The 72,089-nt window shown below is 49.1% G+C and overlaps 2 protein-coding genes across 2 annotated transcripts; both read right to left on the reverse strand.

Moving 5' to 3' along the window:
* Positions 1 to 22,208: 22,208 nt before the first annotated feature.
* Positions 22,209 to 43,837, reverse strand: LOC123988675. Its single transcript, XM_046289428.1, has 2 exons — positions 43,016 to 43,837; positions 22,209 to 22,274 (listed from the first exon to the last, which is right to left on the reverse strand). Exons 1-2 carry the CDS (start codon positions 43,835 to 43,837, stop codon positions 22,209 to 22,211), a joined length of 888 nt encoding a protein of 295 aa, XP_046145384.1.
* A 13,498-nt stretch (positions 43,838 to 57,335) lies between these two features.
* Positions 57,336 to 58,703, reverse strand: LOC114881944. The gene has a single exon (XM_029198829.2). It carries the CDS (start codon positions 58,701 to 58,703, stop codon positions 57,336 to 57,338), a length of 1,368 nt encoding a protein of 455 aa, XP_029054662.2.
* Between the last annotated feature and the right edge of the window lie 13,386 nt (positions 58,704 to 72,089).

Genomic DNA, 72,089 nt, shown 5'->3' on the forward strand with positions numbered 1-72,089 from the left:
ACCCAAAATATTAGAATAACGTAAAATAGAGACATTTAGCGAAACAGGTAACTGAAAAACGGCAATATACAAACCGCGTAAACCATGGGACACGATGTACCATTAACAATGAAACGGTGAGAACGGTAATTAGGCCAAAAATACGATAATGCGTGAAATTAAACGTAACTAATAAATAAATGTCCGGGTAACAGAATAGCCTGTGCAAAACTCAACCTAACCTAACCTAACCTAACCTAACCTAACCTAACCTAACCTAACCTTTTTTTTCGTGGGGAAATCTTGCATAAGACCCCCCGCGACCCTGGGGGAGGGCAGCGGGGGAGTGTCAGATTCCTACTGACTAAAACCGCACGGCGACCTCCTCTGGCGTATGGCAGAGGCTCCGGGACCTGATTACTATAACTCCGGAGCCTCCCCCGCCGTGCACTGAAGCCGCACCTCACCGGGGATGTAACAACTCCCCCAGCCGGCACCAGGGGTCGCATCCGGTGCCGGCTCCATCGCGGAGGAACTGCGTGCAATGGCGGCCGGGCCCCCCATCCCGTAACGCCTGCAGTCCCCGCGCCTCGATCTCTTCACAGGCTACGGGGAGGAGCAACGCCCCGCCCGCCCGCGAGGAAGATCAGGCGCAGCACTTCGCTCCGCCGGCTTCCGGTGCCGGCTGCACCCCGGGTCCGCGTGCAATGGCGCCCAAACAGGGCGCCTGCGGCCGGCCGAGTCGTCCCCCTGTGGGCTGCAGTGAGCCGTGGCCGGCCACCCTCCAGGGGGACAACCTCGGCTCCGCTGCACCCCCCTGCGGCGGCCAGCGCCACTCCCAACGAGGGAGGGAAATTGCCACTCTCCGCCCGGAGTCACCCGGCCCCCCGAGGCGGACGGAGAGGGGCCCCCGATTGAGAACGGGTTCCCCACCTGCACGCCCCCGAGTCCGACCGGGATCAGGGCTCATTTCATCCGGGGCGGGAGCGTACACCGCGACCCGTCCCACCCCCACAAGAAACACCCCCCGTAAAATCTCCCCAGGAGGCGGGAGGGCACACGGGCACACGGGCCCTCCTGCTACACTACCCCGTCCCGCATCCGTCGCGCCGGGGGAGCAAACAGCGAAAGCCGCCATCGCCCCCCCCCCCCCGCCCCTTACGGCGGCGGATCCTGGCGACGTCATCGCGTCCCACGTCCGCGACCTCGCCGAGCGGGATCATACCTTTCACGATCCCGCTCGGACCACTCATTGAGGGCCATGACCTCCTCGCAGAAGGTGGTCACGGCCCTCTATTCTGTCTCGCCGGCAAGCATCTGTCTCATGACGCCTACCGGCGAGAGATCCTCTCCTATTTCTGCCGTCAGGGCGTGGCGTCCACCGCAAGCACCGGGCACTCCGCCAGCGTGTGTTGTGCGGTGTCCCGCGCCGCCCCACAGAACCAAAAGTGGGGGGTCAATTCCCCCTTCCTCCGGCACAGGAACTCTCCGAACACCCCGGAGAGCACCTGCGTGACCCGGAACGACAGGCCGCCATGGCCGCGGTCCCGCCACTCCGAAATCATCGGCAGGACCGCCCCGACGGCGCGGCTTCCAGCGGCAGCCCCCTATGCTAGGGATCTCTGCAACCTTTCCGCCGCGACCAGCCGGGCCTGGCTCCGGTGTTCGTCGATCGTCGGCCCCGGCCTGGCGGAGGGCTCGCAAATACCAGTATGAGCTGGATTCGACCTCCGCCTGGTACCGGAGTGGGATGAGACCCGCCAGGGCAATCGCCCCCTCGTAGGGGATCGTGCAGTAGCCCCGCACGATCCTGATGGCCAGCCGACGCTCCACCCGCCGCAGCAGGGTGCAGCTGTGCCTGCTGACCGCCAGATCGCCGGTCCATATCGGAGCCCCATTTAGGGCTATGGACCGGACGATTCCCACGTATAGGTGGCGAACCCTCACTCCCGGCCCCCCGAGGTTGGGCAACAGGCGGCCAAGATTGGTCGCCGCCGGTTCCAATGGGGAGCCAGGCGGTCGAAGTGAACATCGAACCGCCAGTGGCTGTCGAGATACAGGCCGAGGTAACGAAGACCCCGGCCTATCACAAACCGGCTCCCGTCGACCTCGAGCCATAGCTGGGGCGGAGAGGCTACCCCACGCCGAGGCTCGAAGAACCACATGGCCTCGGTCTTGTGAGGAACCAGCGCCAGACCTAGCCCCCGGATCGCTCTTCACACGATGGCGACCCCTACCTCGGCACGACGGCAGGTCCTCAACCAGTCCTGCCCGGTGGCCAGCAGGTAGTAGTCATCTGCGAATACCGTTGCCCACACCGCGGGCGGGAGGTTCACCCGCTGCGCCGCGTTGTACCCCACGTTCCATAAGGGGGGGCCCGGTTTGGAGCCCTGGGGCACTCCGGGGTTGACCTCTCCCCAGTGCAGCATACCGTCCCGGGCCGTGTACAGTATCCACCAGCCATCCAGGAAGGCCCCGGTGATCCTCTGCAGATACGGGGGGACGTCGTAGTGAACCAGCGCCCCCCGTATCGTCCCACGGGGCAGGGTGTTGAACGCGTTTGTAACGTCCAAGGAGACGCCCAGCGCCACCCCACCGCGGGACGTGGCCGATTCGGCGAGGGTGCGCACCCGCTGGATAGCGTCGATGGTGCTGCGACCCTCGCGAAACCTGAACTGGATGTCGGCCAGATCGGGGCCAACGCTCGACAGGTGGTGGACGACGCGGTTTGCGATGACACGCTCGAAGAGCTTTCCTACCTCGTCCAACAGCACAATGGGCCGGTACGCAGAGGGATAATCAGCGTGCCGTCCGTCCCTTCGGAGGAGGGCCAGCCGCCCTTCCTTCCAAATCGAGGGGAACACCTCCTGCTCCAAAGCGGCGCTGAAGAGGCGGCACAGCCTCGGACCTAGGACGCCGGACGCGATAACCCAGGCGCGGCCGGGGATGCCGTCCAAGCCCGGGGCGGTGTTCTTGGCCCCGAGCCTTCTGGCGGCATCGTCCAGCTCCTCCTCCGTGACCCCCAGTTCGGCCGACCAGGCGACGGGCTCCGCCGGCCCTTGCTGGTGGCGCGGGTGCGACGTTCGCCCGGAACGGGGGAAGAGGGTGTCTATTACCCGCGTCAGAAGCTGGGGGTCTAGACTCTCCGAGACCGGGGGCGCCCGTGTGCGGAGCTTGCCCATGACCATCCGGTAAGGGCGCACCCACGGGTCCTCGTCCAGAGAGCCCTGGAGCTCTCCCACGCCCGGGATTTCGCGTCCCTGATGGCCTGCCTCAGGGCTACCACGAAGACCTGGTATGTGGCCCTCAGCAGATCCTCCCTCGCCGAGTCGCGGACTCGAGCCCTTCGGGCGCGCTGCCACTGGCGCCGGGCGTGCTGACACTCGGATCGGAGATCCGCATTGTCGCCCGACGACCAGTACACCGCCCTCCCGGGGGGCAGGCGCGAGACCCGGGGCATGGCGGTGTCGCATGCCAGAACCACTTGGCCTCTCCCTCGACGTCCGCGACCGGCCCGGCCGGAAGAGCTGGCCTGGCCACGGCAATGGCTGCGGCCATCAGCATGTCCTTGTCCAGCCTCCTCAGCACCCAGCGACGCAGTCGCGGGCCTCGCGCCGGCCGGGAGGCGGCGGGGAGGGAGTAGCCGAAGGTGATGTATAGATGATCACTCAGCGTCTCCCTCGCCGCCACCCTCCAATTTTGCACCATGCGCCCGGACGCCCAGCCCAGATTCACAATGGAATCCCCCTCAGCCCGGACGCAGGTGCTGGCGGAGCCCCTGTTCAGGAGCAGGAGCCCCGCGCCAGCCGCCTAGAGCAGTACCGCCCCTCCTCTCGCGTCGGTCCTCGGGGACCCCAGGCTTCGGCCTTGGAGTTGAAATCCCCGAGGACCAACATCGGCCGGGTGTGGGAGCTAACCACAACGCTCCCCACCCGGTCCAGAAACTCCTCGAACCGCTACAGGGACCAGCTGGGTGGCGCGTACACGCCCGCCGCTGCCACGCCCCTCCAGTCAACGGCCACGTAACCCCGCCACCGTGCTAAGACATCAGCGGGCGGGGGGACGTGCCGACTCCCCAGGACGATGGCGACGGAGCCCGCCGCGTCGCCGAACCAGTTGGGACGGTCCAGTACGCGGTACGGCTCCGACACCACCGCAACCTCAATCTGCCACTCGGCCAGGGTTTGTAGCAAAAGGTCCTGCGCCCCGGCCGAGTAGTTGATGTTGGGGTGCTGGAAAGGACCCTTAGGCCCCATTGCGCGCCGGCTCCACCGCTGCCTCCACAGCTGCTCCTGCGTTGCTGGGGCCCGCTACCCCAGTGGGCGATGCAGCCGGGGACTGCTTCGCGCTCGTCTTTTTGGCGGACTTCCTCCGCCCTTTCTTCGCGGACACTGACGGGCATCCTCTGGCCCCCATCCTGTGCCCCGCGGTCCGCCCGGAATCGTTGCAAAGGGGTCACCGCGGCGGGGCCGTACAGCCACTGGCTCGATGGTCCAGATCGCCGCAGTTGGAGCAGCGATCCATACGATCGACCCCGCAGGGACACCGCTGCCTGACATGTCCAGTCTCCAGGCAGCGGTAGCACTGCAGGGGGCGAGCCGCCAGGGCCTCGACCCGTGCTGAGGACCAGCCGACCCTCAGCCTCCCCGCGACGACGACCTTGTTGGCTGCGGTGAGGGGTCTCCTCACCCAGACCCTCCCCAGGCCACGGGGTGGGGCGCGAATCTCCCCCACCTTGACCTCCTCCGCGGTGCAGGCTCCTCCGGTTGCCACCGCTGCTGCTACCTCCTCCCGGGTGACCGAACCGTCGAGCCCGTTGAGGCGGATCTCGCCCATCTTAACTGGGCACGCCACCCTAACCTCATCGGACCCGCGGAACACAGATTGGAGGCGGCTAGCCAGGGCCGCCGCCTTTGCCGCCCTCTCCGTCCCGGCGATCTCCAGGACGAGACTGCCGGTGGCCGCGCGCCTGGGCCGGAGATCGGTGATGCCGATCTCCGCGAGGTCGACCTCCTGCCTGGCCCTGATCATGGCCTCACAGCAGGTGATCTTTGCCCCGGGCGCGACCGTTAGCGTGACCGCCGAAGTTGTGGGGGGGGGGGGGGGGGCGAGGTGGGGCTTCTCTGTGGCCTCCTTTGTCGCCTTGTCCCCCGAGGTTCCCTCCTTTCGTGCGGCCGGGGGATTTGTCGTCCCGGCCGTCGTCCTCCTCCCCGTCTTCTTCGCCGGCGGCGGAGGGGGGGCCATCTCCGCACCCGTCTTCTTCGCCGCCTCTGCCTTCATGGCTTTGCGGCCTACCACCTTGGACTACGCCTCGGTCTCCTGGCGGTGGTCCTCCCGGATTTTTGCCATCCTGTCGGCAACGAACGAGCCGGAGGAAGCCGTAGGGCGGGAAGGCGCGCGAGTCCCAGCCGACACCGAACCCTTTTTCTGGGGCTGCGGAGTTCCCCCGCATGTCGTGGGATTCCCGCGCCGTTGCCTCTGCCCCTTCCCCTGCCGTCCAGAGGTGGCAGGAGCGGGGCACGCGGCGGGGCCCCCCGGGCGTTGGGGCCGAGCCCGCTCCCCGACGAGCTCCCGCCGGAGGTCGGCCACGCTCCGCGCGACGAGGGCAGCGATGCCATCCATGAGCGCGGCCGTCCCCGACGCCCCGGCCCCCTTTGGCAGCCGGGGCCTCGTTCTCGGTGGGGCCGTCCACGGCCCTCCCCCCTGCGGTCGCGGCAGGCGACGGTGAACGCACCGGGGCGGGTTCCTCCGTCTCCTCCAACGTGGTATCCCTCCGACAGCTCCTCTTCGGCCGGGCCTCCTGCTGCAGCGGGGACGCCGGCCGCGGCGCCTTCCTGGTGCCAGGGGCGGCCGGGGCTTCTACCGGCGGGGGCCTCTCGCGCAGAGCATTCAGCTCCCGCCGCAGCGTCGCAATCTCCTCCCCTTGTGACGCTATTTTGGCGTCGCGGAGCTGTAATTGGGCCCTGAGCTCCTCCGTTTCGTGGTCGTCGCGGTGCCGCGCGGCCCTCAGCCCCAGCTCGTTTACGACCGCCTTCACGTCGCGGGATGTCTCCCTGAGGGCACGGTGACACGTGCCCTTCAGGTTTTTGGAGCACCCCGCGACCTTCTCGACCTATACGGCGCCCTCCATGGCGCGCGCCACAAGGTCTGGCGAGGGGAGGTGGCGCACCTCGCGCGCAATTTCCTCCGCCACCCTCAGCTTCATGGCCGACCGGCTTGGCTGGCGGGGGGCCGCGCCGACGTCCAGAAGCTCCCTAGTTGCCTGGAGCTCCATCTCCTCCCGCTGTACGCGCAGGAATTCTTCTTTCTTAGCAGCAAGGGCCACGTAGTCCCCCGATGTATGGGGGCGTCCCCTCTTTGCCGCAGCCGAGGTGCTGGGGGTCGTGGGCGGCACCGTGATCACCGATCCATAGGACTCCTCCTCGCTGTCAACCGGCTGTCGCCAGAATCCCCTATCAGAGGCAGCAGAAGAAGCCCTGCTGCCCCTGGCGGATCCCGCCGACATGGGTCGCGCCCTTCTGGCACGATCGGGAGCCGCGGCCCTCCTGGGCCCCGGCTGCGCCGTCTCCTCATCCCTCGCCGATCTGACCGTGTCAGGTTCCCTTGCCTGATTTGTCATCGTTTCGTCCCGTCCTGCGTTTTGTTTTTGGTTTGTAGAATTTTCCATGTTCGTCCCACGAGTAAGTCGGATCCTAGGTCCGCCCAGGCGGAGCCGCCTTACCTGGGTAAGGCAGATACACCCGGGGGGTCGCCAGGTACCCCGGGGTTGGTCGCTAGCGACTGGTGCACCCACCAGCCACCCCTGGTGCTGACTCCAGGGGCACCCTCCTCACCGCGTCCCGCAGCTTGGGGCTAGGGATTTTTGAAGAGATTGTCATCCTCGCAGGCCGGCCGGTTAAGGCAAGCCTCCCGTTCCAGCGAAACGTGACCACTGCATTACGGTATAGTTGCTAGGGCACTCCGGGTTCGCTACCAGCACCAGACCGCCACGCAGCCTGGCCCCTGGAGAACTCAACGACGCTGCAGCCACCTTTTCGCCTCTCCGACCCAGGCCTTACCGGCAAGGGAGGCCCTGCCATGATCCGTAGATCGCACCGGCATCACCCCGGGTCATCTGCGAGTCTACTTCGACAGAAGCAAGCGCCCCCCTTTCAGTCGCCTTGTACGACAGGCAGGGGTTACCGTGTCTGTATTCTATCCCTCCGCGCCCATCCGCATCCGAAAAGTGCATGGCGAGCATTCCCCTATCCGCCACGTCGGGGCATCACCTCCCCGCCCAGCCAGTACACTTGGCCAGGTCCGTGGGCCCCCCTGAAACCTTTTTTTTTTTTGTTTCTTTTGGAAGAGGAAATGCGTTTGCGCACGCGCGGGTTGGTTCCCCTTTTCGTCTATTCGGCTAGAGGGGACCCGGGCAGTGTGGGACTCATGGCCGCCCTTGAGGGGCAGCCTGGCGCCCGTGAGGTGAGGGCAAACCCAAAGAGGCAACGCCAGAAGGGGCAACACCTGGCAACCCAACCCTTAAGGGTTGAGTTTAGCCCAAGAATAGGCCACAGCCCTGAAGGGGCGACCTAGACGGGCAGCCCAGAGTGGGGACTCCCGAGGCTGGACATAGTACCCACTAAAACCTCTCCCCTAACGTTGGCCGCCGGCACCTTTTCACTCGTTAGAATTCATAAAGGAATACCAGCGTATAGCCACAACGACGATTCGTCACCTCAACGCATTTCGCGTTATTGCGGCCGCCCGCAAAAACGCCATGCGCTGGGCACATGGGGCATCTGCAGATCCACGCCGTTGCACCTCCGATCCAGCGGTAGGACATTTTCAACCTGTACGGTAAGGCACAGGATTTTTCTTCGGCCACGACCAGGAACCGAAGTAAGCCCATTCCGGGTGGTCGCGCCATGTGTTCACCTGCCAGGGCAGGAGCTTGCTCTTCGACACGGCCAGGAACCGGGACATCGTATCTCCACGGCTGACCGTGTCCATCTTCGACCACCATGGTTGGTTGATAATGATGATGTGGCTTATCCTTGCAGTCACCACGCCCACCTGACTTTCCACGAGGACAGGCCATTTTTCTTCGGCCACGACCAGGAACCGGAGCTCCTGCTCAACGGTTGGTCGCGCCATGTGTTCACCTGTTTTAACAGGGCTTGCTCTTCAGCACAGCAAGGGCCCGAGGCGAGTCCTTTCCCCGGTTGACTGTGCCGCATCTTGGTAGGCTGCAATCCTCGATGACCTGTCCCATACATACTTTACCCACACACACACGCGATCATGAGAAGCATAGCGCTTCGAGTAGCGCTTCGAATGCCCCAAATATGCAACGATAAATAATGAATACATAATGAGTAAAGAATAAATGAAGAAATAAGCGAATAAATGAATGAGTAAATGAATAAATAAATAATGAATAATGAATAGGAATTAATAAGCACATGAAGCCCATGAATAGAATAGAGGAGCCCATACATTCAATAACGGCTGTCATGATAAGCATACTAAACATACTAAACATACTAAAACTGGTTAAATCAAATCACAAATACAACGGGAAATAAATATATATATGCATCTAATGCATCTAATGCAATAGAGCAGTTAATGAATAGTTAACAGTAAAAGAAACAGTAAGCAATATGAGAACGTGAGAAACTGTGAAGTATACATAAGTAGTGTTGCACGCAAGCAGGCAAGCGAGCATCTGTGAACTGGACATAAGCAAATGACCAACAAAACATCCAAAACCTAAAACGTCAAACATACATACATACAGCCGAGCAGCCAAATAGCAGAAGAGGAATATTTAACATTCAACACTAGCGCACAATATAATCACATAAAATTAAACTCAAGATAAACCATAAATTTGAGATGAAATAAACCAAGGATGTGAACCGTAAAGTAAAATAAAGTCGCCAGACAGATAGCAAATAGCAAGCCAGCCATGAGAGAAGAGAAGCAAACATAACATAACATAGAATGCTACTAATTATTATCAGAGGTAAAGGTAAATAAGGTACAGTATAAAATATAGAATATAGGGTATAACCAGAAAGTAAGCTGGGAAGAAAATAAATAGGTGAGCGTAATGTAATACTAATAATTGAAACCATTCATTGAAACTATTAAGTTACTTAAATTTACTTGCAGCAACATTTACGCGACCACAACCTCAACGTGGTTGGCAAGCGAACATGATGGAGTACAATCAATGATCAAATGAAAGCAATAAAAAACAATTAGAAATTATTGCGAGCAAATCATCAATAAAGATAAGTAGCAACATATACCTCATAATGAGAATAATAGGAAGAGACAGAACTGTTATCATCAGAAATTAACCATAGTATTAAATGTAAAATGTAACATAATCCTAGTCTATTTGCAGGAAGCCCTAACGCCAGCCAATGGAAGTGGAGGTAGAGTGTAATTAACGGATAACAGGAGAAGAGAATACCCATCTGATATAATAAGGGGAGCACATGAGACCTAAATCGGCATAAACCATAAGGCAGATCAAACAATTCAAATAGTTATAAATTGAGTAGATTAGATTGTTACTGGATTATAATACCGCTCCGATAAGTATGGTAATAATATTAATACTGATACAGGTAAGTCGATGCAATACAGCGTGTGGTGAAAACTAATCAATAATGAACTCCACATACAACCATATTACTACTAAATCATAATATAAAGGTACAAGAAAACTAAACTACACTACAATAGATCAAAGTTACTATGAACATATGTGTACAGGGTGTCCCAGAACTGGGGTAGGAGCCGAAGAGGGATGATTGGTAAGGTCATTCTGAACAACCTTTTCCTTTGCCAAAATGTTGGTAAAGGCTTCGTTTTCGAGTTATTAACGAAAAACACTGGCCAATCAGAGCGCGCCGTTAGTGCGGGCCGAATCACGAGAGTGTTGGGTATGCTCCGCGCGGTCGTGATCAAGTGCATCGGCACTACGTCGATATACATAATAGGATTCGTTGGGCAAAAGTTGTATCGAATAATGAATTAAAAAAAGAAAGGAATAATAATATCGAATTATTGATTGCTCATGAACAGCGAATCCTATTACACCGATGTAGTGCCGATGCACTTGATCACGACCACGGTTTGAACGCAGAGCATACCCAACACTCTCGTGGTTCGGCCCGCGCTAAGGGCGCGCTCTGATTGGCCAGTGTTTTTCGTTAATAACTCGAAAACGAAGCCTTAAACAACATTTTGACAAAGGAAAAAGTTGTTTAGAATGATCTCAGCAATCATTCCTCTTTGGCTCCTACCCCAGTTCTGGGACACCCTGTATATATAATATGTAACGAAAACACTCCAAATATAATCAATTTAATAAGTATACCGATGTAGATAATTAATTAAACTCCTCATACCATAGTCAGTTTAAATGATGCAGTTCCATTGAACCCCCTTTAATACCAATTAATAGAAAAGGCATATAGGTGCTAAACCAAGCCAGACACTCCTATAAGAAAGTCATATGAGATCCACGGTCAAGAAATTCAAAGAATTTAAGGAACCATAACGCATATATGTATGTATAGAAAACCATAAAGACATTGTATCATACAGGACGGACTACCGCAGCGTATACCTCCCTGAGCACCAGCTGTATTTACCAATACTGAACTAACACTTTCCAAATCAGAATCAAAATCAGAATCAGAATTGTAATTAAGGAAGGGTAATTAATGTACAAAAGATTGCATAAAGTACCGTAAGTATTCAAAATACACAGATTCACAACTGTCACAGCTGCACTAGAATTGAATTAAACGTAGTATGCAAAACATTATCCTGAGGGGGGTACGAAGAGCTACAAAAGAGCAGTGAATAATATTGTAGGAACATGGAACGTAAAACGTAACACTCAATTGAAGAAGAAGTCACTGAAACATGTCAAGTGACCAAGAATAAAAATAAGAAAAGAATACGGATAGTGAATAGTGAACGGCGAACAATAAACCAATGTCGTTACACGTCATTCATATCTAAATTGCTAAAGGATATATAATACATCTTATAGTCTACAATTAATTGACAATGACCGGGAGCCAAAACAACCCCCGAAAGCTTAGAAACAATGCGTGACACTACAAGAGGAACTAAGGAGCTAAGAACTAAGAAACAAGAAACCAGAATCAGAATCAAACCCACCCTTAAAATATGCAAAGGGATTATAAACGCAATATACGCATATGATATAAACTCATTAATCCATCCAATCCAGATAGACTCTTCTAAATTCCATAATACAAGACCCATTAAACTAAGTCAAATAAATATAACCGCAAATATAATCGCATATATAATCATCACAGATATAACCATAGCTATAATCACAGCTGGTAAAATAAAGCAAGCACATATTAATAATCTGTATCAAGTAATTTAATTCAATGCAATTCGATATGCCATATGGTCACAGATTGAACGCAGGCTGAACGCAATTGAACGTAGATTGAACGTAGCTTGGATGTAATAACATTAATAACATAAATAAAATAATACAATATGATCATGGTATAATACAATCCAATAACAATACTATAATACAATCTTATAACATAATACAATATAACATAATATAATATAACATAATACAGCATATAATATATAATATATAATAGTTAGTAATATAAATGCACCGAATGCATAAAATGCACAAAACGGAGCTAATGATACCACATTAACAAATACACTGCAATTACACTACAATACAATACCTCCGAGCGTAGCACATTAGTGCGCGCACTGTCACAGCAATCACATCCGCACGAATAAATACGAAATTTAAATTAGAAAATTCAAAATTCAATAATTTCAATAAATTCAATTCCCATTAATTAATTATTTCAGTTCAATTGACACTTATCACTTAACACTTCGTATCACATCACATCATAGATGACCGATATCCATGTCAACGTCAACTAAGATAGGAAATCGGGCGAAGTAAAATAAAGAGTGCGACCATAAACCATAAAGAACATAGATACCTAGTGTTCGAATTCCCTAGTCCATACCATAATGATTATCGACCATCAAATTAACCACCAAATCATCAAATTAATCAATTAATTATACAGAATATATAAACGTTGAAAAGCGAAAAGCGGAAATAAAAGCGAAAATACTTCAACAACTTTCAATAAATCACCGCGATGAAAACCAGAAGTAAGGTACCTACGAAAGATAACGATAGCAAAACGCATCGTAATAAGTAAAGCATGCAATACTGTCCGAAGATAAGCCGTAAAGCTATCCCTAGTCGGTAACCAACCGCAGCACCACAGATATTACCAACCGCAAATATTCCATCCACCACATAATACTCGGCCGCTCGCTCCGTAACGGTTCCGTAACGGTTATCCACAGACCAATTATCTGCCGCGCAGCAATTACATACCGCGCGCCAGTTACCCGGTACACACAGTTATCGACTGCAAAATCATCCATCGTGCAGCCACGCAATCCTAGGAATCCATACTTACCATCAAACTTATCATCAAAGATAAGTCTGATATACAGTACTTTCACGAAGGTATAAAGCACACGAACATAATATCAAGCTTCCAGACAGATCAAGATGGAGAATAAATCAGTTAGTAAAATCAATACTACGGTTATTTATTATATATAAATATGAATCATACATTTGTAATAGGGTGGAATGACATAAATATAAATTACATATAAATTACAAATTACAAACAATCAGGAAAAATAAAATGAAATCAAATGAATCAACCCGAATAAGATCCACAGATTGCGCAGATTGCAGGACACACTGTATTACTACATATCGCGCCGCAGAAAACAGATTATACAAAACAACAGAACAACAGAACAACAGAATCAACGGAATCAGGAATCGCCACTGAACGCAGGGCCGCATAAATAAATAGAATAAAACATTTAACTTAGACAAAATCAACCAGTAAAGTCAAACAACGTCAACAACGCATGCGGTCAGGAAAGTCCCGTGAGCCCAATAGAAACAACTCTCGGTCAAATAATATTAGTTAATAAAATAAAATAATAAATCAATGAAACTAGAATAAATCATGGTAACAGGTAACTAGCAGAAATGAAATATGAAGCAGAAATGAATCAATAAATCAAGAAAAATCGAATCAGATCAATGTATAGCTTTAATCAATCAACACCAAAATCAAGGAATGAATGAATAATAAATAAATGAATGTACGTAAACTGAATGCAGGTAAAACAGCTAAGGATATTCACAAATTGGGAACAACAGAAAGTGTGTAACGCGCAACATACGTAACCAACATAACCGACATACATAGCCGACATAATGTAATGTAATGTAATGAAATGTAATATAATGTAAAATAATAAATACAGCAAATGAGTTATATTCCAACTAAATATAACCGTAGGCCTTATTGGCTCAATCCCCCCTACTTTATTGTACGAATTTCGCACTTCAAACTTACGACCACCTCAGTCGATAACTCGGGTCGATAATCCCGTAAGTAAATGTAATCGCTGTTGCGCTGTTTAACCACCGATCCGAGCGCTCACCAATATTAAAAGTCAAAAATTCGAACCGTTTCGGCATTAGAAGCGAAAGCAATTCAGAGAGCGATTACTAAGCGACAACAGCGACCAAGAACTTTTCTTTACTCGATTTTCGAGCATCTTTAAATTCACTTCAGTGCCTTGCACCGCGAATTCAGTGAATCGTGTAATTCCAAATTAACACACAAGTGTGATTTTTGTAGTGTTTAATTTCGACTCATTGTGTACAAAATACAATTGATACACAATTAGTGACCACAAGCTGTGTCGTTATTCTTCTCCTCGACGCCTACGTCTTTGAAAAGACGGAATCCACGCCATTCCAAAAAATCCAACACTCGCCGAGAACATTTATAAATTATAGATTATACGGTTATAAGTCATAGTGTTCGAAAATGCGTTGATTTCAACCGTCGCCACACGAACCGCGGCAGCACTCTTCAGCGCGACCGGCAGCCACCTTGGATGCCGGTCAGGCTGACCAATCACCGAGATTGACGTCACCGGGAAGAAGCCAACGGCTCTTGCTACGACGAAGCCGGTGGTTCGGCCATTACGGTTTTGTATCGTTACGGTAAACACGTGCAGTACTGATTCCAAAAATTCTAGTGCAATTAACGAATTCTAAAGAACTCAGCATCGCAACGCGAATTCTGTGCCGACGGCCAACGCGAACTCGCGGTTAATCTAGTTCGTGCAAATCCACGAAATTAGTAGAATTTCGTGGTGACCACGTGTTGAACCAACACGTGGTTTTAATACAGCGCAATCTCAATCGCAAATTCTCCGCGACGCGGGTGAATCTTCACGATCTACGATCATCATAAATTCGTGCAACGCACAATTTATTGTAAATACTGTACATAGTGTATCTGTGCCTGTAAATATACATTGTTTGTTTTGTGCAATCTCAAGTGCATTAATTTTCAATTGCTGTCTCACTGCCCATCCTACATTCCGAACCGGTTCTCAATCGCAAGCTCAAGACCTCCTTACAATCTCGAACACTTTTGAACACATAGATTGCAAATTGTAAATTGTAAATTGCAAATTGTAAATTGTAAGCGATTGCGTCCATACAAATGCAAAAGGAATAAAAATTTACACCGAAAGATGTATAAGGATAAATCAAAGCACGCATCGCAAGCATCCAAGTTTCCGCCACGCGGGAAAATCCGGCCGTAAATAAACAGGCTTGTATGCACTCTCGTACAGGGACTTTCCAACAACCAGGCAACTGGGCAGCATGCATCGATTCAGAGAAAAGAAGAGAGTTCCATGTTGGGGCCTTGCAAGACAACACAATCGGCCAGCGTCGTCGCTCCAAACGACAATAAACAGCCGTTCAAAACGAACGTCTTACCGATTAGGTAAGGAAGAAGAAACACTGTGGCCCCTTTATTAGAGGTAACTCGGCACTATTCTAAGCTGTATTCACTATTCCCAGCTGGAAATGCCACTTCGAGCGCAGCTGTGCAGAAGAAGAACAAGAAGTAGAAGAAATATCTCGGAATATGTGAGTGACTCCCATTTCCTTGAGATAAATCTGCAAATATCTACCAACCGGTGCGAGCTATGGCAAAATGTTACATAAAAATCTTGTTCTTCTTCTGCACAGCTGCGCTGGAAGTGGCATTTACAGCTCGGAATAGTGAATACAGCTTAGAATATTGCAGAGTTACCTCAAAGAACGGGGCCACAGGGTTTCTTCATCCTTATAATGTTGGTGCGGCTTCGGAACTTTTAAATATCTCGATATATCTCGAAAACTGTGCATCTGATCAAAAAATCGCATAGAACATAAATAGCAGAGAATTTAATTTCCTACAAAAAAGGTCGTAAAACATTTTGCCATAGGTCGCAGCATTTCCGAGATATTTGCAGATTTACCTCAAGGAAAGCGGCGTAACGCACATATTCCGATATATTTCTTCTTCTTCTTCTTCTTCTTCTTCTTCTGCACATCTGCGCTAGAAGTGGAATTTACAGCTGGGAATAGTGAATACAGGTTAGAATAGGGCAGAGTTACTTCAAGGAAAGGGGCCACAGTGTTTCTTCTTCCTTATAATGTTGGTACGGCTTCGGAACTTTGAAATATCACGATATATCTCGATATATCTCGAAAACTACGCATCTGATCCATAAATGTGATACAACATAAATAGTAGGAAATTTAATTTCCTACAAAAAAGGTCTCTTATCATTTTGCCACATCCCGCACCGTTTCCGAGATATTTGCAGATTTACCTCAAGGAAAGCGGCGTCACTCACATATTCCGATATATTTCTTCTTCTTCTTGTTCTTCTTCTGCACAGCTGCGCTGGAAGTGGCATTTACAACTCAGAATAGTGAATACAGCTTAGAATAGTGCAGAGTTACCTCTCAGAAAGAAGCCACAGTGTTTCCTCTTCCTTATAATGTTGGTACGGCTTCGGAACTTTTAAATATCTCGATATATCTCGCAAACTACGCATCTGATGAAAAAATGTCATAGCACGTAAATAGTAGGAAATTTAATTTCCTACAACAAGTGTCTCTTAACATTTTGCCATAGGTCGCACCGTTTCCGAGATATTTGCAGATTTACCTCAGGAAAGGGGCGTCACGCACATATTCCTAGATATTTGTTCTTCTTGTTCTTCTTCTTCTGCACAGCTGCGCTGGAAGTGGCATTTACAGCTCGGAATAGTGAATACAGCTTAGAATATTGCAGAGTTACCTCAAAGAACGGGGCCACAGGGTTTCTTCATCCTTATAATGTTGGTGCGGCTTCGGAACTTTTAAATATCTCGATATATCTCGAAAACTGTGCATCTGATCAAAAAATCGCATAGAACATAAATAGCAGAGAATTTAATTTCCTACAAAAAAGGTCGTAAAACATTTTGCCATAGGTCGCAGCATTTCCGAGATATTTGCAGATTTACCTCAAGGAAAGCGGCGTAACGCACATATTCCGATATATTTCTTCTTCTTCTTCTTCTTCTTCTTCTGCACATCTGCGCTAGAAGTGGAATTTACAGCTGGGAATAGTGAATACAGGTTAGAATAGGGCAGAGTTACTTCAAGGAAAGGGGCCACAGTGTTTCTTCTTCCTTATAATGTTGGTACGGCTTCGGAACTTTGAAATATCACGATATATCTCGATATATCTCGAAAACTACGCATCTGATCCATAAATGTGATACAGCATAAATAGTAGGAAATTTAATTTCCTACAAAAAAGGTCTCTTATCATTTTGCCACATCCCGCACGCTTTCCGAGATATTTGCAGATTTACCTCAAGGAAAGCGGCGTCACTCACATATTCCGATATATTTCTTCTTCTTCTTGTTCTTCTTCTGCACAGCTGCGCTGGAAGTGGCATTTACAACTCAGAATAGTGAATACAGCTTAGAATAGTGCAGAGTTACCTCTCAGAAAGAAGCCACAGTGTTTCCTCTTCCTTATAATGTTGGTACGGCTTCGGAACTTTTAAATATCTCGATATATCTCGCAAACTACGCATCTGATGAAAAAATGTCATAGCACGTAAATAGTAGGAAATTTAATTTCCTACAACAAGTGTCTCTTAACATTTTGCCATAGGTCGCACCGTTTCCGAGATATTTGCAGATTTACCTCAGGAAAGGGGCGTCACGCACATATTCCTAGATATTTGTTCTTCTTGTTCTTCTTCTTCTGCACAGCTGCGCTGGAAGTGGCATTTACAGCTCGGAATAGTGAATACCGCTTAGAATAGTGCAGAGTTACCTCAAAGAAAGGGGCCACAGTGTTTCTTCTTCCTTATAATGTTGGTACGGCATCGGAACTTTTAAATATCTCGATATATTTCGAAAACTACGCATCTGATCAAAAAATGTTTAGGAGGTGTTCAGTCACATACACACGCACAGAAGAAATATATATAAAGATAAGAATGTCATTATTACTATATCTACGTTAGAAATAATGTAATATACTGAATACTTCATACAGATCAATGTACATTTAATAAGAATATAATTATTACTATATCTGCGTTAGATATGTAATATACATATAATAACAATATCATTATTAGTATATCTACATTAGATGTAATGGAATATACTGATTCCTTACTACAGATCAATGTACATATAATAACAATAACATTATTACTATATCTGCATTGGATATGTAATATACATTTAATAACAATATCATTATTGGTATATCAGCATTAGATATGTAATATACATTTATTAACAATATCATTATTACTATACCTTCATTAGATATAATGTCATATACTGATTCCCTAATACAGATCAATGTACGTTTAATGAAAATATCATTATTACTATATCTGCCTGAGACATAATGTGATATACTGATGCCTTTCTACAGATCAGTGTACAATTAGTAACAATACCATTATTACTATATCTACATCGGAAATAATGTAATATACTGATTCCTTCGTACAGATCAACGTACATTTTATAACGATATCAATATTACTGTGTGTGAATTAGATATGTAGTATACATTAAATAACAACATCATGATTACTCTATCTGCATTACATATGTAATACACATTTAATAACGATATCATTATTACTATAGCTGCATTAGATATGTAATATACATTTAATAACAATATTATTATTAGTATATCTACATTAGGTATGTAATATACATTTCATAACAATATCATTATTAGTATATCTACATTAGATATAATGTAATATACTGATACCTTCATACAGATCAATGTACATTTAATAACAATATCATTATTACTTTATCTACATTAGATATAATGTGATATACTGATACCTTCCTACAGTTCAGTGTACAATTAGTAATAATATTGTTGCGACGGTGAGAAGTTGCCGCTCTTTCGACGCATCGACCGCTTCTTGATATATCGAAAGAGCCATCGACTGCCCCGTCCGAAGCTGTCGTCGAATCATAACGTGAAGCTATCCCTTGTTTCGAGCGGAAACACGTCATCGGATGCTTGAAGTCTCTTAGACAACCGCGCGTCTTTTGAATATCAGATTGTATCGGGAAGCCGACCTGTACGGATCTATTGCTAAACCAATTGTGTAACTGAAATATAGACAGTCTAGTTTGCTCCTGGTGTATTCATTTAACTATGGAAAGCGCGAGCTCCACTCCCCGGCGCAACATTGGCGCAGTCGGTAGGACGATAAGAACTCGATCTTCAGCCGGGGACGAGGGTTCTCCGGAGACTTTGGAGACGCTTTTCGAGGGCTTGCAGAGGAGCATCTCGACGCAGTTTAGGGAGCAGCAGCGCGCATTTAACTCTCAATGGGAAAAGGAGCGCTCTCGCGCAGAAGAGAAACAGCAAGAGGAGAGAACGGCTTCTGCAGCGATCCAGAAGGTCTTGGAAGAGCGGATGACAGCGATGGAGAACAATTATCAGGTGCTATCGTCCAATTTCCAACTATTTTTAGAAATGTTTTCGGCCACGGCAGTCCGTGATGGGGATCGTGAAGCCCTTCTTGTTAGTCCTTCCACTTCTGCTGGTCTCGCGATACCCCAGCCCTCACCTCCGGTCTCTCAACAGGGAATGTCTGGTGTGTCGTGGAACGTTTCCGATTTAGGCTACGTTCTGAAACCACCAAAGTTTGATGGTAAAACTAACTGGGAGCAGTTTAAACTCCAGTTTGAGGCGATTGCAGGGGCGAATCGTTGGGATGAGCCAAGGAAGGTCTTGGCCTTGGTTACATCACTCGAGGGACCGGCGCGGAGTGTTTTGACTTCTCTTTCCGTTGAAAAAAACAGACTGATTTTCCCGCGTTAATTTCGGCCCTTGCGTTCCGTTATGGAACGAAAAATTTTGAGAACCTCAATTATGTTAAGTTTCAAAATTATAAACAACGGAAAGGGGAATCTATTTCCGATTTAGCCATGGAGATTGAGAGGCTAGCACAGGCCGCTTTTTGCGAATGCCCTTTAGAAATTAGAGACAAGCTTGCTGCCTCACAATTTGGTTCCTCGCTGGCTAATGAGGAAATGAAACGGATGCTGAGGCTCGGAGGTTTCACATCTCTCAGGGCTGCTGTTATCAGGGCTCTGGAGATTGAAGCAGTCGAGTCAATGGCTAATGCGCCCGTTACAAAAAAAGAAACATCTACTAAACCGGTTTATTCTTCGGAGAGGGATTCCGGAAGGAGAGAAATGAGAAGACCGGTAAAATGGAAGCTTGAAAGACAGGAGATGGAATGCTGAAATTGCAAGAAGAAGGGTCATATGTGGCGGAATTGTCCGGAAAAGAGAAAAGAAGAATTTTCAACGGAGAAGGGAAACGGGAAGAAGTCGGCGTAGAGGGGCACCCTCCGGCTTCACCTTTGTTCGCCCCCGTCGTACGAAGAGTTGCCGGAAATGTTTTGTCCTGCGTCGAGGGATTCGTCGCAGAAAAGGAGTGCCCCATAATACTTGACACGGGCTCAAGTTTAAATTTACTGGATGTAAAGAAATTTGGAAGTAATAACAAATTTGGCACGGCGGGAACGGAAAAACTCTATAGTCCCCAAATTTTCTCCATCTCTGGGGAGAAATTACCGATTTATGGAAAACAGCGATCCTTGGTAACAATCGGTACTTTGAACTCCGAAGAAGATTTCCTCCTTATTGATATGGCGGAACAGTGTATTCTGGGAACAAATTTCCTCAAAAAGCATTCTTGTCAGCTGGACTTTAACTTGGGGAAGCTTTGTATAGAACACCATGGAGAAGTTGATTTTCTAAAAAGAAATTTGATGAAGAAACCGTTGGCATTTAGCACAAGAGAGGAAGAGGATTCCGTTCCGGAGTATCTTCAAGAACTGTACATACGCAGTGGAAAAGATTTGAATGAAGAACAACGGTTTGCATTCAGGAATCTGCTTCTTGAATTTAAAGACATATTTGCCAAAAATTCGGAGGAAGTAGGAAAATGTAGTGTAGTCCAGCATAAAATAGACACGGGAACTTGTTCGCCGATTAAACAACCCCCACGACGTTTACCGTTGCACCGCCGAGACGAAGTTGAGGAACTTCTTATGAAAATGGAACGGCAAGGGGTGATTGAAAAGTCAAAGAGTCCATGGTCTTCGCCAATTGTCCTGGTCAAAAAGAAGGACGGAAGTACCAGGTTTTGTGTGGATTATCGTCGTCTCAACGAGGTTACGAAGAAGGATTCTTATCCGTTGCCAAGGATCGAGGACACTCTGGATGCGGTGGCCGGTTCAACGTGGTTCACGACGCTAGATTTACAGAGTGGATATTGGCAGATTTTAGTTGATGATGAAGACAAGGAGAAAACCGCCTTCTGCGTTGGCACAGGACTGTGGCAATTTAAAGTCATGCCCTTCGGACTTTGTAACGCTCCAGCCACCTTCGAGCGTCTGATGGACAATGTTTTACAAGGATTGAACTGGAAGATTTGTCTTGTTTACTTGGATGACGTAATCATTTTTGCGAAAAGCTTCGATCAAGAGATTGAGCATATAAGAGTTGTATTCTCCCGCTTGCGCGACGCCAAACTTCTACTGAGCCCGAAGAAATGTAATTTCTTTTGCCGGGAAGTCAGGTATTTGGGACACATAGTTTCTGAGGATGGAGTGAAGACGGATCCAGAGAAGATTTCAGCGGTGCAGAATTGGCCGATCCCGAAGAACAGGACTGAGCTGCGAAGTTTCCTGGGTCTCTGCACCTACTATAGGAAATTCGTGAAGGGTTTCTCTTCCATTGCGAAACCTTTGCATCGTCTTACTGAGGACAAAGTGCTTTTCCGTTGGTCAGAAGAATGCCAAGGTGCTTTTGAAGAATTGAAGAGACATCTTGTAGAAGCTCCAGTTCTGGCCTACCCTCAACATGAGATGGATTTTATTCTTGATACGGATGCTTCGAATGTTGCAATTGGAGCAGTCCTATCTCAATTCCAGGAAGGACAAGAGAAGGTTATAGCCTTTTTCTCTAAAACGTTGGGAAAGGCTGAGAGGAATTACTAGAAGAGAGTTGTTGGCTATTGTAAAATCCATAGAGCACTTCCATCATTATCTTTATGGACGAAGGTTTCTGATAAGAACTGATCACGCTTCTTTGAGATGGCTGCTCTCATTCAAGAATCCAGAGGGGCAGACTGCGAGGTGGATTGAGCGTTTGCAAGAGTATGATTTTGAAATTAAGCATCGAGAGGGAAAGAATCACGGGAATGCGGACAGTCTTTTGAGAAGACCCTGTGAAACTTCGCAATGCAAGCCTTGTACTCGTCTGGAGGAAAAGGATCAGAAAAAGGGAAATCACATCCTCAGGACGGTTTGTAAACCCGAAAATTTTGAAGAATGGATAGAAGATCAACGGAAAGACGAGGAAATTGGTTTTATCTACGAAAGAAAGAGAGAAGGACATAAACCAGATTGGCAGGAGGTTTCCGCTCTTTCTTCTGGGGCAAAGTTTCTCTGGGCACTTTGGGACTCTTTAGAAATTCATCAGGATTTATTATTTCGAAGATGGGAGTCTGTTGATGGAAAAGAAGCTGAAGGACTATTGATTGTACCGAAGAGTAAAGTCGAAGAGGTTCTGCAAGAGTGCCACGATGCGTCTTCTGGAGGACATTTCGGAATACGTAAGACCTTGGCCAAGGTTCGACGGCGGTTTGTCTGACTTAGTCACCGAAGAAATGTTGAAGATTGGTGTCGTTGATGTCATCGTTGTACGGCGAAGAAAGGTCCTTCGGGGAAGGGAAGAGGACTCATGAAAGTCTACAACGTAGGGGCATCTTTTGAAAGGATCGCGCTCGACGTTGTTGGTCCCTTACCAAGGTTTTCTTCTGGAAACAAGTACGCGCTGGTTGTGGTGGATTATTTCACGAAGTGGCCAGAGGTGGTTCCGCTTCCGAACCAGTAAGCGACGACAATTTCCACGGCCCTGGTGAGGGAGGTGATAAGTCGGCATGGAGTACCGTTGGAGCTTCATTCTGATCAGGGTCGCAGTTTTGAGTCAACTATCTTTAAAGAGTTGATGAAGATGTTGAGAATAAAGAAAACAAGAACAATTCTTTTGCACCCTCAGTCGGATGGACTCCTGGAGCGGTTGTTGAGGACCTTAATGCAGTATTTAGCCCAAAAAGGATTGGGATGAGTGGATTCCGACGTTTTATTGGCATATCGTTCATCTCGACATGAAGTTACTCTGAATAGTCCTTCCATGCTTCTGTTGGAACGAGAATTTCACCTACTTTTGGATTTGCCCGGAGGAGCTATTGCTTTTGAATAGAAGGAAGAGACTGCTTACATCGAAGAAACAAGGAGAACTCCAGTTTGATTGGGAAGGACCCTTTGAAGGAATGAACCGGTTAAATGAGTTAATCTACCGCATATTTCGCTCCCCAAAATCTAAACATAAGGTGGTTCACGTGAATCGTTTCGCTCCATATGAACATTCACGGGGAAGAAACACCTAAATAGGGAAGGATCAAGAATAGGAGACTGAGGAGGGTGGTTCTGACGTCCTCGCCCTAGAAGAAGACGCTTCGTCGCACAAAGCCAGGGTGAAGTTTCTTTCGGCCACGGTAAACTTGCTGGCTACGCGTGTCTAAACGATGGAGGAAGTGTTGTTCTCTTCGGAGGAAGAGGGCATCCCCTCAGCCGGTGTCCCGTTTATTTTGATTTTTGTATTCGGGGTTCTGGTCATCGGACTGCGTAGTTGTGGTATGCTCCGGACCACCAGTCCATCGAGGAAAGATTTTGCTTGATGGCTGGGGAGCATCCCCCGGTAGAGTGGACCCGTTGGACTGGAATTTCTTCATCCGAGAAGACTTCGAGAGGAAGGCGTGAAGGCCCAGGAATCAAGAGGAAGGGCGAGGAACTGTCGGGACCTCCTCGAAGAAAGAAGAGTGCTAATAAGAATTGGAAATCGAAGAAAGACGAATAGGAAATTGGAGCGGTTTCTAAGCTGACTTGTTAGCACTGAACCGGCGTCATGCTCAGGGTTTTTGAGTGGTTTTCCCCTGGGACGAAGGACGAATGTCAAGACGTTAGCTGCCTGAGAGGGCCACATAGGTAACTGTTACGCTTTTGGTTTTAACCTCCTTTCAGGCAGAGGTACTAAAGAAGAGGTTAGCATCCATGGAAGACTGACAGCCCGAGGTTAGAGACTATGACTTGATTTGGCTTATTGATCGGCCTACGTGAAGATGGTTACAAGTATGAAGATGCCCGCGGTCGGGTCGACTGCTTATTGAAGGAGGGGAGCAATGTTGCGACGGTGAGAAGTTCCCGCACTTTCGACGCATCGACCGCTTCTTGATATATCGAAAGAGCCATCGACTGCCCCATCCGAAGCTGTCATCGAATCATAACGTGAAGCTATCCCTTGTTTCGAGCGGAAACACGTCACCGGATGCTTGAAGTCTCTTAGACAACCGCGCGTCTTTTGAATATCAGATTGTATCGGGAAGCCGACCTGTACGGATCTATTGCTAAACCAATTGTGTAACTGAAATATAGACAGTCTAGTTTGCTCCTGGTGTATTCATTTAACTATGGAAAGCGCGAGCTCCACTCCCCGGCGCAACAATATCATTATTCTTATATGTGCATTAGATATTTAATATACATTAAATAACAATATCATTATTACTGAATCTGTATTAGATATGTAATATACATTTAATAACAATATCATTATTAGTATATCTACATTAGATGTAATGGAATATACTGATTCATTACTACAGATCAATGTACATATAATAACAATAACATTATTACTATATCTGCATTGGATATGTAATATACATTTTATAACAATATCAATATTACTATGTGTGCATTAGATATGTAATATACATTAAATAACAACATTATTACTACTATATCTACATTAGATGTAGTGTAATATCTTGATACCTTCCTGCAGATCAAGGAACATTTAATAACAATATCGTTATTACTCTATCTGCATTACATATGTAATTCACATTTAATAACAATATCATTATTACTATATCTGCATTAGATATGTAATATACATTTAATAACAATATCGTTATTAGTACATCTACATTCGATATAATGTAATATACTGGTTCGCTACTACAGATCAATGTACATTTAATAACAATATCATTATTAGTATATCTACATTAGATATAATGTAATATACTGGTACCTTCCTACAGATCAGTGTACATTTAATAACAATATCATTATTACTATATCCACCTTAGAAATAATGTGTTCTCGGCGAGAATTAGAGTTTTCGGAAAGGCGTGGATTCCGTCTTTTCAAAGACGTGGGCGTCGAGGAGAAGATGAACGACACAGCCTTGCGGTCACTAATTGTGTATAACTAATAATTTTTACACAACGAGCCGTGAATTTAGTACTACAAAAATCACACTTGTGTTTTAATTTGGGATTACACGATTCACAGACTTCGCGGTGCAAGGCACTGAATTGAAATTAAAAATGCTCTTAACTCGAGTAAAGATAAAGCACGTGGTCGTTGCTGTTGCTTGATAATCGCTCTCTGAATTGCTTTCGCATTAATGCCGTAACCGTTCCAATTTAGGAGTTTTAATATTGGCGAGCGCTCGGATCGGTGGATAGACAGCGCAGCAGCGATTACTTTTACGTATTTGGTGAAGACGGGATTATCGATTCATGATACCGACCGAGATATTCGTACGAGTTTGAAGTGCGAAATTCGTACACGTACACACGTTACAAAGATGCAGAAACACCGTGGCCCCTTACCTTTGAGGTAACTCTGCACTATTCTAAGCTGTGTTCACTATTCGAAGCTGTAAATGCCACTTCCAGCGCAGCTGTGCAGAAGACAAACAAGAAGAAGAAGAAATATCTCGGAATATGTGCGTGTCGCCCCTTTCCTTGAGGTAAATCATCAAATATCTCGGAAAGCGTGCGAGCTATCGCAAAATCTTAAGAGACCTTTTTTGTAGGAAATTAAGTTTCCTACTATTTATGTTGTACGACATTTTTTGATCAGATGCGTAGTTTTGGAGCTATGGCTCCAAAAATCGCGGAATTTCACTGCGAATCGTTTCCAATTTACGAAAATTATCCATAAATAATGTCCAATGTTTATAATTAACACCCCGAACACCGGAAACACGACGTCGAAATGCCGCGTAACACGCACATCACGTTTTCGTTATTTAACAATAAATTAACACAATATTTAATCAAAAAACGACACAATAGCACTTCCGAACACATAATAAAAATGATTTTACCAAAAAACGCGAATAACTAAGCCGCTATCCACCGCGTTGAAAATCTAACCACGGAGCGACCAGGAAACACGTCCGCTCTGCTCGACGCGTCGAGCGGGAATCCAACCTTTTTTTTTTCGTGGGGAAATCTTCCACAAGACCCCCCGCCACCCATGGGGGAGGGCAGCGGGGGAGTGTCAGATTCCTACTGACTAAAACTTCACGGTGACCTCCTCTGGCGTATGGCAGAGGCTCCGGGACCTGATTACTATAACTCCGGAGACTCCCCCGCCATGCGCTGAAAGCGCCCCTCACCGGGGGAGTAACGATTCCCCCAGCCGGCACCAGGGTCGCACCCGGTGCGAGCTCCATCGCGGGGGAACTGCGTGCAATGGCGGCCGGGCCCCCCAGCCCGTACCGCCTGCAGTCCCCGCGCCTCAATCTCCTCACAGGCTACGGGGAGGAGCAACCCCCCGTCCGCCCGCGAGGAAGGTCGGGCGCTGTCCTTCACTACGCCGGATTCCGGTGCCGGCTATACCGCAGGACTGCGTGCAATGGCGCCCAAACCGGGCGCCTGCGGCCCGCCGAGTCGACCCCCTGTGGGCTGCGGTGATCCGTGGCCGGCCACCCTCCAGGGGGACTCCCCCGGCTCCGCTGCACCCCCGTTGCGAGGGCCAGCGCCACTCCCAGCGTGGGAGGGAGACGCCACTCTCCGCCCGGAGTCACCCGGCCCCCCAGAGGCGGACGGAGAGGTGCCCCCGATTGAGAACGGGGTCCCCACCCGCCCGCCCCCGGGTCCAACCGGGGTCCGGGCTCGCTTCGTCCGGGGCAGGAGGGTACACCGCGACCCCTCCCACCCCCACAAGTAACACCCCCCGAAAAATCTCCCCAGGAGGCGGGAGGGCACGCGGGCCCTCCCGCATTCGTCGCGCCGGGGCGGCAAATAGCGAAAGCCGCCATCCACCCCCCGGCACCCCTTATGGCGGCGGATCCCTGCGACGTCGTCGCGTCCCACGTCCGCGACCTCTCCTTGAGCGCCATGACCTCCTCGCAGAGGGTGGTCACGGCACTCCATTCTGTCTCGCCGGCAAGCATTTGTCTCATGACGCCTACCGGTGAGAGATCCTCCCCTATGTCTGCCGCCAGGGCGTGACGGGCCACCGCAAACACCGGGCACTCCGCCAGCGTGTACTGTGCTGCGACCCGCGCGCCCCGCAGAGCAAACAGTGGGGGGTCCATTCCCTGTTCCTCCGGCACAGGAACTGCCCGAACTCCCCGTGTCCGGAGAACACCTGCGTGACCCGGAACGACAGGGCGCCGTGGCCGCGGTACCGCCACTCCAATATCATCGGCAGGACCGCCCCGACGGCGCGGGTTCTGGCGGCAGCCCCCTCTGTTTGGGATCTCTGACACCTTTCCGCCGCGACCAGTCGGGCCTGGCTCCGGTGTTCCTCGACCGTCGGCCCCGGCGGGTCCTCTCCGGCCTGGCGGAGGGCTCGCGAATACCAGTATGTACTGGATTCGACCTCCGCCTGGTACCGGAGTGGGATGAGACCCGCCAGGACAATCGCCCCCTCGTAGGGGATCGTGCAGTAGCCCCGCACGATCCAGATGGCCAGCCGACGCTCCACCCGCCGCAGCAGGGTGCAGCTGTGCCTGCTGACCGCCAGATCGCCGGTCCATACCGGAGCCCCATTTAGGGCTATGGACCGGACGATTCCCACGTATAGGCGGCGAACCCTCACTCCCGGCCCCCCGAGTTTGGGCAACAGGCGGCCAAGATTGGTCGCCACCTGTTCCAATCGGGGAGCCAGGCGGTCGGAGTGAACATCGAACCGCCAGTGGCTGTCGAGATACAGACCGAGGTATCAAAGCCCCCGGCCGATCACGATCCGGCACCCCTCCGACCTCGAGCCAGAGCTGGGCCGGAGGGGCTACCCTACGCCGAGGCTCGAAGAACCACATGGCCTCGGTCTTGTGAGGAACCAGCGCCAGACCCAGCGCCCGGATCGCTCATCGCACGATGGCGACCCCCACATCGGCACGGCGGCAGGTCCTCATCCAGTCCCGCCCGGTGGCCAGCAGGTAGTAGTCATCTGCGAATACCGTGGCCCACACCCCGGGCGGGAGGATCACCCGCAGCGCGGCGTTGTACCCCACGTTCCATAAGCGGGGGCCCAGTTTGGACCCCTGGGGCACTCCGCAGTCGACCTCCCTTCAGTGCAGCGTACCGTCGCGGCCCGTGTACAGTATCCACCTGCCATCCAGGAAGGCCCCGATGATCCTCTGCAGATACGGGGGCACGTTGTGGTGAACCAGCGCCCCCCGTATCGTCCCATGGGGCAGGGTGTTGAATTGCGTTTGTAACGTCCAAGGAGACGCCAAGCGCCACCCCACTTAGGGACGTGGCCGACTCGGCGAGGGTGCGCACCCTCTGGATAGCGTCGATGGTGCTGCGACCCTCGCGAAACCCGAACTGGATGTCGGCCAGATCGGGGACAACGCTCGACAGGTGGTGGACGAGGCGGTTTGCGATGACACGCTGGAAGAGCCTTCCCACCTCGTCCAACAACACAATGGGCCGGTACGCAGAGGGACAATCTGCGGGCCGTCGGTCCTTTCGGAGGAGGACCAGCTGCCCCTCCTTCCAAATCGAGGGGAACACCCCCTGCTCCAAAGCGGCGCTGAAAAGGCGGCACAGCCTCGGACCTAGGATGCCGGTCGCGATAACCCAGGCGCGGCCGGGGATGCCGTCCGGGCCCGGGGCGGTGTCCTTGGCCCCGAGCCTTCTGACGGCATCTTCCAGCTCCTCCTCTGTGACCCCCAGGTCGGCAGACCAGGCGACGGGCTCCGCCGGCCCTTGCTGGTGGCGCGGGTGCGACGTTCCCCCGCAACTGGGGAAGAGGGTGTCTATTATCCGCGTCAGCAGCTGGGGGTCCAGGCTCTCCGAGACCGGGGGCGCCCGTGCGCGGAGCTTGCCATCAGCATCCCGTAAGTGCGCCCCCACGGGTCCTCGTCCAGAGAGCCCTGGAGCTCCTCCCAGGTCCGGGATTTCGCGTCCCTGATGGCCTGCCTCAGGGCTACCACGAAGACCTGGTAGGTGCCCCCCAGCAGATCATCTCTCGCCGGGTCGCGGACTCGAGCCCTTTGGGCGCGCTGCCACTGGCGCCGCGCGTGCCGACACTCGGATCGAAGATCCGCAATGTCGCCCGACAACCAGTGCATCGCCCTCCGGGGGGGCAGGCGCGGGGCCCGGGGCATGGGGGTGTCGCATATTGCGGTCATCGCCTCCCGGAACCACTTGGCCTCCCCCTCAACGTCCGCGACCGGCCCGGCAAGGGCTGCGGCCATCGGCATGTACTTGTCCAGTCTCTTCAGCACCCAGCGACGCAGTGGCGGGCCACGCGCCGGCCTGGGGGCGGCGGGGAGGGAGTAGCTGAAGGTGATGTATAGATGATCACTCAGCATCTCCCTCGCCGCCACCCTCCAATTTTGCACCATGCGCCCGGCCACAGGGGACGCCCAGCCCAGATCCACAATGGATTCCCCCTGAAACCTTTTTTTTTTTTTATGTGGGGGAAATCTTCGAAAGACGCCCCCAGCCCTCTTGGGGAGGAGCCGAGGGTAGTGCCGGATTTTTACCGGCTGAAACCCCCACGGTGGCCTACGCTGTGTGTTGGGGAGGGCCCCGGGACCTCTGACGAACAACACCGGGGCCCAAACACCCATGGCACGTTGACGCCGCCTTCCTCGGGGGAGGGTCTAGTTTTGGCCCTCCCCCTGCGTGCCAAACTCCGCCTCCATAGGGGGCCACACCCGATGACGGCACTCCTCGGGCCGCGTGCGAGGTCCCAGCCCCGGCCTCCTGCGGCCCTGCGGTCCTGCATAACTTTCGCGAGGCCGCGCGATCGGTGTTGGGGGAGGGGCGTTCGCCCCTCCCCGGTACTCCTCTTCCGGGGGGTGACTGGTGTCCCCCCACAGAACTCCTCTTCAGGGGGAGAGGGTGCTCCCCCCATCCTCTTCTCCCCGTTGAGGGCGGTGGTCCTGGTATGTAACATCTTCACGGCCCACCGCCCCATCTCCCTCAGGTGACGCCGTCAGGGGGTCTCCCCCTTCGACGCCCCCTCGTTCTTCTGCGGATGGGGTCGGTTCTGTCCTGACCCCGCTGCGCTTCCTCCTTCAGGGCGATGACCGTCTCGCAGTAATCGGTCACCGCCCTCCATTGATTCTCGCCAGCGAGCATCTCTTTGACAAGTGCCGCCTGCGAGATATCACCACCAACTTCGCACCGGAGCGCGTGACGGGCCCGAGCAAACGCTGGGCAGTGCTCCAGGATATGTTGCGCGGTGTCCCGCCCTGCCCCGCAGTGATGGCATGCTTCCGTCCCCTCCGCCCGGATCCAGTGCAGGAACTCACCGAAACAACCGTGTCCGGTGAGCACCTGTGTGGTCCTAAATGTGAGACTTCCGTGGCCGCGGTCCCTCCATTTCTTGAGCACTGGAAGGACCGCCCCGGCCACGCGCTGTGTGGTGGCGCCGCTCTCGACGAGCTCGCGTCGCCACCGATCCAGGGATCTCTGCCGGGCCTGGCGCCTAATCCTAGCAACAGCTTCGGTCATCTGTTCTGGCGGGATCCCGTCCAGACGAAGGGCACGCAGACGCCAGAAGACTTTGGCGTCACCCTCTACCTGGAACTTGAAGGGGACAACCCCCGCCAGGCTCATCGCCGCCTCGTAGCGGACCGTGCGGTAACCTCTGATTACCCTGATGTCTATCCTCCTCTCAGCCCGGCGCAGCAGTTGCTGGCTGCGCCGGGAATCCATCAGGTCGTTCGCCCATATGGGCGCACTATAGAGGGCCATGCTCCGCACGATCCCCACGTAGAGACGGCGAACCTTCTCGTTGAGCCCCCCGATATTGGGCAGTAGACGGGCAAGCGCGTTGCTTGCCCTGTCTAGTCTAGGGGCCAGACGACCGAAGTGCTGCTCGAAACGCCAGTGGCTGTCCAGGTGGAGGCCCAAGTACCTGTGGCCCTTCCCATCCTGGACGTCGACTCCACTCACATGGACCACCGACTGGGGCGGTGGCGCAACCCCACGCCGAGGCGATTAAAACCACATCGCCTCGGTTTTGTGGGGAGCTAGCTGAAGCCCCAGCCGCCGAATCCCCGCGGCAACGGCAGCGACTCCAATCTAGGCGAGGCGGCTAGTCCTTTTCCACCCCCGACCGACCGCCAACATGTGCGTATCATCTGCGAAGCACGTGAGGCTCACACCGGTCGGGAGCTCGACCCGCAAGACCGGGTCGTACCCCAGGTCCCAAAGTGTGGGACCTTTCGCAGAACCCTGGGGTACGCCACAGTCCGTGTCCCTCTCGTGCATCTGGCGTACACAATCTTCCTGTCCCGGAGGTAGTCGCCGACAATCCTCTTCATGTAGGGGGGCGCCTTGTGGCGTATCAGCGCCCCCCTTATCGTCCCGTGAAGCAGGGTGTTGAAGGCGTTGACGATGTCTAGACTAACGCCTAACGCCACCCTGCCCCGGGACGTGGCCGAGTCACAGCCGGAGCGCATCGACTGGATTGCGTCGATAGTGCTGCTCCCCCGCCTGAAGCTATGTTGCGACTCGGCCAAGTCGGGACCCTCCTGGGACAGGTGCTGGACGAGGCGGGGTACCAGAATCCGCTCGAACAACTTCCCCACCTCGTCCAACAGCACGATGGGCCGCTAGGCCGAGGGACTGTCGGCGGGTCGCCCATCCTTCCGGATGAGGACTAACCGCCCCGTCTTCCACTGTTCTGGGAAGACTCCATCCTTAATGCAGGCGCTGAAGAGGCGTCTCAAACTCGGACCGAGGACGCGTAGAGCCTTCACCCAGGCACGGCCGGGGACGCCGTCGGAGCCCGGAGCAGTGTTCCGGGCCCCATCCGTTTAATCGCCCCGGCCAGCTCCTCCTCCGTGACCCCCAGTTCGTCGGAACGAGCCACCTCCTCGTGGTCCGGCGGGGGGCGGGTGTGTTCACTCTATCGTAGGAACAAAGTGTCGACTACCCGTCCCAAAACCTAGGGGTCGAGGCTCTCCGTGACCGGGGGCGCCCAGGGCTTAAGCTTGCCCATCACCATTTTGTATGGGCGCCCCCATGGGTCCTTCTGGAGAGAGCCTAGGAGTTCGTCTCATGACCGGGATTTAGACTCCCTGATGGCTGCCTGTAGGGCAGTCTCCAAACCTCGGTACTGCCCGTAGAGATCCTCCTCCCTCGCTGGGTCGCGGAATGTCCTTCTTCTGCGGGCCCTTTGCCACTGGCGACGGGCTGCGAAACAATCTCGTCTCAAATCACCAATTTCGCCCGTCCACCAGCAGGCGGCCCGGTTGGGGAGGTTCTTAGCCCGGGGCATAGCGGCGTCGCACACTGCCTTCATGGCTCCCCGGAACCATTCTACCTCCTCCCCAATGTCCGCGACCGGCCCGGCAGGTGTTGGCAGCGAGGCCAGAGCGAGGGCTGCAGCCATCAGCACGTCCTCGTCCATCCTCTTCAGCGCCCATCGTAGCGGTGGTGGTCCACAGGGGCGGCGGGCGGTGGTCGTAAGGTCGAGGCGGATGTATAGATGGTCACTAAGTGTGACCGCCTCTTCCACCACCCTCCATCTCTGCACCATACGCGCGGCCAGGGGAGTAGCGAAAGACAGATCGACTATAGACTCCTCCTGGGCACGCACGCAGGTGCTAACAGACCCCACATTGTGCAGGTGGATTCCCAGCAGCGCCGCCCAATTTACAACCGCCCTTCCTCTCGCGTCTGTCCTCGGTGAGCCCAAAAGTGACGCATGGGCATTAAAGTCCCCGAGGACTAGCACTGGCCGGGGGGAACAACGGGAGACAAAGTCCCCCACCCGGTCCAGGTACTGTTCATATTGCGCGAGAGGCCATCTGGGCGGGGCATAGAGCCCCACCACCGCTATTTCACCCCACAGCACGCTGACGAACCCCCGGCCCCGTTCCAGTGGCGCGGGGTGTGGGGATACTGCGGTGCCAATAATCGCCACGGAGCCATCCTCGTCCCCGAACCAATCTGGTCTGTCGAAGACTCGGTACGGCTCCGCGGCCACCGCCAACCCAGCCTTCCACTCGGCCAGGGTTTGGAACAACATGTCCTGAGCCCTGGCTGATTGGTTCAAGTTGGCCTGAAGTATAGGGCCCTTGGGCCTCATACCTAGGCTTTACGAGCCGCCTCCGCGGCATTTTTACTCGCCTACGTGGCAGGGGGATTTTTCTTGCCCCCCTTCTTCGACTCCGCAGGCTTGGTCCTTGATGCCTGTTCCTTGGGGGCTGTTCCTGCCCCTTCAACGGCACTATTCTTCTTCCTCTGGGAGGACGAGGGGGCACAACCTTTTGCCCCCAATCGATGCCTCGCGGGCCGCCCCAGGTCCGCACAGAGGGGGCACCGCGGGGTAGCGCTACACTTGCTAGCCACGTGGCCCGACTCTCCGCACGCATAGCAGCGGTCGGACCTATCAGCTTCGCAGGTGCATCGCTGCCTAAACCCGGGTATCCACCAGTATCAAACGCCCGTATCGTATCACCGTTCCGAACCCTTTTGAATAGGCAGACGTTGCCTCGTTGCATGAAACGGCATGCTGCGGCGCGGACAACATTTCTTCGTTTCTTGATATAAACGGTTAGGCAATAGGACTGGGCCACTACAGGCGAGGAGTTTCGTTTTGCTGCGTGGCGTTCCAAAGGAACGGAGGCAACGGATCCATCCGAAAAATTTGTCGATTCTTTGCTGTTGCATCGAAGGAAAGGTTCATGCGTTGGCACTTGACATAGCGTTTCGTGCCGTCACTTGGGTTTCAATTTATTTGAAATCTTGCGGTATTATTGGATTCATTTCAAAAGCGATGAAATTATTTATGAATTTAATCTAATTTAATTTAGACAAATTTTATCGTCTAAATATATTTAAACAGATCAATTATCTTCGGTGCTACGCTGTACATAAAAGAGCAATGTTAATAATCACCTGTGTGATTATTGAAAAAGGACAATGTTAATTTTCCAGAGATTTTTCCGTTGCCGAGTATCGAAAGTTCTATTGGTCTGTGATACGGAGGCGAAGGAACGGGCCGATCCGAAAATTGTCGGTTTCTTGTCGTTCAAAGGATTGGTTCGGAAACCACTTGAAACGTAAAAACAACATACCCAGGCGAAGGACCGAAATGCTATGTCAAGTGGAAACATGACACTTGAGGCACGAGATAATATGATTTGGAATTGGATACATCAGTGACATAATACTACTGCAACGACTGAACTTTGTTATTTTTCATTTTTTTCTTAACAAACTGTTACCAAGATATTTGTGACGTTTTTCTGATTAAAATGATACCAAACACGATATGAGCAGGAGCTCCGGTGCCGATCGTTGCTGAAGAAAAATGGCCTTTCCTCGTGGAACGTCAGGTGGGCGTGATGACATCTAGGATAAGCCACATCATCATTATCAACCAACCATGGTGGACGAAGATGGACACGGTCAGCCGTAGAGATACGATATCCCGGTTCCTGGCCGTGTCGAAGAGCAAGCTCCTGCCCTGGCAGGTGAACACATGACGCGACCACCCGGAATGGGCTTACTTCGGTTCCTGGTCGTGGCCGAAGAAAAATCCTGTGCCTTACCGTACAGGTTGAAAATGTCCTACCGCTGGATCGGAGGGGCAACGGCGTGGATCCGCAGATGCCCCATGTGCCTAGCGCATGGCGTTTTTGCGGGCGGCCGCAATAACGCGAAATGCGCTGAAGTGCCGAAGCGTCGTTGTGGCTATACGCTGGTATTCCTTTATGAATGCTAACGAGTGAGAAGGTGCCGGCGGCCCACGTTAGGGGAGACGTTGTAGTGGGTAGTATGTCCAGCCTCGGGAGTGCCCACTCTGGGCTGCCCGTCTAGGTCGCCCTTTCAGGGCTGTGGCCTACTCTTGGGCTAAACTCAACCCTTAAGGGTTGGGTTGCCAGGTTGCCCCCTTCTGGCGTTGCCTCTTTGGGTTTGCCCTCTCCTCACGGGCGCCAGGCTGCCCCTTCAGGGCGGACATGAGTCCCACACTGCCCGGGTCCCCTCTAGCCGAATAGACGAAAAGGGGAACCAACCCGCGCGTGCGCAAACGCATTTCCTCTTCCAACTGAACCAAAAAAAAAAAAAAGTGGCGCGTCTCCAGGTGGCGGATAGGGGAATGCTGGCCATGCACTTTTCGGAGTGCATGCAGGGTAGGAGTGAAATAAAATAGCTCCCGCGGACCAAGCTCCAAGGGAAGGAAAACCCATCAAAACCTCCCCTGTGACTGCGGCATAGAATACAGACACGGTAAACCCTGCCTGTCGTACAAGGCGACTGAAACGGGGGCGTTTGCTGCTGTCGAAGTAGCCTCGCAGATAACCCGGCGCGATGCCGGTGGGATCTACGGATCCTGGCAGGGCCTCCCTTGCCGGTAAGGCCTGGGTCGGAGAGGCGAAAAGGCGGCTGCAGCGTCGTTCAGTTCTCCAGGGGCCAGGCTGCGTGGCAGTCTGGCGCGGGTAGCGAACCCGGAGTGCCCTAGCAATTATACCGTAATCCAGTGGTCACGTTTCGCTGGAACGGGAGGCTTGCCTTAACCGACCGGCCTGCGAGGATGACAATCTCTTCAAAAATCCCTAGCCCCAAGCTGCGGCACCCGGTGAGGAGGGCGCCCCTGGAGTTAGCACCAGAGGTGGCTGGTGGGTGCACCAGTCTCTAGCGACCAACCACGGGTGTATCTGCCTTACCCAGGTAAGGCGGCTCTGCCTGGGAGGACCTAGGATCCGACCTTCTCCTGGGACGAACATGGAAAAGTCTACAAACCAAAAACAAAACGCAGGACGGGACGAAACGATGACAAACCAGGCAAGGGAACCTGACACGGTCAGGTCAGCGAGGGATGAGGAGACGGCGCAGCCGGGGCCCAGGAGGGCCGCGGCTCCCGCTCGGTCCAGAAGGGCGCGAGCCATGTCGGCGGGATCCACCAGGGGCAGCAGGGCTCCTGCTGCTGCCTCTGACAGGGGATTCTGGCGACAGCCGGTTGACAGCGAGGAGGAGTCGGATGGGTCGGTGATCGCGGTGCCACCCACGACCCCCAGCACCTCGGCTGTGGCAAAGAGGGGACGCCCCTATACATCGGGGGACTACGTGGCCCTTGCCGCGAAGAAAGAAGAATTGCTGCGTCTACAGCGGGAGGAGATGGAGCTCCAGGCAACTAGGGAGTTGCTGGACGTCGGCGCGGTCCCCCGCCAGCCAAGCCGGTCGGCCCTGAAGCTGAGGGAGGCGGAGGAAATCGCGCTGGTGGTGCGCCAACTCCCCTCGCCAGACCTTGTGGCGCGCGCCGTAATGGTCGACAAGATCGCGGGGTGCTCCAAAAACCTCAAGGGCACGTGTGTCCGTGCCCTCAGGGAGGCATCCCGCGAAGTGGAGGCGGTCGTAAACGAGCTGGGGCTGAGGGCCGCGCGGCAACGCGACGACCGCGAAACGGAGGAGCACAGGGCCCAATTACAGCTCCGCGACGCCAAAATAGCATCACAACTGGAGGAGATTGTGACGTTGGGGCGGTAGCTGGGGGCTCTCCCCTGACACCTGGAAGGCGTCGCGGCCGGCGTCCCCGCTGGAGCAGGAGGCCCGGCCGAAGAGGAGCTGTCGGAGGGCTACCACGTTGGAGGAGACGGAGGACCCCGCCCCGGTGCGTTCACCCTCGCCTGCCGCGACCGCAGGGGGGCGGGCCGTGGAAGACCCCACCGAGCACGTGGCCCCGGCCGCCAAGGGGGGGGCGGGGCGTCGGGGACGGCCGCGCTCATGGATGGCATCGCTGCCCTCGTCGCGCGGAGCGTGGTCGACCTCCGGCGGGAGCTCGTCGGGGAGCGGGCTCGCCGGGTGCACCCCTCCTGCCACCTCTGAACGGCAGGGGAACGGGCAGAGGCAACAGCGCGGGGATCCCACGACATCCGGGGGAACACCGCAGCCCCAGAAAAAGGGTTCGAGGGCGGCTGGGACTCGCGCGCTTTCCCGCCCTACGGCCTCCTCCGGCTCGTTCGTTGCCGACAGGATGGCAAAAATCCAGGAGGACCACCGCCAGGAGACCGAGGTGTGGTCCAAGGTGATAGGCCGCAAAGCCAAGAAGGCAGAGGCGGCGAAGAAGAAGGGTGTGGCGCCGGCTACACGAAAGGAGGGAAGCGCGGGGGGCAAGGCAACAAAGGAGGCCACAAAGAAGCCCCGCCTCGTCCGCCCACCCAAAACCTTGGTGGTCACGCTAACGGTCGCGCCCGGGGCGAAGACCACTTGCTGTGAGGCCATGATCAGGGCCAGGCAGGAGGTCGACATCACGGAGATCGGCATCACCGATCTCCGGCCCAGGCGTGCGATCCCAAGGACGAGACCGCCGGGACGGAGAGGGCGGCAAAAGCGGCGGCCCTGGCTAGCCGCCTCCTCGGCCTGCCCAGCCTTAACGCGTGCCCAGTTAAGATGGGGAGATCCGCCTCATCGGGCTAGACGATTTGGTCACCCGGGAGGAGGTAGCAGCGGCGGTGGCAACCGGAGGAGCCTGCACCGCGGAGGAGGTCAAGGGGGGATATTCGCGCCCCACCCCGTGGCCTGGGGAGGGTCTGGGTGTGGTGCCCGCTCACCGCAGCCAACAAGGTCGTCGACGCGGGGAGGCTGAGGGTCGGTTGGTCCGTAGCACGGATCGAGACCCTGGGGGCTCGCCCCCTGCAGTGCTACGGCTGCCTGGAGACTGGACATGTCACGCAGCGGTGTCCCTGCGGGGTCGATCGTTCGGATCGCTGCTTCAACTGCGGCGATCTGGACCATCGAGCCAGTGGCTGTACGGCCCCGCCGCGGTGCCCCCTGTGCACCGATTCAGGGCGGCCCGCGGGGCACAGGATGGGGACCAGAGGATGCCCGTCGGTCTCCGCGAAGAAAGGGCGGAAGAAGTCCGCCAAAAAGTCGAGCGCGAAGCAGTCCCCGGCTGCATCGCCCACTGGGGTAGCGGGCCCCAGCAACGCATGAGCAGCTGTGGAAGGAGCGGTGGAGCCGGCGCGCAATGGGGCCTAAGAGTCCTTTCCTGCAGGCCAACATCAACCACTCGGCCGGGGCGCAGGACCTTTTGCTACAAACCCTGGCCGAGTGGCAGATTGAGGTTGCGGTGGTGTCGGAGCCGTACCGCGAACTGGACCGACCCAACTGGTTCGGCGATGCGGCGGGCTCCGCCGCCATCGTCCTGGGGGGTCGGCACGTCCCCCCGCCCGCCGATGTCTTAGCACGGGGGCGGGGTTTCGTGGCCGTTGACTGGGTGGGCTTAGCAGTGGTGGGCATGTACGCGCCGCCCAGCTGGTCCCTGGAGCGGTTAGAGGAGTTCCTGGACCGGTTGAGGAGCGTCGTGGTTAGCTCCCACACCCGGCCGACGTTGGTCCTCGGGGATTTCAACTCCAAGGCCGAAGCCTGGGGTTCCCCGAGGACCGACGCGAGAGGAGGGGCGGTACTGCTCTGGGCGGCTGGCGCGGGGCTTCTGCTCCTGAACAGGGGCTCCGCCAGCACCTGCGTTCGCGCTCAGGGGGAATCCATTATGGATCTGGGCTGGGCGTCCCCTGTGGCCGGGCGCATGGTACAAAATTGGAGGGTAGCGGCGCGGGAGACGCTGAGTGATCATCTATACATCACCTTCGGCTACTCCCTCCCCGCTGCTCCCCGGCCGGCGCGTGGCCCGCCACTGCGTCTGGCTGGGTGCTGAGGAGGCTGGACAAGGACATGCTGATGGCCGCAGCCCTTGCCGTGTCCTGGCCAACTCTTCCGGCCGGGCCAGTCGTGGACGTTGAGGGGGAGGCCAAGTGGTTCCGGGAGGCGATGACCGCAATATACGACACCGCCATGCCCCGGGCCCCGCGCCTGCCCCCCCGGAGGGCGGTGTACTGGTGGTTGGGCGACATTGCGGATCTCCGATCCGAGTGTCAGCACGCCCGGCGCCAATGGAAGCGCGCCCGAAGCGCTCGAGTCCGCGACCCGGCGAGGGAGGATCTGCTGAGGGGCACATACCAGGTCTTCGTGGTAGCCCTGAGGCAGGCCATCAGGGACGCGGAATCCCGGGCGTGGGAGGAGCTCCAGGGCTCTCTGGACGAGGACCCGTGGGTGCGCCCTTACCGGATAGTCATGGGCAAGCTCCGCGCACGGGCGCCCCCGGTCTCGGAGAGCCTGGACCCCCAGCTGCTGACGCGGGTAATAGACACCCTCTTCCCCCGTTCCGGGGGAACGTCGCACCCGCACCACCAGCAAGGGCCGGCGGAGCCCGTCGTCTGGTCCGCCGACCTGGGGGTCACAGAGGAGGAGCTGGACGATGCCGTCAGAAGGCTCGGGGCCTAGCACACCGCCCCGGGCCCGGACGGCATCCCCGGCCGCGCCTGCGTTATCGCGTCCGGCATCCTAGGTCTGAGGCTGTGCCGCCTCTTCAGCGCCGCTTTGGAGCAGAGGGTGTTCCCCTCGATTTGGAAGGAGGGGCGGCTGCTCCTCCCCCGAAAGGACGGACGGCCCGCAGATTCTCCCTCTGCGTACCGGCCCATTGTGCTGTTGGACGAGGTGGGAAAGCTATTCGAGCGTGTCATCGCAAACTGCCTCGTCCACCACCTGTCGAGCGTTGGCCCCGATCTGGCCGACATCCAGGTCGGATTTCGCAAGGGTCGCAGCACCATCGACGCTATCCAGCGGGTGCGCACCCTCGCCGAGCCGGCGTCGTCCCGGGGTGGGGTGGCGCTGGGCGTCTCCTTGGACGTTACAAACGCGTTCAACACCCTGCCCCATGGGACGATACGGGGGGCGCTGTTTCACCACAACGTCCCCCCGTATCTGCAGAGGATCATCGGGGCCTTCCTGGATGGCAGAGGGATACTGTACACGGGCCGAGACGGTACGCAGCACTGGAGGGAGGTCGACTGCGGAGTGCCCCAGGGGTCCAAACTGGGCCCCCCCTTATGGAACGTGGGGTACAACACGGCGCTGCGGGTGATCATCTCGCCCGGGGTGTGGGCCACGGTATTCGCAAATGACTACTACCTGCTGGCCACCAGGCGGGACTGGTTGAGGACCTGCCGCCGTGCCGAGGTGGGGGTCGCCATCGTGCGAAGAGTGATCCGGGCGCTGGGTCTGGCGCAGGCTCCTCACAAGACCGAGGCCATGTGGTTCTTCGAGCCTCGGCGTGGCGTAGCCCCTCCGGCCCAGCTCTGGCTCGAGGTCGACGGGTGCCGGATCGTGATCGGCCGGGGTCTTCGATACCTCGGTCTGTATCTCGACAGCCACTGGCGGTTCGATGTTCACTTCGACCGCCTGGCTCCCCGATTAGAACAGGTGGCGACCAATCTTGGCCGCCTGTTGCCCAACCTCGGGGGGCCGAGAGTGAGGGTTCGCCGCCTATACGTGGGAATCGTCCGGTCCATAGCCCTATTCGGGACTCCGATGTGGGCCGGCGATCTGGCGGTCAGCAGGCACAGTTGCACTCTGCTGCGGCGAGTGGAGCGCCGGCTGGCCATCAGGATCGTGCGGGGCTACTGCACGACATCCTACGAGGGAGCGATGGTCCTGGCGGGTCTCATCCGACTCCGGTACCAGGCGGAGGTCGAATCCAGTACATACTGGTATTCGCGAGCCCTCCGCCAGGCCGAGGAGGACCCGCCGGGGAGGAACACCGGAGCCAGGCCCGACTGGTCGCAGCGGAAAGGTGGCAGAGATCCCTAACAGTGGGGGCTGCCGCCGGTACCCGCGCCGTCGGGGCGGTTCTGCCGATGACATCGGAGTGGCGGGACCGCGGCCACGGCGCCCCGTCGTTCCGGGTCACACAGGTGCTCTGCGGACACGGGGTGTTCGGGGAGTTCCTGTGCCGGAGGAACAGGGAATGGACCCCCCACTGTTGGCTCTGCGGGGCGGCGCAGGCCGCCGCACAGCACAGGCTGGCGGAGTTCCCGGTGTTTGCGGTGGCCCGCCACGCCCTGAAGGCAGAAATAGGGGAGGATCTCTCGCCGGCAGGCGTCGTGAGACAGATGCTTGCCGGCGAGACAGAATGGAGGGCCGTGCGGGGGAGCGATGGCAGTTTTCGCTATTTGCCCCCTCGGCGCGACGGATGCGGGACGGGGTAGTGAAGCGGGAGGGCCCGCGTGCCTCGGGCCCGCGTTCCTCGGGAGATTTCACGGGGGGTGTTTCTTGTGGGGGTGGCAGGGTTCGCGGTGTACCCTCCCGCCCCGAACGAAATGAGCCCGGACCCCGGTCGGACCCGGGGGCGGGCCGGTGGGGACCCCGTTCTCAATCGGGGGCCCCTCTCCGACCGCCTCTGGGTGGCCGGGTGACTCCGGGCGGAGAGTAGCGTCTCCCTCCCAGGCTGGGAGTGGCGCTGGCCCCCCAGGGAGGGGGGGCAGCGGAGCCGAGGGAGTCCCCCTGGAGGGTGGCCGGCTACGGCTCAGGAAGCCGCCGGAGCGAAGGACAGCGCCCGACCATCCTCGCGGGCGGGCGGGGGGTTGCTCCTCCCCGTAGCCTGTGAGGAGATCGAGGCGCGGGGACTGCAGGCGGTACGGGCTGGGGGGCCCGGCCGCCAATGCACGCAGTTCCCCCGCGATGGAGCCGGCACCGGCTGCTATCCCTGGTGCCGGCTGGGGGAGTTGTTACGCCCCCGGAGAGGGGCGCTTTTAGCTCACGGCGTGGGAGGCTCCGGAGTTATAGTAATCAGGTCCCGGAGCCTCTGCCATACGCCAGAGGAGGTCGCCGTGGGGTTTTCGTCAATAGGAATCTGACACTCCCCCGCTGCCCTCCCCCATGGGTGGCGGGGGGTCTTATGTAAGATTTCCCCACGAAAAAAAAAAGGTAGGATTCCCGCTCGACGAGTCGAGAAGAGCGGACGTCTTTCGTGGTCGCTCCGTGGTTAGATTTTCAACGCGGTGGATAGCGGCTTAGTTATTCGCGTTTTTTCGTAAAATCATTTTTATTATGTGTTCGGAAGTGCTATTGTGTCGTTTTTTCATTAAATATTGTGTTAATTGATTGTTGAATAAGGAAAACGTGATGTGCGTGTTACGCGACATTTCGACGTCGTGTTTCCGGTGTTCGGGGTGTTAATTATAAACATTGGACATTATTTAAGGATAATTTTCGTAAATTGGAAACGATTCGCAGTGAAATTCCGCGTTTTTTGGAGCCATAGCTCCAAAACTACGCATCTGATCAAAAAATGTCGTACAACATAAATAGTAGGAAATTTAATTTCCTACAAAAAAGGTCTCTTAACATTTTGCGATAGCTCGCACCGCTTCCGACATATCTGCAGATGTACCTCAAGGAACGGGGCGTGACGCACATATTCCGAGATATTTCTTCTTCGGCTTGTTCTTCTTCTCCACAGCTGCGCTGGACGTGGCATTTACAGCTGGGAATAGTGAATACAGCTTCGAATAGTGCAGAGTTACCTCAAAGAAAGGGGCCACGGTGTTTCTGCATCTTCATAACGTGTGTACGTGTACGATTTTCGCACTTCAAACTCGTACGAATATCTCGGTCGGTAACATGGATCGATAATTCCGTCTTCACCAAATACGTAAAAGTAATCGCTGCTGCGCTGTCTAACCACCGATCCGAGCGCTCGCCAATATTAAAACTCCTAAATTCGAACCGTTACGGCATTAATGCGAAAGCTATTGAGAGAGCGATTATCAAGCGACAGCAACGACCAGGAGCTTTATCTATACTCGAGTTTAGAGCATTTGTAATTTCAATTCAGTGCCTTGCACCGCGAAGTATGTGAATCGTGTAATCCCAAATGAAAACACAAGTGTGATTTTTGTAGTGCTACATTCACCGGCTCATTTTGTAAAAAATATAGGTTATACACAATTAGTGACCGCTAAGCTGTGTCGTTCATCTTCTCCTCGACGCCCACGTCTTTGAAAAGACGGAATCCACGCCTTTTCCGAAAACTCTAATTCTCGCCGAGAACGCATTATTTCTAATGTGGATATAGTAATAATGATATTGTTATTAAATGTACACTGATCTGTAGGAAGGTATCAGTATATTACATTATATCTAATGTAGATACACTAATAATGATACTGTTATTAAATGTACATTGATCTGTAGTAACGAACCAGTATATTACATTATATCGAATGTAGATATACTAATAATCTTGATGAGATTCGTTGGTGATCTGGAGCCTTTACCATGTGTCCCAATTCTTCGTACTCTTTCATGAACTCGACGTAGAGCTGGTTGTATGTTGAATCCTTGGAGAGTCGTCGCAACGTGCTTTGTAGACATCTTTGAGCAATCTTGTGTGAATTGCCTATGAGCGATGCTGGTGCCTTGAGTGGAATGCGAACGATGTACCTTCCAGTGTGATCACGAGTGTGAGTCGCACAGAAATGTGATTCGCATTCTTCTTCCTCCGGAGTGAGCGTGCTTGGAGTATCCATTGGTGATTCCTCTTGAACCCAGAATTTGGTGAGCAGCTCTTGCAGATTGCTCTGGTCGTCTTGAGCAACTGCAAAATGTGAATAATGAGTATTTGCATGTGATTCGTTGACTGGGCCAATGACGAGCCATCCAAAAATGGAAAGTTGAGCAATTGGTGTTGTTGGTGAGCCCTTGATGATATTTGGCTTGATGATCCTTCCGTAGAAATCCGCTCCAATGATTAAATCGACTGGTCGTGGTGTCAAGAAATCATTGTCCGCCAACCTCAATTTTCTAATGTGAGGCCAATCCGGAGTTCTCATTGAGAACGATGGCAGGATTGTCGATACGGCTGTGAGCACGTGCGCCTGGATGCAGACAGTCTGTTGTGAATGCATTGATTGGAGTGTGACAGTGACCACACCCTTTGTTTCAGTTGATTTTGTTCCACCAACACCAATGATTGTGATGGATGATCTGTGTCTCCGAAGGTTGAGCAGACGGGTGAGTTCTTCGGAGATGAACGAGATTTCGGAACCTGGATCGATTAAGATGCGGATTTGGTGAGCTGTTGTTGAGGTGGTGAGCATAGCTTGAGCGGTTGCGAGGAGAGTTTTGTGATCTGATGCTTTGACGGCTGCACCGAGTTTCTACTCGGTGGTTTGAGCGGATGAGGAGGCTGATCTGGATGAGCCGGCTTGAACTGGAGCAGGTTTGGGCTCGCCTTCGTGTATCATGGTGTGGTGTTGCCCTCCACAGTGTTTGCACTTTTGAGCAGATTTGCACGAGCGGACGCTGTGCCTGCCCAAGCAGTTGTAGCACAGGCGCTTGCTTTCAACGCACTGCGCTCGCACCTTGGGCGTCATGCTCCTAAAGAGTGCGCATGCAACAATGTAATGTTGCCCTCCGCAACAATCGCAGCATTCGAAAGGCGATGGTCGCTCTAAGTCGGGCCTCTCGGGTGCCGTTCGGGTGTCTGTCGAGCTGGCGCTGCAGCTACTGCAGCGTGAGCTGGCCTTCGGAGCTGCGTGGGTTGAGCTGCTTGCCGCGCTGGTGCCGCTCTTGGTTGAACTGCCTTCGCCTGGTCCTCGCTTAGCGACTCCAAGGTCCTCACACGGGCGGTGACGAATTCCACCAGCGAGTCGAACCTTGGAAACTCAGTCGTCGCCCCGAGCGACGACTCCCACCTCTCCTTGGTCGTACGGTCCAGCTTGCGGCTAACCTGATGCACCAGCATACAGTCGCCTAGTGTTCCCGCATCCACCAAATTGAGCACCGCGTTTCTTGTTTCCAGCGCTGTTGAGATGAGCTGGCTCAGGCTCTTTGCTTGCTCGGCTGCCATGGTCGGCGGTCCAGCATGTAGTGACGCCAGTTGGTCTAAGTGCGCTTGGATGAGCCGGCGCTTGTTCTCATAGCGGCTCTTGAGCTGGGCGATGGCTGAATTGAGCGATGATCCGGTGAGCGATAGGTTCGATATGATCTTGAGCGGCTCTCCTCGCAGGCATCCCTTGAGGTAATAAAATTTCTGGACGTCGTCTAAGTCCTCTCTGTTGATCACTACAGACGTGAACAGATCGATGAAAGACGGCCAGTCTGTATAGCTGCCATTGAATTTAGGCAGTGCGATGTCAGGTAGCTTAGATTGAGCTGGCGTCTTGTTTGGTTGCTCTGTCTGTTGAACCGGTCGTTGAGCCGTGAGCCTGGCCATCTCCTTGGCGATCAGGGACTTAGCGTCGGAGTGAGCGTCCTGCATCTGCTCATGAAGTTCCTCGTTGAAGTATGGGTGATCCGTCATCGAGGAGGGCCACACCACCTCGAAGTAAGCGTGCTCTTTCCCAAATGCTTTCAGGGCCTCGTCGGCCTGCTGCTTCAGGTCGTCGAGCTCTTCCTTCGAGAGCTGGCCCGAATTCTCGTGAAGCTTAGTGAGCAGACGCCTCATTGAGCGGAGCCGTCCCTGCTGCGTCTTGACCTTGAGCTGCAGATCAACAGGCAGAGAGGAAGGTGCACTGGCGCGTGTCGCATGTTGATGCGGCGACGGTGTTCGGCGCGCTGGTTCCGTCGCAGCCAGAGCGGGAGATGAGCGGCCTGATGCGCCTTTTTCCGGCACCTCTAGCGACTCCTTGGAGCTGTTCATCTCACTCCATTTTTCTGAGGGCTTCGTTTGATGAGCCATCGTTGATCAAGGGTGAGCGAGTTGGTGAGCGTTCGTTGAGCGGTAGTCTTCTTTATCGACTGCGGGTGATTCGTCTGAGCGCCACCTGGTGAGGTGGCGAAAGTGTCAGTGAAATTTGAATGGAGGAGAGAAGAGAAGATGGCCGACCACCGAAAACCGTTACGAACACGAGACAAAGACTTGAGACGAACAATGATTAATGAGCAATTTTGTGAAAACCGAGTCCAGCAAGGGCGCAATCCGGCTCGAAGGACCAAATGTTCAGGAATGATGGAAATCCTGGATGGATTGCGCTGGGAAAGAATTTTACACTTACTGGTTCGGGTTTCACAAATTGATTTATTTGAGTCAATTCTAAAATGAAATGAACACGCTGATCTGACAATTAGTGTGAGCAAACAATACAAATGTGTGATCGTTGCGATGATCCGCCTTGAATTTTACACGTGAGAAAATGAACCGGCTGAATGAGTTTCAATTACAATGATTCGTCGTGAAGCATGATTTTACATAGATTGAAACACATCGATTATTGAGTTTCTCTGTCACCTGCGTGGTGTTACATGAGCAATGCTCTTACAATTTGCAAGCAGCGAGCTTGTAAGCGCCGTTAATTCTATTAATTCGGCCCGCTGCTGTGATGGTGCCCGTGATCTCGTGCGTGATCGACACGTGGTTGGCGGCTCACGTGTTCAATGAATTTATTGTAAATGATCGGTACCTTTCGCAATCCTGCGGCTTTGCACGATAGCTGCTGATTCCTGAGGTCGGTTTGAGCGTCGATGATCAAATTCTGAGCGATGATTTGCACTTGAGCACACTTAACTGATCAGAATTAGTGAACACGTGGTTTGCTGTGGTGATCGTTGATCAATAATGGCGGCGTTGCGCGCGAGTCGGCGAGAAGACCCCTGCTCACGCGTTACCTAGATGGGCAACTCCCGATCGATAAATCGATCGACCGTGAGCGCCATCATGGCTGAGCGGATTCTCAAACAATATCTAATGCAGATACAGTAATAATGACACTGTTATTTAATGTATATTACATATCTAACGCAGATATAGTAATAATTATATTGTTACTAAGTGTACATTGATCTATAGGAAGGTATCTGTATATTACATTACGTCTGATGCAGATATACTAATAATGATATTGTTATTAAATGTACATTGATCTGTATGAAGTAATCAGTATATTACATTATTTCTAACGTAGATATAGTAATAATGACATTCTTATCTTTATATATATATTTCTTCTGTGCGTGTGTATGAGACTGAACTACTCCTAAACATTTTTTGATCAGATGCGCAGTTTTCGAGATATATCGAGATATTAAAAAGTTCCGAAGCCGCAACCAACATTGTAAGGATGATGAGACACTGTGGCCCCTTTCTTTGAGGTAACTCTGCACCATTCTAAGCTATATTCACTATTCCGAGCTGTAGATGCCACTTCCAGCGCAGCTGTGCAGAAGAAGAACAAGAGGAAGAAGAAATATCTCGGAAACGGTGCGAGATATGGCAAAATGTTAAGAGACCTTTTTTGTAGGAAATTAAATTTGTTTTTAAAGTAGGAACTTTTAAAATACTCGATATATCTCGAAAACCACGCATCTGATCAAAAAATCTCATACAACATAAATAGTAGGAAATTTAATTTCCTACAAAATAGGTCTCTTAACATTTTGCCATAGCTCGCACCGTTTCCGAGATATTTGCAGGTTTACCTCAAGTAACGGGGCGTCACGCACATATTCCGAGATATTTCTTCTTCTTCTTGTTCTTCTTCTGCACAGCTGCGCTAGAAGTGGCATTTACAGCTCGGAATAGTGAATACAGCTTATAATAGTGCACCTCAGACGATTTCTTGCTAGATTCCTCTTCAGATGAGGGACAGCCTGCGAGCCTGACAGGCATGGAAGAATCCCCCCAGGCTGCTCCCCTCACGGTAAAGCGTGAACCGCCCTCGGTTATTAAAACGATTGCAAGATTCTTACATACGAGCGCGCGTGTCAAATTAGACACTGCGCGTCGTACCATGAAACCCAAAGTCGTTTTACTGGTTACGGATTCACTTGAAACATCCGGTTTCGAACTAGAACCTGCGATTGTCAAACGAAAGGTAGGAAGGCCATTAGGATCAAAAACAAAACCGAGACCTCCACCTATTCATGATCCTGAAGCCATATCTACTCGAACTCGGCTCAGATCTTCAGATAAACCAACTTCTCAATCTTTATCAACTCCGCTGCATTCAAAACCTGCTATCATAATCACTTCAAATACATCAACAGACATAACTACAGACAGTGATACATCAGACGTCGATTCAGATGCGTCCGAACCACCAATTTTCGTTCGTCGTAGGAGCGTCCTACCGAGCCTGGGGTCATGCCCGAGAGCACTGGGAGTACCCCAGACCTCAGGACTCGAGCCGGACCTCGCCAATGTAGACTCCGATAAGGAACTTTTTAAAACACCTTATTCAGAAAGTGATCAGGAATTCTTTGACTTTTCACCTGACAAAGAGAATTTAGAACAAACTCAAATCACTAAGAATTCAGATACGGAGACTGACGTTGACGACTTACACAAACACCTAGACGACTTAACGCAACGGACGCATGACGTTACACAGGACACTATAATATACAGACCACATTACCAATCGCAATTACCTCCTACATCACCATCCTTACCGCCAATAGCCGTATCAACACCACAAAATAGAACAATTTCAAAACCGAACCCTCAGACTCAGGATGAAAACACTTTGGTGCGAACCGACGTGTTACCACACACTTCCTCCGCGAATATACTCATGGATTCAGAGGATCTATACTCGGATCCGCCTCGGAAAATAGAAGTTTCAAAAACAGTAACTTTTGCTTCAGAAAACTTGACCTACTACAGGGACAATTATGTGCATTTTCGTAGTAGCGATTTACGACTCGCACCAGTAAGCGAATTGCTCGTCGATATTGGCGTAATAGACCACGAAACGCTAAAAAAATCGGAATTGAAACCGGGCAGTATAATAGTGACGGACCGCGGTAAACATAAAATTTTTAGCATCGTATTACAGAAGAACTCTAGTGACAATCCTTCGGTCGCGAAATTGGAATCAGCCATACGGAAACTCAAACTAAAGTTATCCGATTTGAACTTGAATACTTTCCGAATTTCGCGATTCGATGATCTTACCGATGCATTACCGCAGGACGTGTTTTCCGGGATGTTAAGAAAGATTTTTAAAGATTCCAACGTGAAGATCACCCTTTGCTACGGGCGCGTGCAATTACAACCTAGCGAAATTCGAAACGAAATTATCGCGGAAATGCACGGGAGCCTCGTAGGCGGCCATAAGGGAGTAACGAAAACCTATCAACGAGTACGCGAAAGATTCTACTGGCCGAATATGCGCGCTCAAATAGAGGAGTACATACGACAATGCACGAGTTGTCAAACGCAAAAGATTTCGAGGAATAAAACGCGTGAACCCATGGTTATTACCGATACACCCGTAGAACCGTTCGCGAAGGTAGCGATAGACACTGTCGGGCCGCTTCCAACTACACCTGATGAAAACAGGCACATCCTCACAATGCAAGATAGCCTCACGAAATTTTGCATAGCAGTTCCGGTGCCCAATATTAGGGCAAATACCATAGCTCACGCATTAGTAACTCATCTTATTCTACAATTCGGTACACCAAAAGTCATTCTATCCGACAGAGGTACCAGCTTCCTAAACAAAGTATTTTCTACCATGGCAAGAATGTTTGGCATCCACCACATAACCACTTCCGGTTACCGACCTCAAACTAATGGTGCCCTAGAACGTAGCCACGCGGTACTAGTAGACTATATTACCCACTATCTTGGTGATTTCGACGATTGGGACAGGTTAGTTCCTTTCGCGATTTTTGCGTATAACACCTCCGTGCACGAGGGTACGAAATTTACACCTTTCGAATTAATTTATGGAAAACGTGCACGATGCCCTACGGCATTTTCTGCAACTGACGATCTCCCGACTTACGACGGATATATAAACGACTTGAACGACCGTTTAAACGAAATGCAGAAAATCGCAGGAAGTAACTTAAATCGAGCAAAAATCAAATCGAAATCATATTATGATGCAAGAGCGCATCCATTCAAGGATAAAGTTGGGGACATGGCATACGTCCTGGTTGAGCCAAGGGTAGGGAAGTTTGGCAAACGGTACCACGGTCCCTACGAAATAATAGAAATTACACCAAAGCATAACGTTGTGTTAAGGGATAAAATGGGCAACTGCTTTTCTAGACATTTAGATAAATTAAAATTCTGGAAGACAGGAAAGACTTGATAACTATGCACAGTCGGCCTTCTACTCAAAATTTAGAACCAGATGATTCGACGAAGAGGCAACCAAGACTCCGTGGAAGGGTCGACTGATGTATTGCGCTTTATTTTGTACATTTTCTTTATAGGAGCGGTTCGAATAATCAACGTACCAGCGTTGTTGGTTTTCCTCATGTTAATTTCGCGAATATTATCTATGTATTTCTGCGCATGCACGATACAATCACCCACGCGATGGCCACGTATAGGAGCACTAGAGAGGAGAAGCGAAGACAGCGTCCCTTTTGTAGCTAGTTTGGCCCCTACATCAGGACCAGGAATCTCCAACGCGCTCGTTCGCCGCCTTGGAGTTAACTCAGTACCGCCTGCTGACTTAGCCGTTGCCAGCACTGATGAACGACCGATCTCTTCGATCCAGAATTGAATGACACAGGCGACCCAGAAGAACAACAAAGGGTCTTATTGGAATCAAAAATCGATTCAGTACACGCAGCCACAACCCTGCGGATGGACTCGGACTTGTCCGACGGGCCAAAATCGAGGGACATTCCACCAGGAGCCCCTGGCGACCTTCCTGATGCTGAGACGGACCCAGTCTACACCTTATGGCGGAGGCAAACTATTAGCCTCTATCTTCACCTTGCGGAGTCCAGACATCGTACGCAACGAGGTAAAGCGGCGGTGCTAAGCCTCTAAGTCGGCGAGTTGGGCGCGAACCATCAAGCACGGGCCCGACGAACATCTTACCTCGCATTAGCTATAACTCTGTGTAGCAGCCAAATCTAACATAAGCGCCGGAAGGAAAGCGCGCCGCATGCACCCCCACATCGCCGGGGACGGCAATGGTTCTAAGAGGGGGGGGGGGTATTTGTTACGTCCGGATTATTTTTAATAATCCGACCGTGGCTAGGATCTGTTTTCCCTTTTTCTTTACTTTATTTTCGATAGTTTATCAGCTGGGGTGCCTAATTTGTGTGCCTCGTTGGTGCGACGCACTTGGAAGTATCCCAGGCGAAGAACACAAAGAAGGCTATATTTGGCTCTTTCAAATAATACAAATTAATCTTCCTTGGGACGATTGCCATTGCAACTACGTTTGGAAATGTACAGAAATTTGAACCGTTAAGGTCAAGGAGAGGTATCATAAACATCCTTCGCCGCGCGGTTAAGCAGTGCGACGCACATGGAGGAATCCCAGCTTAACTGCGCAGAATAAAGAAAATGCGATTTTCGCCCTTATTTTACAAGCGGATTCCTCTCATACCTGTAAAGCATGCGTCAGCCGGTCCTTCCACGGGAGAATGAGTGCAATAAAGAGTGAAAGTGATTTGTTTGAAATATTATAAAATGATCTGAATGGGAATGAAAGGCGAGGTTTGCGTGGCAACTACTGAGAGTTTGAAAACGTCGACGAACGTCTAGGAACGTTCGAGACAACGGTCGACGGGGATCGTAAACGCGTATTGTCACAAATAGGCAACAAAAACTGCCAAGCAATGTTCTGGAACAAATTCCAAGAATATGTTAACGGATATATGTATATTATTCGATATGCGTGAACTTGCGAAAACGCGAATAGAATGTTCCCGAAACTAATTGAAATTAAAACATCAATCTCTTTGTCACGGAAGTCGGAAAATGCGTGTAATAAAACAAACATCGATTATAAAATACCTCGAACGATTCAAAACCCTAATACTATTATTTACGCGAATATTATAACAATTAACATAAATAAAACGTTAATCGACACCAGAGTTTGTTCCTAAAAACTTCGTTAATTTATTAAGAACCGAATAAGATCAAATAAAAGTATTTCGAAGATTCTAGAAGGCATAGAAATTGCGACGCTGATTCATGAAGCGCTGTAGGGGTAAAAGAGAAAGACGATCAACCATTAGACAGAGTCAGAAGAAGGTCAAGGAGGGATGAGAACTCGGGAAACGCGCCTAGACAAAACCAATAAGGCGCGGGCCTTCCCCTTCGACACGTACCCCGATTTGCCAAATGATGCCCCCACTTTGGGCCCATGATCGCGGGTCGAACCCTGAGATACGATCGCTTGACTGAGGCAAATGACTCTTCGTCGAAAAATCGCAAGGTACGTGACGGGGAGCCCGTGTCCGCGTAGAGACAGCGTTGTCTACGGTATCGTGAGATCGGATTGCTCGGCAAAGTTCCTCCGTGTAACGAGGCAGAGTGTCGGGAGTGTGTCAATTCGCGATTATCGTGTCAAAGACTCATACGGATACGTAAAATCCTTTCACACTTTTCAATATCCTATCCTTTTCTCTTTCTATTTCAAATCGTCCGTTAATTAATATATTTCTTTTTCGCGTCGCGTTGTATTTCGTATGTTTTGTCAATCGTATTCCGTAATTCGTAATTCGTAACAATGCTCAAACGCGAACGCGTAGTGCGTGTGCAAATTAGTTCTCATCCTCTCTTCGATTTTCCAGATTTCAGATCATCACCGCAGCGTCCAAAATACGGAATTTATCTCAAATATTTTACTTTTTGTATTACATCGAATTGGTGAGTTGCACATTTTATATCTTCGTTAACACAACGAATCTGGTGTCGAGTGAAGGCAAAACGGCAATCTGAGAGACTGCTAGTCGTGGAAGTATCCAACTAGATCGACCCGTTCTAATTGTAAAAATCGAGGTAATCAACAAAATAATTTTCCGTCTATACGCGCACAAAGACGGCCCATGAGACCGTTAGTTCCTGGAAGTATCCAACTGGGTCCGTCTTCTTTCGGATCGTAAAATATAATAAAACAAAGATATAATAAAACACCGAAGTTCGAATCACGATCTTTAAAGTCAGCGTAGCTTTTTCTTGTCAGTTTTCTGTTAAAAGTTCGTTCATTTACTTACAGTAATTTAACATCCGTTCTAACATATAGTATTATTTTCTAACATTTTACTCATATATTTTAAACAGCTCGTATACTTTGTGAACTAAACTATTTTGTTGTACCTATTTTTCTCAAAATTATACACATCTTACCCATATTCAACTTTTAATCATTTGCATTCAAACACCCTTAACATTTCCTTAATAACACGCCTACCTTCTTGCACGAATTCACGCGAGGGGCCTGTACAGGACCAGAGCATTGACGAACTCAGTAATTATATTCAGAATCTTACTTCAAATTAAACGATCCTTTTTAAATTGTCCTGATCGATATCGACCTAACATCGTCGAGCGCGAATGGGACTGGAGGCAGCGAATAATACCGTTCTCATCCGCGTATCAATCATTAATTAATTTTCTTTTCTTATTATTTTTAAATTTGTACGTTGCGCGCCTTATCACGCTCGCGACGTAACAAAACTAACGTCCGTGATGATATAAATGTACATTTTCGCTCCATTTAGCCAAAAAATCGAACTTTAGTTGCGCTCCGAGATATTTCAAAGTCCTGGCGGCGTATTGCTTCGCCCTTTAGAACCGATTATTCGAAAATTTGAACACTTTTATTTTTACATTCTGTACGACTGATCCATCGTTGAACGATATTAAACTAACGCCTGTGATGATATAAATGTACATTTTCGTCACATTTAGGCAAAAAATCGAATTTTATTTACGCTCCGAAATATTTCAAAGTCCTGGCGGCGTATTACTTCGCTCTTAGAACCGATTAGTCGAAAATTTTAAGAATCTTATTTTTACATTCACTACTTCTGATTCATCGTTAAGCGATAATAAACTAACGTCCGTGATGATATAAATGTACATTTTCGCTGCATTTAGCCAAAAAATCGAATTTTATTTACGCTCCGAAACATTTCAAAGTCGTGGCGGCGTATTACTTCGCCCCCTAGAACCGATTAGTCGAAAATTTTAACAATCTTATTTTTACATTCTGTACGACTGATCCATCGTTAAACGCTATTAAAGTAACGCCTGTGATGATATAAATATACATTTTCGCTCCATTCAGCCAAAAATTCGAACTTTAGTTGCGCTCCGAAATATTTCAAGGTCCTGGCCGCGTATTGCTTCACTCTTAGAACCGATTAGTCGAAAATTTTTACTATCTTATTTTTACATTCTCTACTCTGATGCATCGTTAAACGCTATTAAACTAACGCCTGTGTTGATATAAATGTACATTTTCGCTACATATAACCAAAAAATCGAACTTTAGTTGCGCTCCGAGATATTCAATATCCTGGAGGCGTATTGCTTCGCTCTTAGAACCGATTAGTCGAAAATTTTAAGAATCTTATTTTTACATTCTGTACGACTGATCCATCGTTAAACGCTATTAAACTAACGCCTGTGATGATATAAATGTACATTTTAGCTCCAGTTAGCCAAAAAATCGAACTGTAGTTGCGCTCCGAAATATTTCAGTCCTGCCGGCGTATTACTTCGCCTCTTAGAACCGATTAGTCGAAAATTTTAACAATCTCATTTTTACATTCTGTACGACTGATCCATCGTTAAACGCTAATAAACTAACGTCCGTGATAATATTTGTAACGGCTTGGAAAGAGCGAAATGTACTTTCCCGATTTGAATCACGCTAGGCAGTGGTTCACGACTAGGCAAGGACTTGGACGTCGAGGCGGAATCAATGAATCAAGCGTAATTGTTAAATTCGTGTATTTAAATAAAGTCACTTAACAAGCGCGTCAATTCTTTAATTGTTTCGTCCACTACACAATGTGGAAATCACTTTCTAGCGGTAAAGGGGTGTCGATTGCTCGGAACACGGACACGAGATTCTTTGGTTAAGAATAAGATCGGTTTTAATTTACAAAGGTATCGGTTGAGGTGTTTACTTGGTGATGGCTTTCGCACGATTAACGGAAATTGTTCGGAGCGATCCAGAGTCGAAATCGCGGCGCGAGTATCGCTTATCGACCTGGTGCGTGATTAGGCTTCGATAATTCGAACTAGCGCTGAGACTTTTACCGACGGAGAGACGCGATCATTTCGTTGGTAATTTCTCGGTGAGACGCGTACACGCCCCCCCCCCCCCCCCCCCGGTTGAATGAATTCATTCAACACGAGACGCTACTACGGCAACATGGAGGCTACGCGTATACAGTAACAATGCAATTTCGTGTGATTACATTTCGCTTCTGTGGTTAAATTTCGCTGGTGTGATTACATTTCGCTGGACGAAGCCGATGGTAAGTACAATTCAGATATGATTAAGCAAATCGGCGGTTTCAAGAAAATATGTAGCATGACGCAATTGGTCGACGGAATGTGGCGGACTAACTACGCATTACTTTGTTACGTCGTAATTTTCTCAGCTTCAGCGTTAATCGTGATGGGAAGAAAGCAGATTTTAGTTATTGGACGGGTGTATTCGGACTGCGCAGTTTTGATGGTGACGACGCGGACAAGACTGTCGTTCCCTGGATGGCAGGCGGTGATGCGTCCCATTTCCCATCGACTTGGCGGCAGAATCGGATTACGAAGTAACACGAGCTGACCTACTTTGGTAAGATTTTGTTTGATTTGCCATTTTGGTCGTTGATGAAGGGTGTGCAAATAATCATGGCTCCACATTTCCAAAAGGTTTCGGTGAGCTTTTGCAAAAGTTGCCAGCGAGATAGCCGATTGTCTTTTACATTTAATATACTCGGTTCGGGCGGGGTTACAAGTGGTGCATTAATTAAAAAATGACCGGGTGTTAACGCGTGATAATCGTCAATATTGTCGGAAACGGTTCCAAGCGGTCGCGAATTGAGGCATGCTTCGACCCGACATAAGAAGGTAGTCATTTCTTCGAACGTGAGTGTGTGTGCGCCGATCGTACGCTTTAGGTGGTATTTGACGCTTTTCACCGCGGCTTCCCACAATCCGCCGAAGTGAGGAGCGTTCGGGGGCATGAAGTGCCATTCGACTCCGTCTGTTGCTAATCTATTACCGAAATCGGCGGTTTTGAGTGCAGAACGAAAGGCGGTTAACAATTCGCGATTTGCTCCTTGGAATGTGGTACCGTTATCGGAATACATTGCTCTTGGAATCCCGCGGCGAGACACAAATCGGTGATACGCTGCTAGGAAAGCGGACGAACTATAATCGCTCACTAATTCGAGGTGCGTTGCCTTAACGGTTAAACAGATAAATACCGCGATATACGCCTTATGAGATTTATGTCCGCGGCCAGAGTTGGTTCTTACTTGAATCGGATCTGCATAATCCACGCCTGTATGAGTAAATGGTCGTTCTACCCTTGTAACTCTAGGTGCTGGTAAGTCCCCCATGAGCTCGGAGGGAACGTCGGCTCTCTCGCGTGCGCACGCGACGCATTTATATAAAATACCTCGGATGGTCGCTCGTGCTCGAATGATCCAAAAGTCATTTCTTAGGTAAGCGAGCGTGAGCTTGGGTCCCGCGTGTAGCAGATTACGGTGCACATTCTCAATTAGCAATGTTAGGAGTGGGTGTGATTGAAGGATAACGGGTGTTTTTGCATTTTCAGCGAGTTGAGATTTAGCCAGGCGCCCTTTTGCCCGTATTAAACCGTCAGCATCCAAGTACGGTACGAGAGAAAGTAGAGGACTTGTCTTCGGGATCGGCTTGGATGCTCTTAGGGCTTTCAATTCCTCCGGGAACGCGTCGGTTTGGAGCTTGCGTAACCAAAATACGCGAGCTTGGTGGATCGCGGCGGGCTTCAGAACACTTGGCGAAGCAAAAGTTACCGGTTTGGATTTGGTAAGTTTACTTTCATGTTTTCTCTTGATTCGTGCGCGGAGGATGTCTATATAATGCAATAAATATGCGGTAATCCTCAGGAGTTTCGCCCACGACGAATAACGCGCTGCTAAATCCCACTGTTCGAACGAGGCAGTGAGGCTAGGAAGAGAAGATTGTCTTTCTTCGAGCGAGATAGCAGGAATTGGGTTCGGAGTCGCGCGAAGCCAAGAGGATTCCTGGTGCAGCCACTGAGGACCGAACCACCATAATTGGTAATCCTTTAATTGTTTAATAGACATCCCTCGGGACGCGCAGTCGGCGGGATTTTCGTGGGTTGATACGTGATGCCACTGTGCGTTAGGACTAAGTTCGTTAATGAGTGCTACGCGGTTTGCGACAAAGGTTTTCCATCGGGTCGGTGGTTGTTTTACCCACTCTAAGGTAACATTGGAGTCGGTCCAACAATGGGATTCGATCGTGTCCTGATTTAACGCGGTTCGAACGAATTTTAAGAGGCGAGCAAGGAGCAACGCGGCGCATAACTCTAATCGGGGCACGCTGATCGTTTTGAGTGGAGCTACGCGAGTTTTGGCAAGGACGAGTGAGATGCTAACAGTACCGTCACACAGAACACTTCGTGAGTAGACAGCAGCCGCGTACGCTTTCGTTGAGGCATCGGAAAACCCATGCAGGCTTTGAGTTTTAATGATTTGCGGAGAAATCTTTCGTGGGATGGAAATGTGTTCCAAATCAGGCAGTTGATCGTAAAAATTATGCCACTTTGAGAGAAGGCAACTTGGGAGAACGTCGTCCCAATCACATTGACTGGACCACAAAGTCTGAAGGTATATTTTTGCAACGATGATGACTGGCGCGATCTAACCTAAAGGATCGAAGAGCTTTGCTATGGTAGAAAGAATCGTTCGTTTTGTCTTAGGCATTTCGGTGGGGACTGCTAATTTAAAGTGAAACTGGTCTAACGCTGGATTCCATATAATGCCGAGCACGGAAATGCTTTCGTCGGCTTTTAATGATTTACTCGTCGCGAGTCCGTGGTTTTGAGGGTTGATGTCGGACAGAAGCACGGAGCTATTGCTAGCCCATTTTCTTAACGAGAAGCCGCCTTTTCCTAAGAGTTCAATGATTTGGTCTCGCAATTGGCGAGCGGACTCGAGGCTATCGCCTCCGAAGAGAAAGTCATCTACATAGGCTTGTTCGCGAAGAACGGAAACCGCCTCGGGATAGGGCGAGCCCTCGTCCTCGGCTAATTGTTGCAAGACGCGAAGAGCTAAATACGGAGCTGGAGCGGTTCCATATGTGACCGTGAGAAGTTGATGCTCCTCGACTGGTAGGATTGGCGAATCCCGCCACAGTATTCTCTGGTAATCGAGGTCTCGCGGGTCGATAAGAATTTGGCGATACATTTTCTCCACGTCCGCGGTGTACACGAATTGAAACTGACGCCATCGAATTAATATGGCGACAAGATCCTGCTGGAGTTTTGGTCCGGTTAGAAGAAGATCGTTTAAGGACTTTCCATTCGACGATCGGCGCGAAGCATTAAAGACCACACGAAGGCGAGTAGTTTCACTGCTTTCGCGGAAGACGGCATGATGCGGTATGTAATAACAATCTCTCGTGATTGGAGAAAGAAGATCGGCTTTTTTCATATGACCGAAAGAGGCGTATTCTGAAAGGAATTCGTGATACATTCGAAGTGTGGTTGTGTCGCGAGCTAAACGTCTTTCAAGCGCGCAGAAACTTTGTAGTGCTCCAGGCCGCGATTCTCCTAATTTAACTGGAGGTTCGGTTTTGAAAGGCAATCGAACTATATAGCGTCCGTTTGATGCACGGTAGTGTGTCGATTTGAAATGTAATTCGCATTTTTTATCTTCAGGCGTCATGAGAACGGGAGAAGAGAGGGCCTCGATTTCCCAGAACCTCCGCAGATCCTGGTCGAGGTCCTCCAGGACAGAGATATGGTGGATACCGACGGAGGAGGGAATGGAGGATTGTACTGGACCGGAGAGTATCCATCCCAGCACCGTATTCTGAGCAGTGGGAGTATACGCGGAACCCTTTCTCACTCCCGGCAGAAGGAGTTGCCCGTACAAGTCGGCTCCGATAATAACATCGATAGAATCCGCGCTCATGGGGTCCTCGTCCGCCAAATTCAAATCTGCAAGGTGAGACCAATTAATGATTGCGCCCTTTTGTGAAGGCACGTACCTGGTTAAAGAATGCATGATGATTGCGGTTGTGGAGTATGCAGGTTCATTCAATTTGGCTGGCGTAACTGTTATTTCAGCAACGTGGTTGGATTGCGACTGAATTCCTCCGATTCCGGTAATTCGAGTGTGTTGCCTCGTTCGGTGGAGGCGGAGCACCTGAGCTAATGGCTCGGTGATGAGAGTCGCCGCGGAGCCTTGGTCCAGCAAAGCGCGAGCCAGAACGTTTCGGCCGTTATGCGAGTGGATGCGCACGCGTGCTGTTGAGAGCAAAATACTTGGATTAATTGGTGTATCGGACGCAACGTTCGCACTTATCTCGATTCCGTGATCAGGGATGGTCACTCCTTCTCCTGAGGCAGACGACGCGGCATCCCTTTTGGCTGAGGACGCGCCGTTCGGTTTTGTTGGAAAGTGTAACAGAGTATTATGCCGTTGATTGCACTCCTTACACGAACGCGGACTCGGACATTGCGTAACCGAATGTTTTGTAGAAAAGCAGTTGACGCATCGTTTTTGTTGTTTGATAAAATTGAAACGTTCGGATATCGATTTTGAAAGAAATGCTGTACACTGGTAAATTAAATGGTTTTGTTGACAAACCGGACATGTTATTTTCACGGAGGTTGTTGAGTGAGCGGAAATCGGCTTAGATTTTCCCGGTTTGGATTTTTCGGTTTCGGTTTGTTTTTCGCGCTTAGTCGCCGGTAACGCTTCTAGAACGCGAATTCTTTTCTTGCAGAAAGTATCGAATTCGGTATAGGTGGGGAATTCGACAGCATCGCTCAATTGGAATTCCCAAGCTTTGCGCGAAGCTCGATCTAATTTTTGAACTCCCATAAAAACAAGCAGATCGCTCCAAGCGTCAACCGGTCGATTTAAATTTCGGAGCATTTGAAGGGACATATTCATTTTGTCGCGTAACAGTTTGAGGTCATGCGGTGTTTCCGACGAAACAGATGGTAACGAAAACAATGTGTTTAAATGGGTCGAAATTAACCGGTGTTTATTTTCGTACCGGGATGTTATCGTCTTCCACGCGATTTCAAAATTATTTTCGGTGACCGGGAGATGCTTAACGGCTCGGCTCGCTTCGCTTGTCAACGAGGCGTACAAAAAATGGAGACGTTCTACGTTCGACAAAGAAAGATTGTTTATTACCATGGAGGTGAAACGGTCACGGAAAGTCTCCCACTCGTCGAACGCTCCATCGAAGGTCGGCAACTGTAGCTTCGGAAGATGGGCCGTTGGCTTTGACGTCATCGGATTTGAAGTTCCCATGTTGCTGGCTGATGGCTCCGGTGGAGGTGCGACCTTGGCAAGGACCTCCGCCATGTAATCCAGAGTCTCTTGGTACCGCTCCTTGGACTTCTCGAATTGATTGTCAACGAAATACGGCATGTTGGATTTGGTCTTCGGATCGATCCCAGCGGCGATCTTGGCGTCCAATTCTTGGCTTTGGAGATAGGCCTCCTTTTACATTGCCATGCGATTTTGTGTGGTCGCTGCGGTCATTTTAGTCAGCCCCAATTTTTTGAAGTTGGCGAGCGCGCGTTCGATTGAGCGCATGGTTTGCGTTTGCTTTTGAAACAATTCTTCAAGGGTACTCATGGCGCTTGACGACTAACGGTTTTTCCTCGATTCCAGATCCGGCTCGAAGGACCAAATTTGTAACGGCTTGGAAAGAGTGAAATGCACTTTCCCGATTTGAATCACACGAGGCAGTGGTTCACGACTAGGCAAGGACTTGGACGTCGAGGCGGAATCAATCAATCAAGCGTAATTGTTAAATTCGTGTATTTAAATAAAGTCACTTAACAAGCGCGTCAATTCTTTAATTGTTTCGTCCACTACACAATGTGGAAATCACTTTCCAGCGGTAAAGGGGTGTCGATTGCTCGGAACACGGACACGAGATTCTTTGGTTAAGAATAAGATCGGTTTTAATTTACAAAGGTATCGGTTGAGGTGTTTACTTGGTGATGGCTTTCGCACGATTAACGGAAATTGTTCGGAGCGATCCAGAGTCGAAATCGCGGCGCGAGTATCGCTTATCGACCTGGTGCGTGATTAGGCTTCGATAATTCGAACTAGCGCTGAGACTTTTACCGACGGAGAGACGCGATCATTTCGTTGGTAATTTCTCGGTGAGACGCGTACAATATTAATGTACATTTTCGCTCCATTCAACCAAAAAATCGAACTGTAGTTGCGCTCCGAGATATTTCAATGTTCTGGCGGCGTATTGCTTCGCCTCTGAGAACCGATTAGTCGAAAATTTTAACAATCTTGTTTTTACATTCTCTACTACTCATCCATGGTTAAACGCTATTAAACTAACGCCTGTGATGATATAAATGTACATTTTCGCTCCATTTAGCCAAAAAATCGAACTGTAGTTGCGCTCCGAGATATTTCAATGTTCGGGCGGCGTATTGCTTCGCCACTGAGAACCGATTAGTCGAAAATTTTAACAATCTTATTTTTACATTATGTACGACTGATCCATCGTTAAACGCTATTAAACTAACGACTGTGATGATATAAAGTTACATTTTCGCTCCATTTAGCCAAAAAATCGAGCTGTAGTTGCGCTCCGAAATATTTCAGTCCTAGCGGCGTATTGCGTCGCCTCTTAGAACCGCTTAGTCGAAAATTTGAACAATCTTATTTTTACATTCTCTACTACTGATCCATCGTTAAACGCTATTAAACTAACGCCTGTGTTGATATAAATGTACATTTTCGCTACATATAGCCAAAAAATCGAACTTTAGTTGCGCTCCGAGATATTCAATATCCTGGCGGCGTATTGCTTCGCCTCTTTGAACCGATTAGTCGAAAATTTTAACAATCTTATTTTTACATTCTGTACGACTGATCCATCGTTAAACGCTATTAAACTAACGCCTGTGATGATATAAATGTACATTTTCGCTCCATTTAGCCAAAAAATCGAACTTCAGTTGCGCTCCGAAATATTTCAGTCCTAGCGGCGTATCGCTTCGCCTCTTAGAACCGATTAGTCGAAAATTTGAACAACCTTATTTTTACATTCTGTACGTCTGATCCATCGATGAACGCTAATGAACTAACGTCCGTGATGATATAGATGTACATTTTCGCTCCATTTAGCCAGAAAATCGAACTTTAGTTGCGCTCCGAAATATTTCAGTCCTGGCGGCGTATTGCTTCGCCTCTTAGAACCGGTTAGTCGAAAATTTTAGCACTCTTATTTTTACATTCTGTACAATTGATCCATCGTTAAACGCTATTAAACTAACGCCTGTGATGATATTGTTCAGTGTTGGAGCAAACGAGAGCGAGTGAGAGCGAGCGAGAGCGAACGATCCTCGAAGCCACCGGTTGTTATGATTCTCCGTCTCTCGCTCTCCTTTCAGAACGTGCGAGAATCGGAAACTCCTTTTCTTCGCGTTCTGGAAGGATCGAGAGGCACCGGGCCCGTTAATCCAAATTAGATTAACGTGAGCCGATTATTGGGTCTTGTTGACGCACCTACCAAATGTCAAGCGCTAATTGGCCCGTGACGTCACGGCGCCGGTCACCGCTCCCACGGCTTCGAGGATCGCTCGCTCTCGCGATCACTAATAATCCGAATCGAGAAGAAGACAGACGCAATTTCAACCAACCGAGTTTTCCCGAGCACAGAGTGCACCGACCTAAAATAAGACGTTTTCCGTTGCGTGTAATCCGTTTCTTGTGTTTCGTCGCGTCTCGTCGGATTTGTGTGTTCGTGATTGTCGGTGAGCGTAATTCGGCTGTGTAAATTGTAATCGTGACATTAAATGTGGCTGGACTCCAGCAAAAAAAAAGTGAAACCGAGTAAAAGTTTCTCGACCCAAACCCATTCCCAGACAGATATAAATGTACATTTTCGCTCCATTCAACCAAAAAATCGAACTTTAGTTGCGCTCCGCAATATTTCAGTCCTGGCGGCGTATTGCGACGGCGCAACGTAAAAGGATAATAAAAAAGAAAAAGAGGTTGCTGTTTCAACTAGAAGATTGAAAGGCAATTCCCTATACTTTTTACCCTATTCTGAGCGCGATGGTTGGTATCGCTGCCACCAGTCTCGAGCGGGTTAACGCTCTCGAGAAATTAAAAGACGAAAGACAATTATTAATATTGTTGCGCCGGGGAGTGGAGCTCGCACTTTCCATAATTAAATGAATACACCAGGAGCAAACTAGACTGTCTATATTTCAATTACACAATTGGTTTATCAATAGATCCGTACAGGTCGGCTTCCCGATACAATCTGATATTCAAAAGAAGCGCGGTTGTCTAAGAAACTTCAAGCATCCGGTGACGTGTTTCCGCTCGAAACAAGGGATAGCTTCACGTTATGATTCGACGACAGCTTCGGACGGGGCAGTCGATGGCTCTTTCGATATATCAAGAAGCGGTCGATGCGTCGAAAGAGCGGGAACTTCTCACCGTCGCAACAATATGTTAGAGTTTAGAATTTAACTTTTTAATCCTTCGTTTGGGTTCGTTCAGCGCTTTAGGTCCCGTACGGGTCGCTCCTTGAATCTGTATGTAATGGTAGGCGTGTATAACTAAAGAAATGTGTTTGGTGTGTTTGAAATAAATTTGAAACCGGTTAACTGGTAAAACTGATTTAATTACGAATAAGAATCAAAAATATGAAATTAACAGAATTAATAATCAAGAATTTACGGAGTTTAGAAAGTCAAAAATTGAAGATGTTTAAATTTTGAAACTCATTATTGAATAATATCAGTTTAAGCGTATCGATTAACAAGGGTAAAGATGATTTATAAAAGTAACAAAAATATAATGCACGCTCTGAGATTACACTTGAAGATTTACACTTTATAACGATCGCGGGAGATGATTGTAGCGATCCCGTCTTCCCTTGTATTAATTTGAAATTTGGCGTATTTCCGCCGTGAGGATACACCCTAGCCGGAGATATTCTCGGCACCCCCGAAAGGGCAGGACTAAGGTGCCCCCTTTGATAGAATATGAAATGAATTGTGAAAAACGGAATCGTAACACAAGTTTAGTTGTACGTAATTGTCGATACCTCAAACGATGGAACGATCTGACCGGAGAATTCTCGGAACCCCGAAGGGCTGGACAGATCGCCCGTTTTGCCAATAGATAGTCGTCGTGTTCAAAAATGGTAAATGGATCGACTTACCGAAATGCTGTTTAATACAATACAAGACAACAAATTCGCTTGTAGAGATCGCCATGTTCGCTGGATATTCTGGAACACCAAAGAACGGTAAGGATTGTGAACACTGCACTTATCGCGGCGATAATGAATTAAACGAAACGAGCACGTCGACGAGAGACAAACGAATACGACGGAAAAGAATATAATTAATTTATTCCCCGGAATGAAGCTAATACGGAATCCTACGCGAGCAAACGATTTAAAATAAGAAAGAAAAGATAGAAATTTAGGGATAAGGAAAATTTAACGTGCGCGTCTGTGAGTCCTTGTTAAGAATCCGACGATTTCAACCCGCACGGCACTCTGCCTCGCTACGCGGAGGACTTTACCGCAGGGGAAAACTGTCGCGATTTTCGAACAACTCTGTCTCTCGGACACACGGGCTCAAGATTACGTACCTCGACGATTGATCCATCAAGAGTGTCGAAATTTGCGCGAGATCGACGGGCGAAGGGCCAGTCGCGCGATCATCGTCCTTGGAGGGGACGGATTGACGAATCGTGGCACGTGCTTAGAAGTGTCGCGTGCCCGGTGATTGGCTAAGACGCGCGAGCTAGACGAAGATTCTTCATCCCCATTCTTTGGTGTTCCTTTTTCTTTCTACTACGTCGCCATGATAGTTTCAACGGTTTTCTAGAAACTACGCAGTATTTCCTTTAAATGTATTATTGCTAATTTACAGCTATTGATTTAATTTGATTTTCCAAATATTGAATTGTTAAATGATACTATTAATTTGACTGAAACATGAATGATCTTGAAATTGCGATATATAATTTAACAATTGAAACCGTTATCCGTTTATTTTCCCTTAGCAGGATCAGAATTATTTATCTTTCCTGATTTATAATAAGATCTTATCAGCGTAAAAGCGGACGATGCATTTACGATGATCGCAATGCCAATTATGCATTCACTTACAATCTTTCGCATAATTACTTCGGTGGAATCGGCATTTCATTAGCGATGAATTTAAACATTTCTACCAGAACGTTCCTTTGTTCAAAATTCGCCGTTGTCGCTAGGTAGTTCTTAGAATTTCGAACATAATAGTGTTTATTGTTTTGAACGACCCCTGATTTTCGAACGGCGGTCGAACGTTCGCGACGTTAAGCTTTGTAAGGGTTCTCATTTATTTTAGTTTCGTCGTTTAAATTCATATTCATCCATCCATTCTTTTCACACTATCATTCGGTCAGGTAATAATGATCCTGATCGGACCGGCTGACGCTTTGCGCAAATGAGAGGGAGAGAGTTTTCTCGACAAAGAAGTTATTACGGTTTTCCCGTTTCTACGCAGTTACCAAGGGAAATTCCCGGAATGCGAAGCACTGGATAACTGCGTAGCGCTGGTGTTGTGCTAACGGCTCTCTCTTTCTCTTACGAGCTAACGCGAGCTTTTGTGCGTTACCCGATATTAAACTGTCTTGTATATCTATGGTTGGCGACGATAGCTTCAAGGAGGGTCACGTAAACTATTGTAAAGAAGGAAACAGAAATGACCTTTCCTCGTGTACCTCGCATGAGAAATTCTCGGAACCCAAAGGCTTGACAAGATACACGATTCCAGGGTAGAATAGAATAAAGAAGAGAAAGCAATAGAAGAAGTCAAAAATAGAAAAGAATTAAACTCAAACTCTTCCTTGTACACCCCTGCATGAGAAATCCTCGGAACCTCGAAAGGCTTGACAAGTATGTACAAGGTAGAGGAGGAATGAAAAGATTGGCGGAAAAGTGAAACACCCACCTCACGACCCTTACATGAGAAATCCTCGGAACCCCAAAGGGCTTGATAAGGGACGCAAAGCGGATAAATTCAAAATTTTCCGCCGGGGCGTAACACTTTGCCTCTTCGAACCGATTAGTCGAAAATTTTAACAATCTTATTTTTACATTCTGTACGACTGATCCATCGTTAAACGCTATTAAACTAACGCCTGTGATGATATAAATGTACATTTTCGCTCCGTTCAGCCAAAAAATCGAACTTTAGTTGCGCTCCGAAATATTTCAGTCCTGGTGGCGTATTGCTTCGCCTCTTAGAACATATTAGTCGAACATTTTAGCACTCTTATTTTTATATTCTCTACTACTGATCCATCGTTAAACGCTATTAAACTAACGCCTGTGTTGATATAAATGTACATTTTCGCTACATATAGCCAAAAAATCAAACTTTAGTTGCGCTCCGAGATATTCAATATCCTGGCGGCGTATTGCTTCGCCTCTGAGAACCGATTAGTCGAAAATTTTATCACTCTTATTTTTACATTCTGTACGACTGATCCATCGTTAAACGCTATTAAACTAACGCCTGTGATGATATAAATGTACATTTCCGCTCCAATTAGCCAAAAAAATGAACTTTAGTTGCGCTCCGAAATATTTCAAAGTCCTAGCGGCGTATTGCTTCGCCTCTTAGAAGCGATTAGTCGAAAATTCTAATTATCTTATGTTTACATTCTGTACGAATCATTCATCGATTCACGCTATTAAACTAACGCCTGTACTGATATAAATGTACATTTTCGCTGCATTTAGGTAATTTAATTTCCTACAAAAAAGGTCTCTTAACATATTGCCATAGCTGCTCACCGTTTCCGAGATATTCGCAGATTTACCTCAAGGAAAGGGGCGTCACGCACATATTCCGAGATATTTCTTCTTCTTCTTGTTCTTCTTCTGCACAGCTGCGATGGCAGTGGCATTTACAGCTCGGGATAGTGAATACAGTTTAGAATAGTGCAGAGATACCTCGAAGAAAGGGGCCACGGTGTTTCCTCATCTTTATAATGTTTGTACGGCGTCGGTACCTTGAAATATGTCGATATATCTCGAAAAATACGTATCCGATCAAAAAATGTCATAGAACGTTAATAGTCGGAAATTGCATTTCCTACAGAAAAGGTCTCTTAACATTTTGCCATAGCTCGCACCGTTTCCGAGACATTTTCAGCATTAGATATGTAATATACATTTAATAACAATATCATTATTACTATATCTTCATTAGATATACTGTAATATACTGATTCCCTAATATAGATCAATGTACATTGAATAAAAATATCATTATTACTATATCTGCATTAGATACGTAATATACATTAAATAACAATATCATTATTACTATATCTTCATTAGATATAATGTAATATATCGATTCCCTAATATACATTAATGTACATTTAATAACAATATCATTATTACTATAACTGCGTTAGATATGTAATATACATTTAATCACAATATCATTCTTAGTATATCTACATTAGATATAATGTAATATACTGATACCTTCCTACAGATCAATGTACATTTAGTGATGATACCATTATTACTATATCTGCATTAGATATGTAATATACATTTAATGACAATATAATTATTGCTATATCCACATCAGATGTAATTTAATATACTGATTTAATCCCACAGACCAATGTACATATAATAACAATACCATTATTACTATATCTTCATTAGATATAATGTAATATACTGGTCCCTTCCCACAGATCTCTGTACACAAAATAACTGTATAGTTAGTACTATATCTACATTAGATCTGTTGTAATATACTGATTCCTACCCACAGATCAATGTACATCTGATCACAATATCATTATTACTATATCTACATTAGATGTAATTTAATATACGGATTTAATCCCACCCACCGGTGTACATTTATTAACAATATCATTATTACTATACCTTCGTTAGATATAATGTAGTATACTGATCCCTTCACACAGACCAATGTACAATTAATAACACCATCGTTGACACTATATCTACATCGGATATGATGTTATATACTAATCCCTTCCCACAGATCAATGGACATATAATAACAGTATCTTTATTACTATATCTACATTAGATATAATGTAATATACTGATTTGTTCCCACAGCTGTAAATGCCACTTCCAGCGCAGCTGTGCAGAAGAAGAACAAGAAGTAGAAGAAATATCTCGGAATATGTGCGTGACGCCCCTTTCCTTGAGGTAAATCTGCAAATATTTCGGAAACGGTGCGAGCTATGGACAAATTATACTACAGAAACAATACAGACCAATTATAGTACAGAAACAGTATCAGATCAAATTTCGTGCCTAAACCGTCCATATCAATTATAGTGCAGACTCAAAAGTCATCGTGACCCGATCACTTCCTGAAACTCGTTCAGAATCGGCCAGTCCGTTAACGCGAATCCGGATTTAATTCCAACACGCGTACAAAATCCGCAAAATACTACTCTGCTACGGGACCCAGAGACCCGACAGAGCAACTCGTCATTTGTAAAACACGCGCAAGTTAAGAATTGTATGCAAAACCAATAAACATTTGTTGTGCTCGGAAGTGTGTGAACTTCAATTAAACGTCTACGCTACTGTCTCCAATCACCAGGACGGCTCATTTCTACAGGTATCCTCGCCCAGCGAAAGGTAAGTAAGAACCTCTACCTAACTAACAACTTAGATCCAAATCATACAAAAAGGTACGCGGAGAACTCAGTGAGAGGGAGAACTTCGCGACATTACATAATAATGATATTGTTATGAAATGATCATTGCTCTGTGGGAACAAATCAGAAAATTACATTATATCTAATGTAGATACAGTAATAACGATACTGGTATTATATGTACATTGATCTGTGGGAAGGGATCAGTATATTACATTATATGTAATGTAGATATCGTAATAATGATATTGTTATTAATTGTATATTACATATCTTATGTAGATATAGTAATACCGATACTGTGATTATATGTACATTGATCTGCGGAAAGGGATTAGTGCATTACATTATATCTAATGTGGATATAGTAATAATGCTATTGCTATTAATTGTACATTGATCTGTGGGAAGGGATCAGTATATTACATTATACATAATGTAGGTATTGTAATAATGATATTGTTAACAAATGTACATTGATCTGTGGGACGGAATCAGTATATTACATTAGATCCAATGTAGATATAGTATCAACGATGTTGTTATCAAATGTACATTGATCTGTGGGAACTAATCAGTATATTACAGTATATCTAATGTAGATATAGTAATAACGATACTGTTATTATATGTCCATTGATCTGTGGGAAGGCGTCAGTATATTACATTATATCTAATGTAGATATTGAAATAATGATATTGTTATCAGATGTGCATTGATCTGTGGGAACGAATCAGTATATTACACTATATCTAATGTAGATATAGTAATAATGATATTGTTATTAAATGAACATTGCACTGTGGGAACAAATCAGTATATTACATTACATCTAATGTAGATATAGTAATAACGATACTGTTATTATATGTACATTGATCTGTGGGAGGGGTCAGTATATTACATTATATCTAATGAAGATGTAGTAATAATGATATTGTTATTAAATGTACATTGGTCTCTTGGATTAAATCAGTATATTAAATTACATCTGATGTAGATATAGTAATGATGATATTGTTATCAACTGTACATTGATCTGTTGGGAGGAATCAGTATATTACATTAGATCCAATGTAGATATAGTAATAATGATATTGTTATTAAATGTACATTGGTCTGTGGGATTAAATCAGTATATTAAATTACATCTGATGTAAATGATATTGTTACTAAATTTATACTACACACCTAATGAAGATGTAGTAATAGCGATACTGTTATTATGTGTACATTGATCTGTGGGAAGGGATCAGTATATTACATTATATCTAATGTCGATATCGTAATAATGATATTGTCATTAAATGTATATTACATAGCTAATGTAGTATCAACGATGTTGTTATCAAATGTACATTGTTCTGCAGGAAGGAATCAGTATGTTACATTATATCTAATAGAGATATAGTAATAATGATACGGTTATTAAATGTATATTACATTGTATCTAGTGCAGACATAGTAATAATGATATGGTTATTAAATGTACACTGTTCTGGCGGAGTGGATCAGTATATTACATTACATCCAGTGCTTATATAGTAATAGTGGTATTGATGTTAAGTGTATATTAAGTGCACATTAGATATAATGTAATATACTGATTCCTTCCTATAGATCAGTGTACATTTAATAACAATATCAGTGTTACTATTTCTGCATTAGATATGTAATATACATTAAAAATAATACCATTGCTACTATATCTACACCGGATATAATGTAATATACTGATCCATTCTCGCAGATCCGTGTACATTTGATAACAATATCATTGCTGCTACATCTACATTAGAAATAATGCAATATACTCTTTCCTTCCTGCAGTTCAATGTATATTTAATAACAATATCTTTATTACTTTAGCTGCATTAGATGTGTAATATACACTTAATAACAATACCATTATTGCTATATCTACATTAGATATAATGTAATATACTGACTATTTCCTACAGAACAATGTACGTTTAATAACAATATCTTTATTACTTTAGCTGCATTAGATGTGTAATATACACTTAATAACAATACCATTATTGCTATATCTACATTAGGTATAATGTAATATACTGACTATTTCCTACAGAACAATGTACGTTTAATAACAACATCATTGTTACTATATCTACATTAGATATAATGCAATATACTCTTTCCTTCCTACAGTTCAATGTACGCTTAATAACAATAGCCTTATTACTTTATCGGCATTAGATGTGTAATATACATGTAGGATGTGGTTACAAGAAGGTCAAACACGACACTTATTATTGAAAAAAGGATATTTAATATTAATGAAGATTGGAAAAAGAAATCATACATGGACTGCGTCGCGTTCTCTTCGCGACCTTTCATAAACCTGCCTCTCTCTTGTTTCCCCTTCTGCACGCACACACGCATCCTCCTCTGCCTCATTCACACTGCCCTTAAGTCATATTCACACATCATGCATCCATTCCCTCACTCGGCCTTTCCTGCACTATCTTCGGTCTCCGAAGATACGTCAATAATTTCCTCGTTACAATTAAACGGTTTGATATAATCTACGGCGGTACTAGTCACCATAGGTCCTTCACCATCATTCACTCGCGCTACTTCATGCCGATCATTTCGCTTAACTTTTGTCACCTTGTATGGTCCCAAGTATTTTTGTTTAATCTTAAGCTTAGGTCCGAATTTCATTCTTTTAATAAACACTAAATCGCCTTCTTTATATTGTTTCGTCGCTTTACAATTCTTATTATATTGTCGCTTATTTTCTTCCTGTACTTTCAATAAATTTTCTGTCGCCAAGATTCTTAAATCATCGTGGTTTTCATTATACATTTGTATCGCTTCCTGCTCGATAATGGTGATAATTTCATTGTCTTCTTTGGTTTTCATTTTTCTTCCAAAAAGAACTTCAAACGGTGTCATGCCTACTGTTCTCTGATATGTGCTATTAATACATTTCTGAATTCTATTTACATGTTTATACCATTGGTCTGGATTATTTAATGATAACTTGGTTAAAGCCGGTATTATCGTGCGTATCGTGCGCTCTGCTTGTCCGTTTCCGCGAGGGACTCCCGTCGTAATTTCTATTTTTTCTACACCTTCCTCTTCGCAATACTTTTGAAACTCTAGTGATATTGTAACGGGGTCGGTTTCCCCGTGCCAGGGTTCACAAGGGAACAGGTCGGTAAATAACGAAACAGGTTTAAGTAGAAAAATATATGTGTTTATTCAAAAGAAGGTACTGCTAGTGATGACTACGGTGTTACAGTGCGGCGGTTACCCTCGCCGCGCTGGAGGTCGGGCGGTGTTCTCCGGCCTCGGATACTACAATCATAAGATAGGCTGGTGGTTAGACAAGTGGAGCCGCTTTCCTTAAGACTAGTGTACAGATCTTACATACTACAGTCGGAACCCGGTCCGTCACAGAAGTTACGCGGATCTTAAACCTACCGCTCTTAATGCTACTGCGATCGCTACCGCCTTACAGCTAACGAATACGCACGCTGGTGTACGCGGAGCGCGGGCGCAAGCGGAGCGCGAACGCGAACAAATCTAGCGAAAGCGCCGAGGCACTATCGAGTGCCGAGAAAGTCGGGAATAGGAAAGACCCGATTGGGCCGACGGTGTTTTATTGAATCGCGCTGCGGTGGAGTTGTTGCCCGTTTGCCTCACGCGGCTCGTCTTCTCGTACGCCGAGGTAG

The sequence above is a fragment of the Osmia bicornis genome, unplaced genomic scaffold (assembly GCF_907164935.1).
Source record: "Osmia bicornis bicornis unplaced genomic scaffold, iOsmBic2.1, whole genome shotgun sequence".
Classification (NCBI taxonomy): Eukaryota; Metazoa; Arthropoda; class Insecta; order Hymenoptera; family Megachilidae; genus Osmia; species Osmia bicornis.

Coding starts and splice junctions, on each gene's coding strand:
- LOC123988675 (XM_046289428.1), bottom strand. CDS start 43,837: ATGCTCACCACCTCAACAACAGCTCACCAAATCCGCATCTTAATCGAT. Junction 22,275..43,015: donor ACGAAGAATTGGGACACATG/GTAAAGGCTCCA, acceptor CCTTCCCCGAAG/GACCTTTCTTCGCCGTACAA.
- LOC114881944 (XM_029198829.2), bottom strand. CDS start 58,703: ATGCATTCTTTAACCAGGTACGTGCCTTCACAAAAGGGCGCAATCATT.